Raw genomic sequence first — 72089 nt, 5'->3', positions numbered from 1 at the left:
ATGTGGTTTCTGTCTTAATTAATTACAGGTGATGATTGCATTGCTATTAGTGGTGGATCCTCCTTGATCAAAATAAGTGGTATAACATGTGGTCCAGGCCATGGTATCAGGTTGGTACTTTAGTAATTAGCATCCATTTGCTTCTGCTTGGCTTCAACAAAACACACACCTTTCTAATGAAAATAAGTTTAGATTTTTAAAGTGCTCCATTAATCGGAGGAAACTTCCAACTTCCCTTCGAGTTAGGGATTTGCATGGGTCGAACCGAACCGAATTTTTTGAAAAATCGAACTGAATTGGTTTAAATCGTTCGATTCGAAAATGATTCGGTTCGATTCAAAACTGGTTCGGTTTGGAAGTGATTCGGTTCGGTTCGGGACCGGTTCGGGTCGACTCTATTTTGAAAAGAATAAAAAATTAGAAATTTTAAAAATATAGTTATAAAAATCAATTTGGTTCGGTTCAAAAACGATTCGGTTCGAAAATAGGTTCGGTTCTTAAACTGGTTCTAAAACCCAGTTTGGTTCATGAACTGGTTTTTTACAAACTGGTTCAGTTTATGAATCGGTTTTTAAAAATTGATTATTTTAAATGCAGTTCAGTTCGGTTCATGTTTTGGTTCAATTTTTTATTATTTTGCAAATCCCTATTTCGAGTACATGTTGCTTTTTTTTTCTTTCTATTTTCTCTGATCATGATGATGTGAATCACATTTTTGTAGCATTGGATCATTGGGAATAAGTGGAGAGAACGACATTGTAGAAGACGTGCATGTTGAGAATTGCACTTTGACTGAAACATTAACTGGAGTAAGGATTAAGACAGTGCAGGTAATTGAGCAAATAAAAAACAACGCCAATTAATTCATGGTTGAAAAATCTATTATTATAAGATGTTTTGCTTGCAATCTTGGTTAGATAAGTTATGTAAATTATTATTCTAAATATAACCTTTCAATTGTATTTTACAATATAGGGTGGATCTGGATTTGCTAGGAGGATCTCGTTTGAAAAGATTAGGTTTGTTCGAGCCAATAGCCCCATAATCATTGACCAGTTTTATTGCCCTGACAAAGTGGACTGCCAAAACAAGGTAAAACAATAAGATAACATATATACCAACTTATTTACTCAGAAAAGTTATTTATTTTTTTGAGTAAAGTCTATTTTGGGTCTCTAACAAAAAATACGGTCCTCACTTTCGTCCTCTAAAAAAAATCATATTAATTCTTTTTGAAAGATTAAATTGGGTCTTTATTACATTTCTAAGGAACCATATTTTCAAAGAACTGGAATTGTAAAGAGACCAAAAGTTGACTTTCTTCTTGTAAGAGACGAAAATGAGAAGTGTATTTTTTGTAGTTATATTTTTTTACAACTTTAAGTAACAGCTTTTTTTATGTACTATTTTTTGCATGAATTATTATGAGTAGACTCAAGGGGTGAAGGTGAGTGATGTAACTTACAGAGGAATAGTTGGAACATCATTGACGAGCGAGGTGATCAATTTGAGCTGCGACCAAAATGTGGGCTGCTCCAACATTGTGTTTGATCGTGTTTATATATCATCTTTAGTTGCTGGCCAGAAGGCTTTCTCCTTCTGCAATAATGCTCACGGAACAGCCACCCACACTAAACCAGCTCTCAAGTGCTTGCTCAAGTAGCTCTTCCTGAATTGAGAGACAACATTGATTAAGCTTGTTTTCATAAGTACTTATTGGGTTTTAATTTTTATTTTTAGATCATTACCTTTTTATTAGATTGATTGTTGTGTGGTTATTGAATAATCTGTGTAAAATTGAAGAGTTACTATCAGAAGAATTAGAGTTATATTTGACAATATTATCGAAAGTAATTTTGTTCAAATAAAGGTCAAGTGTTAAATGTAATTGAGAAAACATTTCCTCGTGTAGGAGAATTGTTAAATGTAATTGTGTTCGTATAATATTTTCTTTTGTTTTTTTTCTCTACACAAAATATATTTATAACATGAGAAAATTTTCGTTTACTGTATAAAAAAATTGAAATCCAATGTAATTAAGCTATTCAATTCATGTCCTACGTTTGAGTTGTCCTTATTTTGCAACCAATTTATTATTGTCTTGAAATAGATATTCAGATGTGTTATCCACCTGACATAAATTGCTAAGAGTAAAATTAAGAAAATATTTTTTAAATTATACTAGAAAAAAGTGTTTGTCATTTTAAATGACAGAAAGTTATGTCATTTCAAGAGAGATATAGACACAGAAAATTTGAATTTTAAATTAAAAAAACCACTCACTTTCTCTCTCCCATGATTTCCGTTTTTATGTGTCTATCTCTCTCCTAAAATGACATAACTTATGTGATTTAAAATGACAAACACCAAACTCATTATACTAATTCTATTATGATAACAATAGATCAAGAACTAAATCCCAAATATTTTTAAGAGACCTAAAAGTTTATTTCTCTCAGATAATCATCTATAAATAAAGAGTTAATTCATCAAGTATATACACATTAAACCCTTTCTCTTTTAGTTGATGAAAGGTATCAGAATTCAGAGAAAGAAACTGAAAATGTAATCTTGTATATTGAGAAAATGAAAACTTAGTTATTGAGTATTACAAGTGCCAGCTATATATACTAAGCTATTCTACTCACTAAATGCTTAAGCATTGGTAACAGAATATAACTGTCATCAAACAGTTATAACTGAATATATCAGTTGCAATCCTAACTGATTATATCAGATACACTGTCATCCCCCCTCAAGCGAAGTGGTCAATCTTTTTGACACACGAAGCTTGGTTCGAAAATCAGAGAAAAAAGTGTTGGATATAGCTTTAGTGAGGCCATCTGCAAGTTGATGAACAGCTGGGACATGATGAACTGAAACAAGCTTGTTGATGACTTTCTCACGTACAAAATGAAGATCAAGTTCAAAATGTTTTGTAGGGGATTAGCACTAAGAAGGACTGTGCTAAGGTTGTCACAGTAAATTGTTGGAGTCTTGATCAGTCCAATATGTAGCTCACTCAGAAGAGATCGTATCCACATGACTTCAGTGATGGTGGAAGCAAGGCAGCGATATTCTGCCTCTGTACTGGAGCGGCTGACAACTGATTGCTTCTTGGAGGACCACGATATCAGGTTGCCACCAAGGAATATACAAATTCCAGAAGTAGATTTGCAGTCATCAGGATCGGATCCCCAATCACTATCACAAAAGGATGAGAGATGGAAGTGAGAAGATGGACCAATGTGAAGGCCATGAGAGAGTGTGCCACTTAAGTAACGAAGAATTCGCTTTACAGCCTTCCAATGTGTGTCAAGGGGGCAGTGCATAAATTGGCAGACTTTATTGACTAAGAATGTTATTTCTGGACGAGTGATGGTTGCATACTGAAGAGCACCCACTATAGATCGATACAAGGAAGGATCATGAAAGGCTGAACCATCCTTGGAGGATAAACGTTGACCATAAATCATTGGAGAAGGCATGGGCTTACAATCTGTCATATTAGCTTTCTTCAAAAGGTCAGTGACATACTTGGACTGAGAGAGATGCAGATGTCCAGTGGAGGATTTATGAGCTTCAATTCCAAGAATATAGTGCAATTGACCAAGATCTTTGAGAGAGAAGGCAGCATTCAGATCTTTAATAAGGGAAGAGATTACTTGGGGATGTGATCCTGTGACCAAGATATCATCAACATATACAAGAACAAAGGTAGTGGCAGAAAAGGCATAAGAAACAAATAAAGAACTATCACATTTGGTAGAAGTGAATCCCAAATTAGTTAAGGTAGAGCTGAGTTTTGCAAACCAAGCTCTTTGAGCTTGTTTAAGTCCATACAGAGCTTTAGTAAGTCGACAAACAAGCTGTGTGTTTGGAGTAGCAAATCCTGGAGGCTGTTGCATGTAGACTTCTTCAGAGAGCTCACCATTTAGAAAGACATTATTCACATCAAGTTGATGTATAGGCCAACTTCGAGCAAGAGCAATAGTGAGAACAACTCTAATGGTGGTTGGCTTGACTACAGGGCTGAAGGTTTCTGCATAATCAAAGCCTTCAACTTGATGGAATCCCTTGGCCACAAGTCTAGCCTTATATTTGAAAATGGAGCCATCTGGATTGTATTTTGTTCTAAAAACCCATTTGCATCCAATAGGTGATCTGCCTTGAGGAAGAGAGACAAGCTTCCATGTGTTGTTGCAAAGAATAGCACTAAATTCATCCTTCATTGCTTAGAACCAGTGTGGTTGAGAAATGGCTTGAGCAGTAGAAGTAGGTTCGATGGAAGTGAGAAGTGCTTTTGGTTTGAAGATGCCAGCCTTGGCTCGAGTAACCATGGAATGTCTATTGTTGTTGGCAGTAGATGATGATGCAGGTAAATCAGTAATAGGTTCTATAGGTGTTGCAGGTGCGTCAAGAGGAGCATCAAAGTGAGAAGAAGTTGGTTGAGTATTCTGTAGAGTGATTCTGCACACAGAAGAAACCAAAGGCAAAGAAGGTGCAGGCAATGTAATAGTGTTAATGGTGTTAGTTGAATTGACAGCACTATGGTCACGGGTTGTTGGATGAGGTGTAATGTGGGTTGTGGGAATAAAGGGGACAGACACATGTGACACTGGAGTAGAGACAGGGATTGGGTTAAGTTTGGGAGTTTTAAAAGGAAAAAGTAACTCATTGAAAAGGACATGTCGAGAGAACACTACTTTTCCTGAAGTAGTGAGGCATTTGTAGCCTCTATGAGATGTGCAGTAACCTAAGAATGTGCACCGATCGGATCTGTAATCAAATTTGTGTTTATTGAAAGGTCTGAGGTATGGATAACAAGCACATCCAAAGGGTTTTAGAAGGGAGTAATCTGGACATTGGTGAAATAGAATTTCAAAAGGAGAGACATTGTTTAAAGTTGGGGATGGCAGCCTGTTAATAATAAAGGTGGCAGAGATAAAGGCATCTTCCCAATACTTGAGTGGAATGGAGGATGCTGCCATAATAGTCAAGGCAGTATCAACAATATGCCTATGTTTTCTTTCGGGTGTACCATTTTGCTGATGAGCATATGGACATGTCAAGCGATGGATGATACCAAGACTTTGAAGAAGAGGAGTGAGTTTTAAATACTCCTTGCCATTATCCGTTTGGACAGCTTTTATTTTGGTTCCAAGTTGTAATTCAGCCATTGTTTTAAATTGGTTGAATACAGCAAAAGTTTGAGATCTGGTTTTCAAAGGGTAGATCCAGGTATATCTACTAAAGGCATCAACAAATGAAATGTAATATTTGGAGCCATATGAGCTATCAATGGGAGCTGGTCCCCATATATCAGAAAAGATCAATTCAAGAGGCTGATGATAGGTGGAAGTAGACAATTGAAATGGAAGTTGATGCATTTTTCCTTTACAGCAAGCATCACAAATGATGGCATCCATTTTATTTTCAAATGAAACTTTACAATGATTGAGGACAGCTTTTACAGTTTTGAAAGAAGCATGTCCTAGTCTACTGTGCCACAAATCTAAAACTGACTTATTGTTTACGGTCTGTGTATACAAAACAGAAGGAACAGAATTGAAAGTTGACAAATTGTTTTTCTTGAGAACTTTGGCACCATCAAAGGCATATAGTCCATTTCTAAGAGTTCCTTGGAGAAGAATCTCCTTGGTAACCTGAGATTTGACAAAACAAGAGTTAGCATGAAATTCAAAGAATACATTGTGTTCTTTTGCAAACTGTGAAACACTTAACAAATTTTTGGACAAACTCGGGACATGTAGCAGATTGGACAAGGTAAAAGATAAAGAATTGAAAGGAGAGTGAAGAATGGAATGACCTATGTGCTGTATATTCAAATTAGAACCATTACCTATTTGCATTGACTCTTGTCCTTTGTAATCTGATCTTGCAAGAAGATTAGATGCATCTGGTGTGAAATGGTTCGTAGCTCCAGAATCAGGATACCAAAACGCTGAGTACGAATCTGGCACATCATCATTCTTGAATTGTTGAGAAGTTTGACTAGAACCAGCTATAGCAACATTTGCATGAAGTTTCTGGTTGCTGTTATTTTGTTGGCCAGTTGAAAACGGGTTTGGGTAATCTTCAAAAAAACGATGATGGCACTCCCATCCCATATGGCCAAACTTGCCACATACCTGACATTGAGATCTTCTATTTGCGCTATATTGATTAAATCTGCCTCCTTAATTGAATCTGCCTCTGTAACTTCTGCCTCCTGAGTTGAACCAGCCTCTATAGTTTCTGCCTCTTGGATTAAAGAAATTTCCTCTGCTTGAACCATTGTACTGGTTATTCGATCTTTGGAATTGCATCTGTGCCATATTTGCTTGTAGTGACAAGCCTTCTGTCTTTCTATGCTTTTCAATCCCATCTTCTTGAGCCATAAGTAAGGCTTCCATCTCATTAACAGAATAAGAGTCAGTTATTGAAGTGACAGAAATTATAAAAGGATCATAATCCTCACCTAAGCCATCAAGTATAGCTTCAATATGATCTTTAGTAGAAACTTTGGAACCTACAGCAATGAGAGAATCAACAATTTTCTTGATTTGAAGTAAGTATTTGGAGATACTTCCTTCTTTCTTCATATTCTTGAGCTGAACCTTGAATTGCTTGATCTTGGCTTTTGTGTGTGAGGTAAAGAACTCCTCAAGATTTTGCCAGATTTCACAAGAGTTTCTGCATCCAACTATCTTTGTGTGTGTCGAGTCAGACATAGAGGCCAACAGCCAAGACATCAGTAATTGGTCTTGTTGTTCCCATAGATCATCTCCATACTCTATTCTTGCGGCTTCATTATTAACTGTGATAAACTTCTGGAGTTTGAACCCCTTGATTGTAGCTAGAGCTTGCTGTCTCCAGGGAAGAAAATTATCTTCACCAAGCTTGATCGAAACAGGATTCGAAAAATAGTGAATTGAAGGTTGGAGAGAAGGCTGAGAAGTTGCAGGTTGGGTCTGCGTAGCGGAAGGTTGAGAATCGAGTGTCTCCATGGATCAAGATAGCTCTGATACCATGAAAGGTATCAGAATTCAGAGAAAGAAACTGAAAATGTAATCTTGTATATTGAGAAAATGAAAACTTAGTTATTGAGTATTACAAGTGCCAGCTATATATACTAAGCTATTCTACTCACTAAATGCTTAAGCATTGGTAACAGAATATAACTGTCATCAAACAATTATAACTGAATATATCAGTTGTAATCCTAACTGATTATATCAGATACACTGTCAGTTGACTATGCTATTATTTTCTAAAGTATATTTTCAGCAGGTAATTGAGAGAAAGCATCTAGATCTAACATTAATATATCGATGATATATGTGTCACCAAATCAGAACAAGATGCAAATGGGTTTTTTGTTTAATGTATTGTATAATTGTATACAACAAAAATTACTCATTACAAAAAAAAAATAAAAAAAAAATAAAAAAACCCTATTAAGGGGGAAAGATGAGTTACCTAATTTAACCGCTAGGCTAGCCAACCCAAACGAAGGCAGGTTCGCCCCGTTCTTTTGCATTTGCCAACACAACATCCTATTTCTGTGTCTGTGTCTCTGTCCCTGTCTCTGTTTTTGTTGCAATCACAACCACACATACAGTCACCGCCGGAGCGCATGGGGAGGAAGCCGCCGCAATCTTCCGACATTGAGGCGGCCCGCTACCCCCCGCCGCCACCACCTTCTTTCCACCCGCCAACGCCCAGTCAGTGGACCCCATGGCTCGTGCCACTCTTTTTTTTGGCGAATGTTGCAATGTTCGTATATAGCATGTATCTCAATGATTGCCCTTCGTACTTGAATAAAGATGTTTGTCTTTTCTCCGAATATCTGGGCAGGTTCTCTTTCCAACCCTTCAGGGAAAACCCTCTCCTTGGACCTGCTACCCGCACGTGAGAATATCTCCTCTCTCTCTCTCTCTCTCTCAAAAAAGTTTTACGTTCATCATTAAGGATAAGTAATGTCGAACAATCATTCTCTCATTAAGGATTCAATCTAATTAATTACTATTTGTTCTCTCTCCTTAACTTTGCATATTTCTATAGTTGAAAATGAAAACAAAATAACAAACGATGGTAGTTTAGTTGACGCATAGGAACTGAGCAGATGAGGTGAGAGCATGTGTTCGATCATTTTCAATATTATCTTTGGAATGAGTTTAAAGCCTTAATCCTGTATCCACCTAGAACAAAATTGCCTGCCGTGGAGAATATCTTTAGTTTATCAAAAAACAATGAAAATGAAATGGAAATGGAAATGGCTACGTGCATTGGAAAGAAAGAAAAATAACAATGTCAAGTTTCTTTCATCATCTTTTGTTCATTCATTTAACATTTTGGGGTTATGATCCATCATTGTATTAACTTTGTACAGGCTGCGGAAATTAGGAGCTCTTGAAAAGAACCTAGTGGTGAATGACAATGAAGCGTGGCGTTTCTTTTCCTGCATGTTTCTTCACGCTGGAGTTGTACATCTACTTGCCAATATGTTTAGTCTTCTATTTGTAGGAGTTCGGCTCGAGAAGGAATTCGGATTTTGTAAGCATTCTTCTACTGAGATTTTGCACATTGAAACTTCGCATTTGATCTTCTTTGGTTGATTTGTAATCTCTTGGATTTGGCAGTGAGAATTGGATTATTATATATCCTTTCTGGTTTCGGTGGAAGTTTGTTATCTATTTTGGATTTGAAAGAATCCGCAACAGTAAATACCATCTCTGTTGGCGCATCCGGTGCACTTTTTGGACTTCTGGGTGCCATGCTTTCTGAACTTCTAACAAACTGGACAATCTATGCAAACAAGGTAACTCATGTTCACCTTGTGTCTCACATGAAATTTTGTATTATGCAAAAATATGGAATGTGTCTGTTAAGGACAATAATTTTAAGGCTAAAGTATTTTTGCTTCTACGGCAGAAATACTTTGTCTATCAAGATTCGGTCGGATCTTGAATATTTTTTTTTTTAAAAGAAAAAGAGGATTTGATGTCGGATCTTGGTGAATATATGTTTGTAGCAGATAAATTTTTCTAACACGGTTGCAGAAAAATGGAACCCTAATTTTAATTAACACATTGCTTACTTCAGTGTGCAGCTCTTATAAGTCTATTGGTCATTATTGGCCTAAATTTGGCCGTTGGATTTCTACCCCATGTGGACAATTCAGCTCATATAGGAGGATTCATTGCAGGATTTTTCCTAGGTTTTGTTCTTTTAATGCGCCCTCAATATGGATATGTAAACCGCAAATATATACCTCCAGGATATGATGTTAAACGTAAATCCAAGTACAAATGCTATCAATATTTCTTCCTAGTCATATCAGTGATCATCTTACTTACAGGGTAAAAATAATTATAATTTACTTTCTTGTCAATTATTACAATGGAAATTTTTCTGCCTTGGCTAACCTCCCTGAACCTGATGCAATGGCTAATTTGACAGATATGCATCTGGCCTAGCTAAGCTGTATGTAGGAAAGTCACAACAGAAATTTTCCTTCCCAGAGAGTTATCCAAGATGAATGGTTCTGATTCCACGGCCTGTTCAAGCTGCATAAACAAATCCAAAATCTTCCCGTGTATATACAATGTTTCTTCCCTGACATACAGACACATAGAAAACCGCTTCAATTTCTTTTGCTCAAGACACATGCATGATTACAACTGCTTCATTGAATTATGGTTTGAAACTCTTTCTTCTTTCCAGGTACATGTTTATTAGTGCTCTATCCAGAAGAAACACAACCAAATTCCAGTACATGAGATGATATAACACCCTTACATGTGTCTACTTGGCTTCCTATATGGATAGAGAAAATTCTCGAATGCTGACCTCCTAATTTAACGAACCATGTGAAATAGTGTTTGAGTGTATTAATTATCATTTATTGAAAAAAAAATTGTTTTCTACTTCCAGAATCAGCTGTATGTAGAATTCATAAAAACTAGATCCATCAGTGAATAGTTCATTTTTGTTTTCTTGGTGGAATATAAAGTTCTTCATGCAATAGCAAGAGAAGTCAAGGCTTTGCTTTAATTTATTTCTTTGTTAAAGCAGAAAATAGAGAAATGTAGTGATATACTTTTTTGGGTAGTTACATAAATAATAAATTTACTGCACAGATTTTACAATTCTTAGTTCTTCTGCCTACTTAGAAGTTAAAGACATTTTAAGGGTTTTGTCCTTTTCATTTTTTCCTTTACAACCCTTACTACCAAATCAATTCAACTAGCTGCGTTGCTTAAGTGTAATGATTCCTGGATAACCGACGAAAAACAACTGAAAAATAATAAATCTCAAAGGGAATAATGTAACAGCTTAATGTTTTCAAACAGCTTAACAGAATCCTAACAGAAGTATAAGTCACCGTGAACAGAAATTTGACACAAAGAACACTTTCGGGAAAATTTGAGGATCTTTGCTTCAGAGAAAAACATCTGAGGCAAGGTTGACAGAATTCAGTGTAATTAGAAACAGTTAAACAAGCATGGCCAAAAGAAGAAGAAGAAAAAAAAAAGGAGTGTCTACTGACAGAATTGACATTGAAATTGCAAAATCATTTGGGACAGAAAATATTGTCATGAATTGATAGTCTACGCTCTCTTATATCTAATAAAACATTTAATTTATCAAGGTAAAACAGGATACTATACAGTACACAGAGACTTCAACTGAAAGATTTAGGACAACTTGATCGGACTTCAACAAGAAAGAATCCTTGTTTTTGAACTTAGGACATTACTGTTATCACCAGTATTCATGCCAAGATGATGCTTCTATAATTCACATGCTTCAGAGCGACCAAAAATCATGTAACGATTGTTTGCAACATTGTCATAAACAAAATCCCTGACAAACCTGCAGTCATTCATGGCATATATCATCAAGCATGTTCCCCTTCAGCAATAAAATAACATGACTAGACAAAATGCTACTTACAGAGGCACAAATTGAAGAAGAAATCCTAGCTGGGGAAAGGGCAAGTCTATGTATTCCATGATCTTCAGAACAGCTTCTGACTTTATGTACGATCTAGAATCAACCAGGAAGTCATACGTTTCATAGCTAATTCTTCTTTTTTGTAATTTGCAATCATAAATTTCTTCTTTCCTCACAAATGTTATAGTTAATCCATTCGGTTGAGAAGATAATGGATAATTTAACAGAAATTGGATCTTATTTGGATGGAATTTAACAGAAAATTATATTTCCTAGCAGCTCTTTACAACCGAATGGACTATTAGAGAAAGATGCTAATAGCCTGAAAATTTCTGGTCTCAAAACAAAAACAGTTATTTTTTAACCTTCAATACACATACCTGCCGTTTTCAACAAGTACAACACTTGAAATATCATCAGGAGCTCTTCCTGACCTCCTAAGTAGCATTTTACCCGCTTCACTCTGAAGGGGTTCATATCTAATTGTCCTGTCAAGTCAACCCCCAACAAAATATAAAAGAAACGAAATGATTGATCAAGTTGTTTTTTCATTTAAGTGTAAATACCATTTTTGGTCCCTGACAAAAAACACGGTCTCCACTTTAGTTCCTTACAAAAAAAACTTAGTCAGTCCCTAATAAATTTAAAGTGGACCCATTTAGTTGAAATCGTGGTCCCTCACAATTTCAAGAAAGACTCATATTAGTCCACTTTGAATTTGTTAGGGACCAGCTAACTAATTTTTTTTTAAGAGACCAAAGTGAAGACAGGGTTTTTTGTTAGGTAACCAAAAGTTATTTACTCTTCATTTAACCAAATCAAAGAATCCCAAGTTTACTGAAACTAACACTACATATCTAAGACCTCGTTATCTTTCTATCAGGGTAGCAACAAACAAAACAACTTCAATATATATACATATAGGCGCGATTTCATTCTCATTGATTTAGGAGAATGAATATTACTGTGAAAATAATCAAAAGCATGAGGAAAAGGAGATAGATATTTTACTTGTTTCGATCGTTATCACGAACGAACTTTACACCGCCGTTACACAAGTTGCATACCCCTGTGTGTGTCACAAGCAAAATTTTTTATCAAACACTTGGATTGCAGAATCATATGTTCCATGTAGTATGACGGAAATTCGAAGTAAAAGGGACCACTGAGCCTTGATTACCGTCAAACAACATGATGGGTCGTTTGTCTTGTTCGAAGAAACTGGAAGTGGCTTCAACCCAGTTCACTGCTTCGCTTCGGGGCTGTGACAGAGTAGCAAAGGTATGCACTTTTCGTGCAGGCAGCATGCACACGCTTGAGTTGAAGCGCCCAAAACAACCAGGAACATGAAGCTGAAGAGCCATTGAAACACGAAGCCGTGGGAAAGACCACAACTTTATGCTCCCACAAACAAAGGCAATTTATTTGGGATAGAATATCGGGTTTTCTGTTTCTGCTTTTTCGGTATAAAAAAGTTTTTTGCTGTTGTTACGGAGAAAAGATAGAGAAAATATTTATAGAAATGTGGTAAAAAAAAAGGGAAATATAAGAATCATGCTGCAGGAATGACACTGTTTATTTTTGCAATAAGGATCCGACAACGTATATTGAGGATACGGCGCAGTATCCTGATTTTGGTTTGACTTTTTTTTTAAGCGTGGAACCCACACTTGATTTGTGTGTGCTTGACATGAGACATGACAAAAAACGAATCCAAATTTTTTTTTTATATAAAATACAGAAAAATTTCCCATATTATGCACTCTACCTGCTTCTTTTCAATAATTGAGATTATGGTGATAGAGATAAATATATAAAGTAGGCATGAAAAGATGTTACAATTAGCGATGTAAATAGGTTAGATTGAGTTAGGTTTTATCAAAGAAATTAGATTTGTGTAAAATACTTTAGACTTAATCTGATCTGTTAGTTTTGTATAGGCTCAAATTATAAGTTTGATCTGGTTTATATTTCAAAAATAAAAGTATTGGCCTAGGTCTATTAGCCTGTTTAAATCTATTAGATATTCAATAATAAAAAAAATAATTTAAATAATATTATTTTATTATTCAAAATTCTTAAAATAATAATTTATTTTATTTAAAATAAATAATATGATATAGGTCGGTATAAATATTTATTGGCTCGACTTGTAAAAAAAAAATATATATAACCTGCTTTTTAAATAGATTTTTTATTTGGCCTAACACGTTATATTTGACTATATGTGATAGGCATAGTCTGACTTGATGTAAGTTAAGTCGTAGGCACCTATTAGGTCTGACTCATTTACACCTCTGATCATATTATTCTATTCCATTTCATTTTTTACTTTTTTTCTAATGAGTTCACTAAAATTTAAAAGTAAATTCACTTTATTATTTTCGTTTTAATGCAAAATTATATAGTTTGTAATTTAAGTAAGTTAATATAGGTAACATAACTAGTTTAATATAGCAATTCCTTGTTTATATTAGTACCGCCACATAATTTGGATTCACGTGGCAGGTTAAATACCACCAAAGAGCAAAGAAAGAAACAGATGGTCGAATGGAGCCAGCAAGCTTGGCGTTACATTATGGTAGCCATATATTATTATTTTTTTATACAATAATGACACAGATTTAAATTTATAACCTCGTTAATGACTTTGCAGCCATATATATTATCAGGATAATTATATTTATGGTATTTGCAGTTCAAATTATTTCGAATTACGAGTTACATATTCGAAAGAGGGTGGCAATTTTGCTAGAAGTTGGTTTTTAACAACTGATCTGCTCCTCCATTAATCTTAGAATAGCACCAATTGGTTCAATGATGAAGACCCCATCGCCTCGCACAGTCTTTTCAAATCTTTCCTTTGTTTCCACTGAATCAAACTAACATGCTGATGAGTTAGGTGTTCGCACGCCTGTATTAAATTGGTTTTAGAAGAAAAAATCACATGATTCAATTCCTTCGGTTTGATAATATAATCATCTATTCGGTTTGAATTTTTTTTCAAATTCGACCCAATCCAATTTTTTTTAGTTTGGATTGGATCGGTTTCCAATTTTTTGAAAATCTTAAAATTTGTTTCATGATTATTATGCAAATTGTTAGAAATGTGGCTTCCATACTCAAGAGGGGGGTGAATTGAGTATTACAAGATTTTCGCAAAAGCTCCCTTCTAGTTTCTAAATAATCATTTCAAGACTTTGACATATGAAAAACTAATCAATGCATTCAAAGAATCCATAACATATAATGTATCACAATTATAGAACTTATACTGGCACATACAACATATCAAAGAAGCAATTAAAGTGTTAGAAATAATGAGTTTAGAGTTTAGAGAATTGCTAACATAATATATCCTAGTTCGGTCACCACCACTTGTGACCTACGTCCAGACTGAAGCCGCTCGATCAACTCTTTCACTAATGGTCAAACTTCCCGGGTGCTTGACAAACCTTTACAATCTTCCAAGATTTCGGGATCTTGGGTACCTTTCAATCTCCAAGTTTACGGGTACTTGGTAACCTTATAATTCACTCCAAATTTACTTAGATATTTGGCTACCTCTTAAATAATGGGTCTCAGAACCCTTTCAACTCAAGAATACAAGAAGGGAAATATTAGAAAATGAATATACACTCTCAAAGTGTGGATATACAACTTGAAGCACTATGGGTATATGGATTTTCAAGATATGAGCTCAAATATATTTGATCTTTGAAAGATATAAAAGAATATGCAAATGATAGTGTAGAAGCTCTCAAATCATCCTTAAGATGTGTAGGAATAGTAATCTATACGTTTTAGGGTCATAAGGAATGTATTTATAGTGTTTTCATTTAAAACTAGCCGTTTATAGCCGTTTTATGCATTCTGCCCAGTAAGTATTCGAATACTTTTCGTGTGGTATTCGAATACTTCATTTATAGCCTTTTATAGCCGTTATAGGCCTTCTGCCCAAAAAGTATTCGAATACTTTTCGTGTGGTATTCGAATACTTCATCAGGTATTCGAAACTGCATCAGGTATTCGAATACTTTATTGACAACAAGAACACTGTTTCGTATTTTGGGCATAACTTGAGTTATACTTGTCGGATTGATGTGATCTTGGTCTCGTTGGAAAGATAAAAGAAAGATCTACAACTTTTATGAAGAACACAAGATCCAAATACATCATCTTAGATACTAAAAGTTGTATGGAAGGAAGAAGAAAAATTAAGCAACAAATTTTAGGTTCAAATGTGTTCTAGCTTGCTTCCAACCACTTTTTGTGAAAGATCTTGACTAGATAAATATGTTTTGAAGTTATAAAATATGTCAAGGATATTTTCCTTGGATTTTTCAAATTTCTTTCAAGTATATAAAGATTATGATTATGCAATTTGAAAAACACGTTTACTTTGAGAAAAACTTTGAGTTCATGCAATGCAATCTACCATATACCTTCACATATATTCTAAGTCCTAAAGATATATTCCAAATATGATTTTAGACTTAGCTTTATGTCTTGTGTCTTGAATCTCTTCTTGAACTTGATGCTTTGACTTGTTGAATATGACAATGTTTGGCACTTTGTTGGTTTTGATCATTTTTCACCATAGTTATGATATTGAGATTCTCTTATAAGTTGCCCATGGTTAGTTATCTTTGATCTTGGTGTTGTTCTTCTAATTATTCCTTGTTGCTCTTGATCCAATGATCTTGCCACTTTGATATGACATTACTCTTCTTGTGTGACTACATCATACATCTTCAATATTCACATACGGTTGATGCTTTTTGCTCTTGATCAAAGCTCTTCTCTTTTTGTTGTTGTCATTTTATTATCATCAAAACATACCTTGTATTTACACAAATAACATCTTTTGTATATATTGGCTTTGTAAAAAAAAATTGAAATACAAAAGCATCAGTAAATGATAATATAATTTTTTTTTGGGCAATGAGATATGAAGCTCTACACGGATGAAATTTTGTTGATAAGATGTGACTAGGTTCTTTCTTGGGTTTAGTTGATGGGTTAATGGATCTTGAGTTTTGTTATGGACCACTTATGTGGTATCCACTTTCTATCCCCACTACATGGAGCATCTTATTCCATCACTCTCCCATAACTTCCATCCATTACCAATAACCACTCATTAAGCATTGCATCATGTCATTAAGTCACCTGCAAACTATCCACTTGTGCATTCATCTATATATAATCCCTTATAGCTAACAAAGGAGATCATCTCATGACTAATCTAGGAACTCATCTGATAACCTATTCTGGCCACCATGGATACAATACTTGTGCCCAGAGCACATCCTATCTATCGAAGGTGACTCACACACACTCCTTGTTCATACCATCGAACTTTGGACTAAGGTACAAGACTTTTCATTGCCTGTCATCTTTTTTTTTTTTTTTTATAACATCATTGTCTGTCATCTTTACTATAAGCTCCGGAGATACAAATACTAGCTATTCTGCTAGACATTAATGTTCATTCCAGAACAAGTTTAGAAAATTTTGGGCTATGATTGGGGAAATGCCCAAGTAGGTAGAGAGAAATTAATATATTGAATCGGTTTGGATTGGATAGATTTTCATCAACCAATCCGAAAATCAATCCAATCCAATTAAAATTTGCGATTTTTTTTTTGTTTTTGATTTTTCAATTTTTGATTTATTCGATTATCGATTTTTCAGTTCGATTGCCGCAATTTGATTCGGTTAACGAACATCCTAAATTAGAGGGGTGAGAATCTTTTTTCTGCAAATATAGGAGCAGGATTCAGGATCCTTGTGTTTCCGTGCTTTTGGTTTTTTATAACATCTCAAGAAATGGTAAAAATTATTTGGTCATATGAGACTATATATTATCCTCTCTTCTATTCTTATCATAACAAGCTGCGCTCTATCCCCTCATCTTCCGTGATCGCTCATTTATTTATGAAGGGTTAGGACTTAGGGATAAATAATACATGAATTACAAATACATTGATGAACTCATTTTAGTGGGCTATAGGAGTGCATTCCTTTATTAAAAATAGAAAGAAAGAAAAAATCAAAGTGTTATTAACCATAAAAAGATGAGAAAATAAATAAATAAGATGTGTTGTTTTTTTCTAATTTTTTTTGCTTGCGCAAGGGTGTCCCTATCCATTGGAATGAGCCTAATCTCATTTTGTTTCCAACCAAGTTGTCTTCTATCCATCAAGTAAACTTATTTTCTCCTCTCCTCTCGTCTTCTTCTCTCTATGACTCCATCTCTTCAAAACATTGTTCCTCTCCCTCTCTCTCTCCTTCCCGCTCCTTTTTAGTTATATTTTTACGAAAAAGTTCAAATTTCTTCAAGCATTCGTGTTTATCTCCCGTATATTTTCGTTTATTTATCTCTTAGTTACCCCTGGAGTCTTTATTGCTTGCGACGAATCGAGAGTTAAACTTCTTTTGATTTTGGGAATTGAACAATAAACCCTAATTTTGACTTTTTTTGTTTAAATTCTTTCATCTTTTTCGTATAAAGAAATAAATTTGTATTATCAAACGTAATTTTGCTTCTTTGAATATAAATAAAACGCATTATCAAGCGTATTTTTTTTTTTAGAAACTCTTCCAAGGCATAGAAATTGAAAAAAAATATTCTTTTAGTGTTGGAGAATCGTTGTCATGCACACCCTAATCTGCCCTATGCACACCTTAATCTACCCTATGTAAATTACATTCTCAATATTATTCGTTGATCTTATTTATATCTAAGGACTCTAATTATTAGATATGTAAATCATTAGATGTAAACACACCAATGATCAAGATTGGTGTAAAACTCTTTACTCTTATATCATTGTAAGAATAATTTGCCTCATGTAATGGGGGTCAAGATTATTTTATACCAACCTAAGTTAAACTCTTAATTTTATCTATTGATCTTATTTATATCTAACAGCTCAGATTTACTAGATATGTAAATCATTAGAAGTAAACTTATCAATAGTCAAAATTGAGTGTAAAATTACTTATTCTTACACCGGCATAGGAATAACATGCCCCATGTAATACATTTCTCTCTCTTTTCTTTACAAAAGGACCTATTTACTTTTATGTGAGTGTGATATAGAAATTTTTTCTACAATAAAAACAAAACATTAATCCGATCGTATAAACACAATATTTTTCTACTTACCAAAAAAAAAAGATATTAACAAAAGAAAGGGAGCGTTATACTTGTTATCATTTTAGACTTATTATTCTTATTATCTAATTGATTATATTGGATCAATTTTATACTTACTACTTTTCTATTTTTTAATCATTGATTTTAAATTAATTTAATAGTAATCAATCAAAATAATAAAAATAATAAACTTAAATAATAGTAAGTAAATCATTCCCTGAAAGGAAATTAGTAAATTAGATCGGAAGAAAATTATAAAAAAAGAAAAAGAAAATATTATTGTCGTAAAAATTTGCCCTCTCTGGTATCGATAACCGGACAGAAGGAAAGGGGAGGGTTTAAAGTTGGGAGCAGCAACATTCGCACACACACACAGAGAGAGAGAGAGAGAGAGAGAGAGAGAGAGAGAGAGAGAGAGAGGTATTGAAGAAAAGAAAGGAAGCAATGGGTTGGATCGGTGAGACTGTGGATTCCATCAAATCTCTTCAGATCCGCCAAGTCCTCACCCAAGCTGTTAGTCTTGGTTCGTTCCTTTACTCGCTTTCTCTCTCACATCCACTAACCTATGCTTAATTTTTTTTTTTTTTTTTTTTTTTATAAAAAAATACAATCTTTGCATTATCTTAGGTCTATCTGGGGGCTAAAATGATATGGGTCAACTCTGAAATCATAGGAAATTGATGTTTTGGAATAAAAATCTTTACTTTTTTTTTTTTTTTTAATCTTTTGGGTTTATATATCAAGACCTTGTAGCATTGCATTGGCATTTTTGCCAATTAATAGTTGAAAGAAGAGGATACAGCATGGAGCATAAATTTCTTCAATTTTCGGCTGAGGGTTTTCAATAGAGGGATTGATTGTGACATAGACGAGTTGTGCTTGTGTTCAGGGTATTGATTCCAGGCTATGGTTTAGGGCATTACTAATAAATAACTTTTCTCTTGGGTTATTGGTGTCCCGTGGCTTGTAGACCAGGTGAAAAATTAGAAAGATTTTGGTGAGGGAAGTTTGTGAGGAACACACTGAGATTTATTTTGAAAAGAGTGTGGGGACAACATAGAATTGCTTCCGAACCATAAAACCATTGTTTGCCATTACTAAGCTACTATATTGTGAACCCTTTAAACTATATATTGGTTTTATTTGTTCCTTCATAATACTGTATGCATATGCTGCAGATACTACTTTAGCATTTTTCTTGGTTGATAAATTTTTGGTATATGCTATGTTGATTTCGCCACAAGTGCTGGTGACATTCTGGTTTTCTGGTCTATTTATATAACTTCTGCTTAACTGAAGTAGTCTGTATTCTGCCTCAGGCATGATTGTTACGTCTGCACTAATAATATGGAAGGCGTTGATGTGCATCACTGGCAGTGAATCTCCTGTTGTTGTTGTTCTTTCTGGAAGCATGGAACCAGGATTCAAGCGGGTAAGTCAATTTTATGCATGACTGCTTCAGTAATTCTGTCTCAGATATCTTCTACAATAAGTAGTATTTTGTGTGTCTTACAGTCATAATTCTAGATTTATGTCGATCATCTACTAGCTGAGTACTTCGGCAAGAAGAGAGAAGCTGCATATATATGCAAATTACTTTTCAATATAATTTTTCTGTTTCTTTGTGGTCTTAACAAATGTTGTTTTTCATGCTATATGCAGGGGGACATCTTATTCTTGCACATGAGTAAAGATCCAATTCGTGCAGGGGAGATTGTTGTGTTTAATGTGGATGTAAGATCCCTCTCGGTTTTATTATTTATTTTTTTGCATATCTTGATTCATATTTAATGTTGATGTTTTTGTTGAGGCATTAGTCTATATAAAAAAAATTATATCTGCATCATTACGTAAGACTTCTTTCCAGAATAATAGGTTTGTGTATTGTGTGATTGCAAGTCTCTCTTGAGAAGTTGTGGTCGTTCTTGCTAGTTATATTCATTTTCTGATTCTTTGTAATCCAGTCACTACTTTCCTTTCCTCACTGACATACTCTATTGGCATGTACCTTTTATTTTTTTAGGGACGTGAGATTCCAATTGTTCATCGTGTGATTAAGGTAAGCACAATATTCTGGTTGTATTTGGCACATTCATTCCTTCAGTTGCATTGCATCACTACTGAATGTGATTCTGAGACCAAGTGTTATTTGAGAACCTCAGATGAGAGGATCCATATCCACTTGGAAACATACTTGTCTTTTGGCTGGACAATTAGTTCTGCATGGGGGGACCCATTTCATTTCATGAATGTGTAGGGATGCCTATTCAAAATGTAACTACATAAATTACATAACAATTATAGCATACCCAGTTGGATGTTGGTATGATCCAATTTCTATGCCTGGGTTCATCAATGTAGCTACTGTCGGTTTTTATTTCTTATTTATGATATCTTAATCACGAGTGATAAGGATCAACATATTACAATGCCATTAGAACTCCCTCCACTCTCTGTCTGTCTCGTGTTGCTTGAACTACTTTCATTAATTTCTTGTAACTGCCAAAATTGTGGAAACTGGAGTGTCAAGAATCGGAGGATACTAGATAAGATTCATATTACCTGGACTAATCCTTCATTCCAAAGAGAAACTTCCTGAATCCCTCAAGCATAATTTTTTTCACTGGTTTAACATTCTTTATGCTTTCTGAAATATACACCTATTGGTTATTATCATGCAGTGTATAATAGTTATGGTTACCCTGTTTGAGTGTCTTAACTTGATCATTTTGTAGGTACACGAAAGGCAAGATACAGGAGAGGTTGATGTTCTCACGAAAGGTAGTGACTAGTCCATGAGTAGATAATTTTACAAAAATACTGACAATGCTGATTTTAGGTCCTCAATTATACAAAACCTAACCTCATTGTGAATTTGAAATTCATTATTATTTTTTTAATATTCTATTTCATAATTTTTGGTTCAGTTGTCCATTTTAGTTAGTGGTTATCTGTTACTATAATGCTCCCCCTTCAAGTATTTTGCTATCTTTGGCAGGAGATAACAATTATGGGGATGACAGGCTACTGTATGCTCATGGTCAGCTTTGGCTTCAAAGGCACCACATTATGGGTAGAGCTGTCGGGTATATAGCATTTCTTTTAGTTACGCTTGCTTCACTCAATTTAGACTAGTTTAGCCTACGGTGATACCTATACAGTTTTGCGTTCAAGTTCTCTTATAATGAAGCTTGTTCAATTGAAAAGTGTATTCTGGTATTCTATTATCATTGCTTGTATTTGACAATGACAGGTTCTTACCTTATGTTGGCTGGGTGACAATTATTATGACTGAAAAACCTATCATCAAGGTTTGTTTGCTGTTCCAATCTTTACTTTTATCATTTAGCCGAAATTGGTTGTTTCATGTATGTTTATGGTGAAACTTGATAATTCTGTCATGATGTTTTACAAGGAGATAAATGATGACCAATTTAAAGGTGCATGACATAGATTTTGAGTTGCAGCAAGTGTACTAAAGTTGTCTCTTCCTTGCAGTATATTCTCATTGGTGCTTTGGGGTTGCTCGTGATAACTTCAAAAGATTAAACGATGAATCAAAAACAAACTGCGGTCTAACCTCCGAGATGTCATACTTTTGTTTAAGGTGTCATTTTGTACCATTCTTAGAATGGAGAACAACATTAATGTTAAGAGTGAATGCAAAAGTAGTTGAATTTCATATTTTCTCAACTCTTCCTAGTCCTTGATGGGTTGGTTGTCTAATTGAAAACCCCCTTCCTTTATATTGTGTTTTGGTGCAGTTTTAAGCCTATAAATCACCTTGGGAAAAACCACCTTGTTCATTTGTCCATTTATTGAGCATATACGATATAGCATTGCACTCAACTTTAGGAGAAAATTTATGCTTTTCAGAGTACAACTCCTTAAAAGAGGAATTTGCCCTTTACCTACATTGTCTTTCACTTAAATCTTTTTTGTGTTATGTACTAAAAAAAAAAAATCTTTTGGGAAATGGTGTTCTAGCATGTTATTAATCTTTGGGAAAATGTTTTCTGGAAAAAATCTATATGCCCAAGAGAGATAAAATGGAGAAAGAGAAACCTATAAAGAGAAAGAATATGGTAATTAATGGATCCTATCTCCTTTTTTCTAAATGTGGCAGATAAAATTCCCTTGGTCTTTATTAGTTCCTCGAATTCATTCTATCCAAATAAATATGGAAAGAAGATGAATAAAACCCCAGTAGTTTTATTACAAAGTCAGATTGAGGATTTGAATCTCTTTTAATCAAGGAAAGATAAAGCTTACAATTAATTCTTTTCCAAAATTCAGTGAGCAGGTTATTTTGAATAATGTAAATCATTTTCTAAAAAAATCAGTCTAACAATCAATACAAGATTTAAAAAATAACTTTGAAAACTCTCAGATGTATGTATCCGAGAAAGAAAAAATAAACTAAAAAATATTAAATATATATCCTTCTAATATTTTTCAAATAATTAAGATAGTTGGGTTTGGTTGATTTTTTTTTTTAAAGGAAAAATTCACCAATGTCCTTGTGGTTTATTTCAGAATCACCTATGTTCATGTGATTTTTTTTATCACATATGTCTCTTTGGTTTGTAAAAGAGTATGCTTTTTATCATATATGCTCCTGTGGTTTTTTATTTTTTATAAAGTACAGGAACATATGTGATAAAAAAAATCACAGGGACATAGGTGATTTTGAAGCAAACCACATAGGTATCGGTGAAGTTTTCCCTTTTTTGTTTTTTTTTATAACAAGTTTTCCCTTTTTTTAATTACGCCATTCTTTGCTTCATGTGGTTTTCCCTTTTTTAAAAACCACAGGGACATAGTTTTTTTTTTATCACCAATGTCCCTGTGATTTGCGTTTAATTTTTAATAATTTAAGGAAAAAACAAAAAATGTGAGATCATCATAACTAGTCAACAAATTTCACTCCATGGTTGAAATTTTAATTCGTTTGGAGAATACATTATTTTTATTTGGATAAATTGGAATCGAAAAGATTGCATCATCTGAATTTACGGAATACTAAAAAGAATGAAGCATTTACTTCATAATATATAAATCACAGATACACGAGTTTAATACTCAAAGATAAATAGCAAAAGTATGTACTAAGAAAAAAAACACTTATTTTTTTTTATCTTATATAATTCAGAGAGTCGTTAGCTTAATTTTTCAACTTCAAGTAAACATAACATTGTTCATATCATATATAGTTCTTTTTAGCTTTTACACTCAAACAGATATATACAACAGGGTTTAGTGTTTCTTATTTTAAATAACATAATTTTATATATTTTTTAATGAAATTATGGGTTTTGTCATTTTTTTAAAGGGTTCACTTTTTTTTTTTTTTTTTTATATAACTTGGAGGTATCCCTATTCAACCTTCCCCGGTCACCTTGCCCTCGAGGTACGCCCCTTTTGGCTAGTCCCTCATTGGAACAGCGGGTGCATTGAACTTCGCTACCGGAGGAAGGATGACACTAATCCCCCATTCGAGGAGAGATGCACTTCCTTTGACCCCCAAAGATTTTTCAAGAATTTGCTTGAGACATGATTTGGACCCTGACTCAAGCAAATCCTTAGGAGCTTAGCTGCCAACTGTTCACTTTTACTACAGTTAATGTAGATAACTTATCTATATTGAGCCCAAAACGATGTCGTTTTGAAGCAGAAATCAAGATATTTTTGTAATTATAATTTATTTCAGGGTTATAATAATCTTTTTTATTATAATTTTTTAATTTTTCAATTCAAAACGACGTCGTTTTAGGAGCAAAATGTAGATAACTTATCTACATTCACTTTAGAAACATTAATTTTTTTTTAATTTATAAAATTAGAAAGGAAAAGAAAATGAAAGAGAGAAAATATAAAAATTTACCAAAATGATATATTTTTATTAAAATTAATATAACTTTATGTGATTTAAATCAAGGAAAAAATATGTATGTATCCTGTTGTAAGACAACTTTCTTGTCATGGTACAGAGACAATAAGTGTGAGGTCCACTATGTTTAAAATAAATAAAAAAGAAAAAAAATACAACACAAATATAGATGTATGTATAGAAAATTTCGCATTTGTCATGCAAAATGACAAATACAAAACTCTTAAATCAATTCAATGTTTCTTATTTGGGTTTGATGTCTATCATTTTGAATGACATAAGTTATGTCATTTTAAGAAAAAAAAATAAAAATCATAAAAAAAAAATGAATAATTTTTTTTAATTTAAATTTTAAATAAAAAATATTATTTTATATATATCTCAATCTTAAAATTAAATAAATTTAAATCACTGACACTTTTCCCATCTTATTTTCATGACCATTTTGTAACGTTGATGGGTTTAATCAGAGACGAGAAAATGGGGAAAAGTGGTGGAAACCCCATTGAATGGTGACTCTCCTGAACATTGAAGATGCTGCACCTAAGGTGGCGGCGCTCGTTCTTCGTAACCCTATTCTTTGAGCATGATCCTCTCTCACTATCTCCCTGATCATGCTCTCTCTGCGACCCACTCGCAGATTCTGCCACTCCTCCTCCTCCGCCGTCGCCGTCGCCGCCGCCGCCGCAGCCGCAACCGAAACTCCTCGAAATCGCGTTCAGAGCACCAAACCCTTAGAACCCCCTGCTCTCGACAAGCTCAAAGCAGAGAGAAACCCAGAGAAGCTCTTTCACCTCTTCAAGGCCAATGCCAATAACCGTCTTCTGATCGAGAATCGCTTCGCATTCGACGACACCGTTTCGAGGCTCGCCGGTGCTCGCCGTTTTGATTACATCGAGGAGTTGCTGGAGCAGCAGAAGAGACTCCCACAGGGTCGACGTGAAGGTTTCATTGTTAGGATTATCATCTTATATGGCAAAGCTGGCATGACCAAGCATGCCATCAACACTTTCTATGATATGAATTCGTTTGGTTGTCGTAGAACTGTTAAGTCTTTTAATTCTGCTCTTAGTGTCTTGGCTCTGACACGAAATTTTGACTCAATTGTTGATTTTTTAGCACTTGTTCCTCTTAGGTTTGACATTCAATTAGATACCTTTTCTATCAATATTGCTATTAAGGCATTTTGTGAAATGGGAAAGCTACAAGAGGCTTATTTGTTTTTGTTAGAGGCTGAGAATAAGGGTATTCAACCGGATGTGGTGACTTATACTACTCTTATGTCTGCATTTTACCAGAATAAAAGGTGGGAAATTGGGAATGGCTTGTGGAACCGTATGGTGTTGAAGGGTTGTATGCCGAATCTTGCCACGTTTAATGTTCGGATACAGTTTCTGGTTACTGTGAGGCGAGCTTGGGATGCTAATGCTTTGTTGGGTTTGATGCAGAGAGTGGGGGTTGAACCTGATGAGGTTACCTTTAATTTGGTGATCAAAGGTTTTTTCCAAGCTGGTTATATTGACATGGCAAAGAGGGTTTATTCTGCACTACACGGGAAGGGGTATAAACCTAATGCTAAGATTTACCAGACCATGATTCATTATATGTGTAAGAGTGGGGATTTTGATCTGGCATACACTATGTCCAAAGATAGTATGCAGAAGAATTGGTTTCCGAGTGTAGATACCATATATATGCTGCTGGAATGCCTAAAGGGAAATGGGCAGATTGATAAAGGAAGGATGATCCTTACATTGGCTAAGAGAAGAAAACCTCCCTTCTCTGCCAATCATTTGGCTGCCATGCAATCCATATTATCCAAGAGTTAAATTAAGGGGAGTAGGGAAACAGGAAATCAAATTGACTTTTGTGAGACAGTAGCCCAAAAGGATCTCATATTCTTTGTATTCTATTCATTTGTACATCTTGAAAATTTTAACAAGCCTGGAAATTTGATGCAATTACATCTATACAAGTAGTCAAATACTAGTTATTTCCACTCAGTTAGTTTTATTGTACCATCCTTAATAATATTTGGCCGAGATGATATTTCAAGACGCGAATACCATATCAACTCTTGTAAGTTCTGAAGCACTCTTCTCCTCATGCAAGCATTCTTTCTCTCCACCACACACGCACCATTTTTGTGATTACTTTCATTGCTGACAAATCTTGCATGGTTATGTAGGTTGCATATACTATTATTTTCCGTGTCTTTCATTGGGAAAGTAATATTGTCGTGTGATTTGGTCATGGATCTTCTTATGAATGTCAATAGTAATAAACCAAATATTCATTTCATTTGCAATGACTGAAAAGTTTAGAGTGGATTTCTGGTGTTTAAGGCCCATGCTATTTTGCAACATCACTTCTTTTGTGTTTTGGAAAAAAAAAATCATGTATGCATGCATATGTTATGTTAATTTAGTTGCAGTTGTTTAAGATACTAATGTAATACTTAAATGATTTCAGAATTGTGAAATGACTTCAGAATTGTGGTGGAGAACACAATATTCATTTTAAATAAGAGAAGTTCATCCTTGTTGGATATCAATGATCCGATGTAAACCTTGGTAACATTTTTTTTTTTTTAATTTTTCTGTTCAAGTTACATTTGTTTTTTGGATCAATATGCGTGCGTTTTTCATGTTTTTTATATTATCTTATTTTGGTGACGTGCTTAGGTTAAATTTTGGCTTAACTACTCCCCCAGTCTTGAAATATCACCGGTATGACTGTTAAAAACCATTTATGTGAATAGCTTTGAAATTTGAATTAAAACACATGAATATTGCTGGCCAAAAATACATTTCAAGGAGATGTCAAATAAAAAGTGGAATGGGTGGATTAGAAGTCCAAGCCCAATTTGCTTAGTCCCTAATGATGACATGAAGCTCTTATAACTGAAATCAAAGGAGTTTCGCTCCCATTTTCTTTCTAGTTTACTAAATGATTGATATGCCTCTTGAAGAGACGGGTGCACTATTGCACTTGTCATACAATCAATGTTTATTTTCAGATTGTTATTTTCATAAATGCAACCCATCATTTATAATTGGGGTTAAATCTTATTGGAGGTTGGCAATGTAACATACATGCAAGGTCTTGATGCAGGAAATTCAACAGAAAACTTGGGAACTTCAAGTTGTATAAGCTATCTTATACTCTCAATAAATCTTCTCCATTTGAGCTTATAAAATCACATGACTTCCCTATTGCAAATGCCCTTTTTAAGAATTAGGAAAAGTCTACTCTAAAGTGAGTTTGTCTCTAAAGTAATCTAGTAAGGGTGTATCCACCTTAGATCATTTAGTGTGTTAAATCATGATATACTTTATTAAATTGAGGGTGGATACACCTTTACTTGCTAACTTTAGAGGAGCCTTTTTCCAAGAATTAATCCTCCTAATGTAAATTCATTATGCTGTTAAACTTCTAAACTTGTGGACTTGATTGATGAAATTATAGATCTGAGGATTAGTGTTTTATGGCTTGATAGTACTAGGTATGAGGAGGTAAATTTGAATTGACCCCAAATATCTATTTGTTTTTGAAGTGGAAGAGATGAAGTGTTCTTGTCATGCTCTGGAAATTTCTGGAAGAATTTTGATATGCAGGTTTTGTAAAGCAGGGGGGAGATGCCTCTATGTATTTGTCTAGGAGTCTCCTTATTCGGACCCTGAGGCTTTCTGGAGGGTTTCTGTCCACGCTGCATGATGTATGCACTTGGCTTAATGAGGTACTAGTGGAGAAAACTAGTATGCACTATACAGAGATGGGTTTCTGCTTTAGGACATGGATCTTATCTTCCTTGTGCTTACGTGCTTTGGATTGATGACAGATGATAGCCGAATGTTCACCTGGTTTGAAGGTATCCCATTCATATTTATGTCCAATGAAAGTTATTGATTAAAAGAATAATCAATTTATTTATCTGGTTAGCTAAGTTTGATTGAAGTGTATTGGAGAAGTTGCATTAGCCTTTTGCTGTGAAAATTATTGTGAAGAGTGTGGGAGGGACAAACGAAGGAGAACGTTGTTGCATTGTAAGGCACAAAATCAAGTGTCAATTTTGTGATTATCCTTAGACTTGAGACATCAAGTATATGACCATGGTTAGAACATCTTGACCATCAGAAGGAACAATAAACGGGGTGGAGAGTAATGTGCAATTTCTCATGGACATGATATGGAGACATTGCTGTTGGTTGTTTTCGCATTTATCAGCTAAGAGTATGAACACTTTCGACTGGACTGGTCTCTTGCATACCCTTTTGCCCTTATTGAGTAGAAAAGGCATTGACCAGGTCTATGAAGACAAAGGGCATATACAGAAAAAGCAATGCTACGCAGCTATAAAAAAAAATAGCCAGAATTTTGACAAAATACTAGGGTGGTGAAAACGTGGGAAGCTCCATCCCTGGTTGAAAATCCGCTAGCTTGCAGTCAGAGCATGTAAATTAATTTTTTTGTCTCATTGCTATTCCGAGTGTTTTTGGTTAACGGAAGTCCTCTAAGATTTTAGAAAGTTTCATCAGTGGGTCGGTTTCATGTTCTGAATGCAGGTTGTTTGATCCTTCGATAGATGATCAATCCTTCTGCCTTGTTTACTCTACTCATTAAACATATGACCGTTATTCGCAATTGATAAGTTCTTTGTTTTTTTGGTATTAATTTATAAGTTTTTACCTGCCATTTTTTTTTTTTTTTTTTGTTAAAGTTGCCCAACATCTATCCTTTCGAATAATTTATATTCTCACTGTGAGCCTCTCAAGCTTCATTGATGATCATGCAAAAAATCAATATGAAAATGAGTTCAAATGTAATGAGCCTAATAACATTGCTTGATTATCTAACATTTCAAGTAAAAAGTAAGGGTTTTATTTCTCTTATGTCATATAAGGGAAATTTTATCTCTTATTCACTTCGATTTTCGTGTGTTTTTTTTTTTTTTTTTTTTTTTTTTTTTAAAAAAAATGAAGTGGGTTTCATCATTTATTGTGAAAGTAGAAAAGAAAATTTATCTCATATAATATAAGAAAAATAAAACCCAAAAAGTAATGCACGGCAATTATGATATTAGTTGTTGATAGGACCTAGAAATTTGGGTAATCTTAGTGCCGCCATCTTGTGCGCACATTAGATGCATTTGAACCTAGCAATGAAACAAATCAATGATGTATTGTATCACTAGGATTAATTACAATGACATTGGAATTGAATCAAACATTGAAAAAACATTATACTGGAAGAAAAATAGTTTAAGAGTTTCTACGGAAAAAGATGTTGTAAATGGGAAGTGAATTCTTTTACATGTTATTTAATGGGATCATATCATATGTGAGATATTACATTACATGAGAAGATTTTAACTATTCATGATTTTTTATTCTTATATTTTTTTCTCTTTCATCTCTTGTCACCGGAAATTTGTGCATGAATGAATATAACCTCCCCTCAGTTATTAGAGATCTATTTATCTCATATTGCATGAAATAATAGTGTATCTCACTATCTTGTCTCAGTTACATAAGATAATTTACATAAAATAATTATCTCATGCAACATGAGAAAATTATTTCCATAGTTATTAATATATAAACACAATAATTATTTAAAAAAAATCTATTAATTGATATAAAAATATTAATATTAAGTTAAATATTTTTTAAAAAATTAGTTGATTAACCTCTATTAATTCAACTAACTTCTGTTTATGTTTATAAGTAGCTTTTACTTTAAAATAAAATAAAAAAATCCAAACAATAATATCCAAAATAAAAATAAAAAATCCAAACAATCACTTTTAAGTTTAACTACGATTTAGGAACCAAGTTTAGCGATGACATGAAAGAGGCTGAGATACTTGACCTTGTACAGTTAAATAGAAGGTTATGTGTTATCAAAAAAAAAAAAAAAAAAAAAAAAAAAAAAATAGAAGGTTATGGAACACTGGAGGACTTGCAGTTGTTGTTTCTCTCATGTAACATTTGATCTGACAAATGATTGAAACCTTGAAACTCTTCCTTCAAACCATAGCTCCCTTCCAAACCCAATGTCGAAGTCCATTCTTTCTCGAATCAAACCTCGTCACCGCCTTAAAGCCACGGCCTTTACGCCTCCCGGTATCAAGAACCTCGTTCTCGACGTCATCCGAATCCTTAAAACCCAGCAGCAATGGCAGGATTCCCTCGAATCCCGCTTCGCGGAATCCGAGGTTGTTGTTTCGGATGTTGCCCATTTCGTTATAGACCGAATACACGACGCAGAACTGGGTTTGAAGTTTTTTGATTGGGCTTCGACGAGACCCTTTTCTTGTTCTCTCGATGGGTTTGCGTATTCTTCTCTTCTGAAGCTCTTGGCGAGGTTCAGAGTGTTCTCGGAGATCGAGTTGGTGTTGGAGAACATGAAAGTGCAAGACTTGAAACCTACCCATGAAGCATTGAGCACTGTGATTCGTGCTTATGGAGAATCTGGGTTGGTTGATAGGGCCCTCCAGTTATTCCATACAGTGCGTGAAATGCATAATTGTTTTCCCACTGTTGTCGCTAGCAATTCGTTGTTGAATGGTCTAGTTAAAAACCGAAAAGTTGATATTGCGCGCCAGCTGTATGATGAAATGCTTGAAACAGATGATGGTGTGGGTGCTGTTGTGGATAACTATAGCACCTCCATAGTGGTGAAGGGCCTGTGCAAATTGGGGAAGGTTGAGGAAGGTAGGAGGTTAATTGAAGATAGATGGGGAAAAGGTTGTGTGCCACATGTTGTGTTTTACAATACGATTATTGATGGGTTTTGCAAGAAGGGTGATCTCCAAGGTGCAACTAGAGTTCTCAAGGAATTGAAATTGAAGGGGGTTTTGCCAACATTAGAAACTTACGGGGTTTTGATTAATGGATTTTGCAAAGCAGGGGAGTTCGAAGAAGTTGATCAACTTCTGATAGAAATGACTGCAAGGGGATTGAATTTGAATGTACAAGTGTTTAATAATATTATTGATGCTTATTACAAGCATGGTTTGGTAACAAAAGCAGTTGAGACAATGAGGAGGATGGTTGACATGGGTTGTGAGCCAGATATTGCAACTTACAATACACTGATTAACTTTTCATGTAGGGGTGGGAAAATTGAAGAAGCTGAGGAACTCATAGAGAGGGCGATGGAAAGGAGATTGCTGCCTAATAAGTTTACTTATACACCCGTCATGCATGCTTATTGCAAACAAGGGGATTATGTTAAAGCATCTAATATGCTTTTTAAGATTGCTGAAACAGGAGATAAACCGGACTTGGTTTCTTATGGAGCTTTTATCCATGGAACTGTCGTTGTTGGGGAAATTGAAGTTGCACTGATGGTCCGAGAGAAAATGATGGAGAAGGGTGTATTTCCTGATGCTCAAATTTACAATGTGCTGATGAGTGGTCTCTGCAAGAAAGGGAGGTTTCCTGCTGCCAAACTGCTACTTTCAGAAATGCTTGATCGTAATGTTCAACCTGATGCATATGTTTATGCCACCTTAGTAGATGGGTTTATTAGAAATGATGAACTTGATGAGGCAAAAAAGCTTTTTGAAGTCATAATTGGAAAGGGTATAGACCCTGGCACTGTGGGGTACAATGCAATGATTAAGGGTTTCTGTAAATTCGGAAAAATGACAGATGCTATGTCATGCTTCAATAAGATGAAAAATGTGCATCATGCTCCAGATGAATACACTTATTCCACAGTTATAGATGGATATGTGAAACAGCATGACTTAAATAGTGCACTCAAGATGTTTGGACAGATGGTGAAACAGAAATTCAAGCCAAACGTGGTCGCCTACACCTCCTTGATCAATGGATTCTGCAAGAAAGCAGATATGAGCAGCGCTGAAAAAGTTTTCAGAGGGATGCAATCTTTCAATTTGGAGCCTAATGTTGTCACATACACTATACTAATCGGGGGTTTCTTTAATGACGGTAAACCTGAAAAAGCAGCATCCTTTTTTGAGCTAATGCTGATGAACAATTATCTTCCAAATGATGCTACATTCCATAATCTGATAAAGGGTTTAACAAATATTACGACTAGTCCAGTTCTTACTGAGAAAAATGAGTCCAAGGAAAACGACAGGTCCTTGATTTTGGATTTCTTTGCAATGATGATATCGGATGGATTCAACCGAGTGATTGCTGCATATAATTCTGTTATTGTTTGTCTTTGTAAGCATGGAATGGTTGACACTGCTCAATTGTTGCAAACTAAGATGTTGAGTAAGGGCTTTGGTATGGATTCTGTATGTTTCACTGCTCTGCTACATGGCTTATGCCAAAAAGGAAAATCAAAAGAATGGAGGAATATTATATCATGCGATCTAAATAAGATTGAACTCCAAACTGCTGTTGAGTATTCCCTGACATTAGACAAATACCTATATAAGGGAAGGCTCTCAGAGGCTTCGCTTATTTTACAAACCTTGATTGAAGACTCAAAGTTTTCTGATCAACCAGTGGAAGATCTAAAGGTTATAGTAAGATAGGGAGTGAGGAAATTCCCATACTTCATTCCGAAATTCTGCAAACTAAAGAAGTCAATCAACATAGCAGTCTCATATGAATTTTAAAAATGCTTCCATGCTTTCTTAGAATCATCATGCCACAAGCATTTTATGAAGAGGCTATTAATGAATAATTGGTAGTTTCAACCTTTTGCAGTATTACTGGCATGCTTGATAGATACAAAATTGCACACTTGCAATTTATACTGGCGTGGAATCATCATGTGCATCTCTGTATTATACTCATGTATAGTATAGTAGTTATGCACGGATTGAAATTGTGATATACTTTGTAGTGTAGTAAAAGGGACACTTGGATTCTTATTTGTGATATGGCAAGAAGTCAAGAACAGAGCTAAGAGCAGAGGAGAATGGTTGGTTCTGCAGTCTGCAACTATTGGGCTCGTGGGACTGGTTAGCCAATATATCTCATTGGGCTTTGGGCCAGTTTCTGTGGATGTTTTAAGGGAGACAATGGGCTGTCATCGTAATCTGGGCTTTCAGATTTTGCTTAATTAATATGCGAAGGGGTCACAATTCCCCTTATTTTTAGCCCATATTGTGTGGCTCGTTGCCCCTTTCAGCTGTTTATACCAAGTGGGCAAGAATGCAGCTTTAATTTTTTAGTGTCCAACAGGATAGGCCTATTTGTTATTTATTTATTTATTTTTTAAAAAACCAACACTTTCCTCTTTTCAAAGTTACTTAAATCATATTATCTTTCTCTTTATTTTAAAAGTCACATTCTAATGGGAGATACTTATAAATGAGTTTCTCACGGTGTTTAAAAACCCGGTCGGGCAATCGCCTAGGCCGAGCGAGGTTAAGGGTCACAGTTCAACTAGGAGATCATGGGATCATTTCGGTGACCCAATTTTATACATTAAAAAAATATAAATATATATTCTATATGAAAAAATTCAAAAAAAATTAAACTACCAATCATTAAAAATTCAAAATATACTTACATAATTCAAGCAATTACATCTACAAGTCAATATTTACAAGCTAATCAAAGTATCAAAGTATAAAACACATGTCCCAATGGAGTTAATGAAAAGTTCTATCATCAAACTCAGATCCTTCGTGTCCTTTTCATGCACCTACAACAGTATGTGAAAGAGATCCCTTACCCAATAGAGAATAGCGGAGGTGAGGTGGCGACATGACAAATTAACAGAGGGGAGAGAAGAACCAGCAGAGTGGAGGAGATCACCAGAACAGGGAGACTGGGTCTGAGTCGGGGATAAAAGATCAGAAGAAAAGAAGAAGAACGATTCAAATTTCAGATCTAGTTCTAAATCTAGGCAGTAGTGAGTTTTTTTTTACACATCAAACGACGTCATTTCATGTATAATTTTTTTTTTAAAAAAATGCAGTGGCCTCTCTGACCCAGGAGTTACGGGTTCAATCGGGAGTTAGAGAGGTCAACGTGCAAGTAGGGTCTAACTACTAACCCAAACCCTGAGAGAGAGAGAGAGAGAGGGGGGGGGGGGGGGGGGGTCAACCCCGAGATGGAGCGGAGTTTTAAAACACTAGTTTCTCAAAAGCTTTTTTTTTTGTATGGCTCTCAGCGTTATTTGTAATTATTTTGTAACAATTTTTTTTTGTTAAGATACCCGGGTATTTTTGCTAAGAAAATGAAATAAAGATTAAAACACTCTCTAATGACGGCTTTAGAAATGTACCTAAAATCTTTTATTTTGTTTTCTAAAATGATAATAAGGTTTAAAAGTAACCGTTTCTGAGTAGTAGAAAGAAAATGATTAATCCTGATGGTTCATTCAAGTGACAATATGAACCACATTGGTGAATGATTAAAAGAGCAAGGGTTTGAATATTGGAGAGGAGTTTTGAGGTTCGAGGTAAATAATTGTCATGACAATCAACTCGGGATTAGACATTCCATACTTAAAGTGCATTGTGATTAAATCCGGTCCGGATATTGATCCAGTCAGAATGATGAATGACTGGTCGGATCGATGGGTCACTGGTTAAACTGATTGACCCAGATATATATATATATATATATATATATATATATATATATATATATATATATATATATATATATATATATATATATATATATATAATTATATTCTTCATTTCTAAAATGATTTAAACAAGGTTTACTAAATAAGTTCAAAATTTACCCAATCACACTCTTACAAGTTCATGAAGCACAAATAAATAAAATGCACGTTATTACTATGTCAATTTAAATTGTAATTCAGAATCCTCCTAAGCATATCTCTTAATAACATCTAAAAGATAAGATGTTGTTAACTCATATTTTTCAAATTTAACAACATTGAAATGACATATGTCACATTCTCTTATTCTGCAAATTGCTTCAGTATTATAAGTTGAAATTTGAGGTCGTTGTAGAAGAGTATACTTCTCACAAATAAAAATATAAATTTTTTTAAAAATGACTTATACATTTTTTTAAACAATTTTGTTTTATTTTTTTATAAAAATGCATGACCAGACCAGGTCACAGATTTTGATCAGGTTTTGTCCGGATCTGGTGCTGGACTCGAACCGGTCCAATGACCAATTCACCACATTTTTGATCAACCCAACCAGATCGGGCCGAGTTTTATAATACTGCTTAAGTGAGTTTCTTTTTTCGCCTAGGTGTGGAGATATTCTAGAGAGTAGAGACTTGACTTGCCCAAAAGAAATAATTGTGGTCATGAAATCCAAAAAAAAAATTGGAAAAAAAACTATTTTTATAATGTAATTTTTCAAAATAAAAAATTGAAGGTGTAATTGGGATATTTTTAAGTAAAGAATGTTATTTACTAAAAAAATTATATTTTTCCCAAATAATTGTCATTGCAATCAAACTCTTTTTAATGATAATGGTAACGTATAACTACACTCTTTAATCAATTAAAATTATGTGTACATCAAGCATTTTTAAATTATAAAAAGAAGGGACTCTTTCTTAAACGGATTACCAAACAATAATTTGAACGAGTGTCTCTTTGTTAAATCGAATCGTTCTAAAATGTCAACATTGTTTGATGAGAGTTGTTATGGACCTTATGGTATCCATAAGGGTATCATCATATCTAAAGGGGTTTTAAAAAATAATAATAATTATTTGTTTTATCATAACTGTTTGATGATTCATTAGACATAATCAAAAAGAAATATATATTTGACAACTCAGCCTTTTGAATTAGAACATTTGAAAAAAAAAAGTGTTGCACCAAAAAGAAAAAGAAAAAGAAAAAGAAAAAATATATATATAGGGTTCATTTTTTATACAGTCAATGTAGATAACTTATCTACATTGAGCCCAAAACGACGTTGTTTTGATGCGGAAATCAAGGTATTTTTGTAATTATAAGTTATTTCAGGGTTATTATAGTCTTTTTCATTATAATTTTTTAATTTTTCAACCCAAAGCGACGTCGTTTTAGCAACGAATGTAGATAACTTATCTACGTTCACTTTAGAAACATTAAAGCCATATATATATATATATATATGAGAAAAATATTTCTCGGACAACTTGAGATAAGTTTATCTCTGGCCATCCTAAATCTACGTCGTTTTGTTTATTTATTTTCTTATATTAATTGATTCACTTTTGAATGATTATGATTCCATTTTTCTCTCTCTTTCTTTATCACCATTGATCCATATTTCTACGGTTATGATATAGATTTAGTATCTGGAGATAAAATTATCTCAAGCAGCCTGAGAAATGATAAGCTATATATATATATATATATATATATATATATGTGAATAAAGGAGTAATCACTTAATGGTTAAATATATTGTAACTATTTTAATGTTAGAAAAACAGATATAATTCTAACTCTTGTAAACAATTTAAGCCAGACAGAATAAAATTAAAATAAAAGTGAAAGGTCATTAATTTTTATAAAACATTTATATATAGATTCCTAGATTCCCTGATGTATATATTGTAAAAGGCACATATTATAAATACAAGAGCACCAGGCCCGTGATAGTATTCAAAAGTGCAAATAAATCAATTCACGGTTAAGAAAACCAAATAATGGAGAAGATGAGAGTGATACTAATTGCTCAATTCATATTCATAGCTGCAGCAGTTGCAGTTCAAGTTGGTGAAACCATTACTTCTAAGCCTAACCTACTCCATAGCTATGTTCAAGGCTATGAGTCACCTAAATTTAGAATGTCCTTGACACACTGCATGGGGCATGGTGCTGAAACATGTAATGAAGCTAATGCTGGAATAGAAGATGCACACGGGTTGGCTCATTGCCTTTTCAATTCTTTGGAAGGGTGCTTGAAACATCATGGTGCTGTACTTGATCAAACAAGTGGTACCTCCACATTACCCCATCAAGTTCAAACCATCTTCAGTCACTGTGCTCATGTCAGTGCAAAGAGTTGTTGGACTGGCCCTAATATTGCTACATCCGTTTTATCCGCGTGTCTAATTCCATCCATGAATCAATGCGCATACCCCAATTGAGCTGCACCTAATAGTATGTGTTGTTTTCCCAATATATACACACACACACATATTTTTTTATTTATTTTATTTTTTTATGTTTCTCATGTTATAGGAGATAAAATTATCTCCTATACACACAAAAGTGTGCTGAGGCAATGTGAAGAGAAAAGAGTTGAAAAAAAAACATGAGTCTCACACACTTTTATATGTGTATAGAAGAAGATTTTAACTTCCACAACAAAAGATATTAAACCCTTTTTTTAATGCGGTAAACAGAAAAGAAAACCAGCTTATATATAAGACGGAAAAAATGTGTATCATTTTAAAGGACACAAAATTATGTCCTTTTAAGTGAGAGAAAGAGATAAATCATAGGAGAGAGAAGGGTGAAAGAAATTTTAAAAATACGAGTCTCACCTCTTTATGAGAGTGAAAGGATATAAAATGACACCTTTTTTCCCATATAAGACACTCATTTTATTCAGATACATAATTCTTGTTAGTGCCTTAATGGCTATGCATTTTTTATCGACTAAAATCACTATATACATAGAAAAATGCTGAAAATTACAGATTAGTTTTCCCAAAACGCACGTAGAAGTACAGTTTTTTTTTCTTTTGAATGTGTTATAATTACAAAAACAACTGTACACTTATTTTTCTACTGATTAGTTAAAAATGATTCGTAATATTGCTCATTTACAAATACTTTTGCTCAAATGTTTTTATGTGTAATCTCGATCTTATATAATTATTTTTTCAAGCAACGTAGCTTCTTCTGAATTTTATAACATCAGTTATACTTATTATATTGGTTCTAATTATGTTACATTATTCACATGGTTTGTCCTTGTCTCCCTTGATTGTATAGATTATAAGATTTAAAAGCTACCTTGTTAATGCAGGGGATCCTATTATCGTGTGAAGTTATATTGGATATAAAGGGAAAGTACTTGCCATACGACTACCAGAAGAATAACGTGCTTTATATAAATGTTTATGGTTTCCAAGCTAGTATAAGATGAAGGATCTGTAATACCTTCAATATTTCCAACTAGCTATATCACTGTTATTTATAATATATCACTGGATGTCATGATCGTTCATGCATGGCGTTTTTACTAAATAGTAATAAAATGGAGAAGTTCATATACTCATATTATAGTATTTCTCAATAAGAGAGCATGCTTTACGTTTATTTTTCTTCGGATTTCTACTCCGGCTCAAAGAGTCGAAACTCGTGGGGATACCGGAGGGAGCCAACTCGTCTCAAAGAGATAATTAGGGTTGGGTAACTCCAAAAAAAAAAAATCTAGTGATTGTAAAGACCAATTCAAGCACACATATAATTGCAAATAGAAAAAGAAGAGGGAGAGAAAAGCACTACACACGCTTCACCTTGAGTCAGCTCAATTTAGGGCTACGTCCAAAAGTCTATCATTATTCTGTTCACATCACTGGTTATAATGCACTCACTTATAAGAGAATATAAATAAATTTAAAAAATTCCAAGCCTCAACCCTTAATCAAGGGCTCAAACTACTAAATAAAAGAAGTTACAAAGAAATATGACGCTCACAATAATACTAGGCTTCCATGAGCTGGATACCTATTGGTTTTATCATACATGAGTCATTAATTAAATGCAAAGTGTTTGACAAGTATAAAATCATTGATGTAGTTTCACCTAATAGTTTAGACTTTTGGGTTGAATTTGTTCTTTACATGGTATTAGAGCCTGAGTGTCACGGTATGAACCTCACTGCCACCTATTTAATTAATAATTAATTATGTCTTATGTAGTTTCTTAGCACAGGTAGGTGGTCTTGTGCATTATCCACCCTTCAAACTCAATGAGCTCTCATGTGAGAAGGCGTCTTATAGAAGTACAAAATCTTTAATATAGCCTCACCCAATAACAGTTTAAACTTTTGGGTTGAATTAGTTCGAAACATACTTAATACTGACTCAGCGTAAAATACGTCCATACCTATTGAATGCAAGCCCAATATACCTTGAAAGGGTAAGAATTTTTTTTAATTAGGAAAAGGTATCTGACTCAAAAATTTAAACAAAAAGAATCTCAAGAATAATGGAATGATGACATATTCGAGAAATTTCATCACACTAATCAAGGAAATCAGAGAACTGCTGCAATTCTTCTATCAGGGGAGATATTCTAACTCTTCTTTTAATTTTCTTAGTTATTTTTGTAGTATTTTGTGTGTTCTTTATTTTTATCTTTAAAAAAACAAAAATTTGGAAAATGTTTTCTGAGCACGTCCCAGGTTTAGATATGCTTTCCCTAGTTAACTTGACTGATTCATCATAGAAAACATGTTTTGTATGAACTTCTGGCATAATATTGTATGTGCATGAGCAGAGTTCATGATTGCTCGTTTGTCTGAATTTTGTGATTGAATGATTAATGATGCCTGATGTTTCTTTTGAAAGTCTAGCTTGACATCATAGCTGGTGAAGGTTTGTGCTTAAACACTTATTTTATTCTGAGAGACCTCATTGTGATAGCATTCTAGAACTTGCTCTGTTTCTCTGAGATGCATGCATTGATTGAAATGATTAAGGCAATTTTATTCTGTTAGCCATGGCCAGACAACCCACCTGTATGAATTTTTCCATTGCTAGCCCCCTTGAGCCTGAACTTTTTTGTTGATAATTGACCTGTGGCCTGATTGATGGCTTAGCCTATATCCAAGTGACTTACCTTGATTGAGATTGAATTACTGATGTGTTGAAAGTTAAAACAAAAAAAAATTTGAGGTAAGCTCCACAGAGGTCAAATAATTAGGGGAAGTAAAAGTTCATTTGTGCCCTTAAAACAAAGGAGAAAAAAGCAAGAAAAAGAAAAAGAGTGAATGTAAAGAAAAAGTGGCTGAAAGGAATTAGTTTCTGAAATTCTGTGGGAATGTAAGTGGAGCAAAACAATTGAGTTGAATTTGTTAAAAATGAAATAATATCAGTTTTTCAATCTCATTGTTGTTTGAGCTACTATCCATATATTCCAAACCTTTAACCCAGCCAAGTTACAACCTGTGAAGTCCTTTTGATCAATTGTGCATGTGTTAATGTTCCTCATCTTTAGGAACTTGAGAATATGATCAAGCTTATGGTAGTGTTATTGCTGTGATGGATTGAGTGATTGTTACTCCCCCAAACACTTGAGTGCTGAGCATTATATGTTTTGTCTTGGTGAGGGGTGTTCAAGCTAGATTCTGACATTTTTATGAGAATAGAAGGCATTGTTAGGAGTTCTTTGCATTGATTCAGTTATGCTTAGCATAGTGATCTATTGATTGTTTGTGTGATGTTATGTTGGAATAATTGATTGTTTCCTGGATTAAGTCTTGTACATTGCTGGGGACAACAACGTTTAAATCTGGGAATGGTTTGATATGCCTCTGGCAAGTGTAGTTTTCTGTGTTAAAATTGATAAGAATTTAGTCATAAAAGAGCAACTTAAATACATATTTGCTAATGATATTGATTCTTTCTTTTCAATAATATTTCTCACCTATTTGTTGTGTTTTTACAGGAAAAAGAAGTGAAAATTATAAAAAGCCTGTTAACGCAATTCCACACGGATGCAGAGAAATACAAGTTCCAGAAGCATGGCGCCAACCGGCGCCAAATTAAAAGAAAGGAAACAAAGTTCCATGTTGCATAGGCCAAATTCCAGGGAAATGGCGCCACTTGGCGCCAAAATGGAGCCAAGTGGTGCCAAAATGAATAAAGGTGAAACAATATTGCCACGCCAACTAGCGCCAAAAAGAGACAAAAGTGGCGCCAATGTTGAAGGTAAGTGGCGCCAACTGGCGCCACTTTACGTAAAAGCTGTTCCGACTTTGCAATTTTGGACAGAAGCGTGGCGCGAAGTGGCGCCAAACCAATGCCAGTTGGCGCCGGTTTGCGGGAAAATAATACCGTGTTGCGTGAAGGGTATTTTTGGAAGAAAGAAAAGAGGCTTATAAATAGGATCCTTATGACAGAATTAGGGATCCAGACCTATTCTGAGAGAGACGACAGTGGTGCTTCGAGAGGAATCTGAAGATCAAGTTTCTTTCCTTCTCCTTCTTTTTAATTTTATGATTTCATTGAATATTGAATTTTTAGCCATGATTATGCTTGGCTAGTTACTCTTTATTGTAGTTAGGGTCACAAACCCTATGTGAACCCTTGTTACGCGGATTGATTTATAATTGCTCGTTTATATAATTATCTTTATCTCTACCCTGTTCGTATTTTACATTTTCTTTATTAGAATTGATCACTCTAATAGTTGATAATAGTCTGAGGGTTAGAACCCTAGATAGGAATATTGGGGTTTTCATCCTGAAAGGGGGTAGGATAACTGTTCGTATGCATGCTAGAAATATATGTGTATTGAATTGCGGATGCCTAAATTATTGAGTTCATCGCTTAATTTTCATGAGGGGTTGCTAATGGATTAGGATTCCAATTGAGATTAAAGGGTTAAATTGCCAAGGGATTGGGATTTAACTAATTATTTTAGATAATAATTTATCCGAGTAATTTTATAAATGAATATTGTAAATCAATCCAAAGTAATAAGTGAGGATCATAAGGTGAGTGCGCTCTAGCTACAATGCTTTTCTCATTTTTATAAATCAAAACTCATTTTCTTGTTCTTATTTTTATCCTTCATTACAGAAAAATTACAAAAACAAGTCTTTATTTTCAATTCTCAATTTCACAAAATTCGACAATATTTGTCACAACCTTTGAACTCTTCCATTCTTAAAAGGAACAATTAATTGATATTCGACCCAATCCCTGTGGAGACGATACTTTACTTACTATCTATATTACTTGTGCGATCAGTATACTTGCCGGTGAGCATCAACACTCCCACCCTTTGAGCTAGCTTTTGGGGTGGTGTATCCCAAGGTTCTTAACAGATTAGGAGATTTTCGAATTTGAATTATTATTGTAAAAGTTTAAATTATCTTTCTATTTACAATAAATTGTTGTTTAGGAAGTTGTTAGAATATTTTTAGGTATTATCTTTCTGTTTACAACAAATTGTTGTTTAGGAACTTGTGTATATATACACCTCATTTGTAGAAGAAAAATACGAATGAATGAAAAGAGTATTCCAGCAGTTAGAATTTTGACATGGTATCAGAGCGTTCGAAATCTCACCGCCTTCCACTTTCTTTGTAGTGGAATTTCCACATGTAGGTGGACTTGTATGTTGTCCACCCTTCAAGCCCAGTGGGCTCTCGTGTGAGGGGACGTGTTGAGAAATATAGTCCCTCGTGTGAGGGGACGTGTTGAGAAATATAGTCCCACATTAGTTGTTTTGGCAACTAATGTGAGGTTTATAAGGCCTTGGGCACTCCCACCCTTTGAGCTAGCTTTTGGGGTGGTGTATCCCAAGGTTCTTAACAGATTAGGAGATTTTTGAATTTGAATTATTGTTGTAAAAGTTTAAATTATCTTTCTGTTTACAACAAATTGTTGTTTAGGAAGTTGTTAGAATATTTTTAGGTATTATCTTTCTGTTTACAACAAATTGTTGTTTAGGAACTTGTGTATATATACACCTCATTTGTAGAAGAAAAATACGAATGAATGAAAAGAGTATTCCAGCAGTTAGAATTTTGACATGGTATCAGAGCGTTCGAAATCTCACCGCCTTCTACTTTCTTTGTAGTGGAATTTCCACATGTAGGTGGGCTTGTATGTTGTCCACCCTTCAAGCCCAGTGGGCTCTCGTGTGAGGGGGCATGTTGAGAAATATAGTCCCACATTAGTTGTTTTGGCAACTAATGTGAGGTTTATAAGGCCTTGGGCACTCCCACCCTTTGAGCTAGCTTTTGGGGTGGTGTATCTCAAGGTTCTTAATAGATTAGGAGATTTTTGAATTTGAATTATTGTTGTAAAAGTTTAAATTATCTTTCTGTTTACAACAAATTGTTGTTTAGGAAGTTGTTAGAATATTTTTAGGTATTATCTTTCTGTTTACAACAAATTGTTGTTTAGGAACTTGTGTATATATACACCTCATTTGTAGAAGAAAAATACGATGAATGAAAAGAGTATTCCAGCAGTTAGAATTTTGACATGGTATCAGAGCGTTCGAAATCTCACCGCCTTCCACTTTCTTTGTAGTGGAATTTCCACATGTAGGTGGGCTTGTATGTTGTCCACCCTTCAAGCCCAGTGGGCTCTCGTGTGAGGGGGCGTGTTGAGAAATATAGTCTCACATTAGTTGTTTTGGCAACTAATGTGAGGTTTATAAGGCCTTGGGCTAGGGGTGTTAACGGGCCGAGCCGAGCCGAGCTTTGATCTTAACGGGCCAAGCCTGTATTTAAACGTGTCAAACTGGCCTTAGCCTGTTACCTGTTACGAATATAATATTAGCCTGTGGCCTGGTTCGTTTACAAAAAATAAAAGCCTGTCTCAAGCCTGTTGCCTGTTTATTTATTAAAAATAAAAACCTTACTTTCCAATTTGTAGCAGTATTTAGCCCATTAATCATGCACTGATATGTATTTTTTTGTAAGAAAATAATAGTTGTTTCTTTTATAATAGAAAACATTAATATTAAAAAATCAAAATAACAACAACACCTTTACTTTATTTTACGTTGCTTTTCTTTAATTTTCTTCCACATTCTAGATTTTTTACACTAGATTTAAACCCCACCAATAAATTTTCTTCCACATTTTACATTAAATTTTCTTTCACGGTCGCCGCCATAAGCATCATTATAAGCCGTGGAATCCGCATGGCTTATAAAAATAGATGATGAACATAACTTCATTTACCTGTTGGTGGGACGATGAGTTAGATCGGGGAGAAGAGATAGAGCAGAGACAGAAAACTGAGAAAAGGATGTTGAAATGATTAATATAAAAATATAAAAAATAAATAAATTTAATGTATACGGGCCAGCCTCCAAGTCTTCAAGGCCGGGCTTGGCTATGGAAGCTTGAGGCCTTTTAAATAAAAAGGTTTCTGCATGAGTATAAGTCTGGACTTAATAATAAAAAAAGACGAGTCGAGCCGAGCCGAGCCGAAACGGGCTGGGCCTAAGGCCCCTGGCCTTATTATGACCCCTACCTTGGACACTCTCACCCTTTGAGCTAGGTTTTGGGGTGGTGTATCCTAAGGTTCTTAACATAAGATGTGACTATAAATAAGGAAACTGAAATAACAAAATTGATTGTTATAAAAAAAAATTTAAATAATAGCTTCGCACTGGTATTCAAAACATTGTTCTTCCAAGTTTCAAAAAGTGATGAAGAGAGATTTTTAACAAAAAAATCAAATGAACGGTCTGATTACGATTACCATTTACGGTTGTTATTATTACTGTTATTGACTAATATAATATATTTTTAATATTTGTTGAAATAACAACACAAAACCCACCCCCACCCCACAAAATCAAACCACAACATATGGAAAATTATTTATCAATTTAATCTAACTAGTTGATTACCCGTGCGATGCACGGAGAAAAAAGAAATCGGTTTGTTTGTCCCGTAAATAATTAATAAGAAAATCGGTTTGTTCATATGACATAAACGTGTAACTTTTAAGGTAGGAACAAAAAAAAGAATATAATAATTTAAACACGGTAAATTCCATGGTTGACAACAAAATCTCCTTTAAAAAAAATATAAATGTCATGTTGACAACAATATAATAAGAAATATGCCCAACCGATACTCACAACAGTTGTAAAATATCGTCCGCCATGCACTATTGGTATTTGCTGCTGTTCGAAATGAATCATAAACAATATATAAACAATAATTGGAAAAGAAAAAATTATTGAAGGGAATTATATAGTTTATGGCATATGAATAATTCAGAATTACAATGAAAAATCTTTGACTCTGAAAAATGACAAGGGAATAATATACTGATTGTGCCTCGAATACTGAATCTGCATAACAATAAAAAATTAGCAGAAAAATAGGCATAACAACTAAAGGAAATCAACAAAGAAGATTAAAAAATATTTTCTGATAAAAAATTGAGATCTTACCTGATACCAAACAACAATGTTATCTCTTTGTAGAAATAACTAAGTATACTACACTAATCTTTGAAATATTTCCTTGTAGACGATGTTAAATGTAGTATTTGTAACGCAACCATTTTCATCAAGTATCAGCATCTTCAATCTATGTCTGCTCTTTACTCTAGATAGTGCCACATATAATTGCCCATGAGTGAAGACAGGCCTAGGAAGATAAATGCCAATATGAGACAGCGACTATCCTTGACTTTTGTTGATAGTCATCGCAAACGAAACTACCAAGGGGAATTGTCTTTTTTGGAAGTTTACTGGAAATGTATGAGCCGATGGGCTGATCGTCATTCTAGGGATTAATACAGTATCTCCTATATTGTTTCCTGTAAGAACAATTGCCTCAACAACATGATTCCCCAACTTTGTAATAAGTAATCTCGTGCCGTTGCATAAACCTCTTGATTGATCAATATTTCTCAATAGCATCACTGGTACTTTAACCTTCAAAGTTAATATATGATCAGGAATCCCCGAACATGAGAATGTATTTAAGATATCAGGGGAGATTTCGTCATCCTCAACAGATGAATTACCGTCTTGTTTCAAAACCTTATTTGAACTCAAAAATGTCCTTTCTTCACCGGAATCACAACCATTAGGTGCTCGTTTAACATGGCAACATCGGACAATTTAGGAGTCAGAAGAGCACGTTCTTTAAAGAAAGTAGGATCTAATATATTATCCATCAGATTCGGGTAAACAAAATCAACAATATCTGAAAGTGGGTCTTCTGAACCTTTGATCAACAATTCATCTGGAATTGTTATAATAGATTCTCCATCAACATCATCCCCAAGATCACCATCTCCTATTTTAAGCAGCCACTCAGAAAATTCTTTTATTTCCAACAAATTATTAGTGTTACTTCCAGAATTGAGACGCATGTTCTTGGTCAAAGATAACAGATGACAATGGGACTATAGATAGGAAGAATTGTTGGTTGCATGAACTATATCTTGTCTACTGCCATTTGGAATGACAGGTAATATTTGCCGAAAGTCACCTCCTAGAACGACAACTTTTCCACCAAAGGGCATATCAACACAGCTGGTATCATAAAATCTAAGAACATCTCTAAGTGTTCTATCAAGAGCCTCAAAGCAAAATTTGTGTACCATTGGTGCTTCATCCCAAATGATTAACTTTGTTTTTTACAATAACTCTGCCAAAGTAGAATTTTGTTTTATATTACATGTTGAATCTTCGATGATCTGTATAGGAATACGAAATCTAGAATGTGCCGTACGTCCTCCAGGAAGAAGAAGTGTAGCAATTCTGCTAGAAGCAAATTAAGCAGCATTTCAGCTCGAGATCAAACAAATGCTGACAGGGTGTTCCAAATAAATGTGTTTCTAGTCCCACCAAAGTCGTATAGGAAAAAAATCCTCCTTTACCTGCCGAAACAGCTGAAATTATTTTGTCATAAACAACCCTCTGCTCATGAGTAAGTGAATTCAGTAGTCTGTCATGCTCTTCTTTCAAAGAGAAACTGTCATGATATTGATTAGGCTAGACGTTTCCAATGCAAAAAGTTGTGATTCTGTTCATGCAACACAATCCCAAGATTCATAATAATTGTATTTTAATAAAAATCATTTCTGTTTTTAGTTTCAACAAAAATTGAAAAAGCTTGAAAACTCTTAACTTCTTCTTATAATGAAATCACGAATAAACTGAAACGCGGAGCGTTATATACTGGACAACGATTGAAATTTTATCTTATTTTACATCGTTTAAGTGCAGCCTTTATATTTATATTAATTGATCTAAACACCACAAAGATGCAGCATAACATCACACAAATTAAAAATTTTCAAGAACAACTTCAACGTTTAATTTCTAAATATAGTTCAACAACAGCAAAAAGTAATAATCCCAAATCGTCATCACAGGCGTTCTTAAATTATCAAGCACGAAGAAAATATATCCACAACTCGTAGAATACAAAAAAATATCCCCAGCAAGCCTTAAAAAATTCTTTTCCCACCATCCATATTTAAATTCAAAATTTTAAACCATTTCAAATTTCAAATTTTAGATCAGATGTCCAATTCCAACACAAAAATAATTAAAACAGCTGATTTCTTTTTGGATACCAATGTGATGGGCAATGAGACATTCAATGCCTTGTCTGCCACCACAAATGGTCATTTAATTATTCGATTTAGAAATTAAAAATTGATTTTTAAAAGTAATTCTTTTCCCACCATCCATATTTAAATTCAAAATTTTAAACCATTTCAAATTTCGAATTTTAGATCAAATAACCAATTCCAACATAAAAAGCAATTAAAACAGCTGATTTCTTTTTCGATACCAATGTGATGGGCAATGAGAGATTCAATGCCTTGTCTGCCACCACAAATGGTCATTTAATTATTAGATTTAAAAATTAAAATTCGATTTTTAAAAGAAATTCTTTTCCCACCATCCATATTTAAATTCCAAATTTTAAACCGTTTCAAATTTTGAATTTTAGATAAAATGACCAATTCCAACAAAAAAAGCAATTAAAACAGCTGATTTCTTTTTGGATACCAATGTGATGGGCAGTGGGACATTCAATGCCTTGTCTGCCACCACAAATGGTCATTTAATTATTCGATTTAAAGATTAAAATTTGATTTTTAAAAGAAATTCTTTTCCCACCATTCATATTTAAATTCAAAATTTTAAACCATTTCAAATTTTGAATTTCAGATCAGACGACCAATTCCAACATAAAAAACAACTAAAACACCTGATTATCCAATTAAAATTTCGAATTCCAAAATCATATTTATTAATTAATTATTCTTTTATGTCTGCCACCACAAATGGTCATTTAATTATTCGTTTTAAAAATTAAAATTCGATTTTTAAAAGAAATTATTTTCCCACCATCCATATTTAAATTCAAAATTTTAAACCATTTCAAATTTCGAATTTAGATCAAATGACCAATTTCAACATAAAAAGCAATTAAAACAGATGATTTCTTTTTGGATACAAATGTGATGGGCAGTGGGACATTCAATGCCTTGTCTGCCACCACAAATGGTCATTAAATTATTCGATTTAAAGATTAAAATTCGATTTTTAAAAGAAATTCTTTTCCCACCATCCATATTTAAATTCAAAATTTTAAACCATTTCAAATTTCGAATTTCGAATTTTAGATCAGATGACAAATTCTAACATAAAAAGCAATTAAAACAGCTGATTTCTTTTTGGATACCAATGTGATGGGCAATGGGACATTCAATGCCTTGTCTGCCACCACAAATGGTCATTTAATTATTCGATTTAAAAATTAAAATTCGATTTTTAAAATAAATTCTTTTCCCACCATCCATATTTAAATTCAAAATTTTAAACCATTTCAAATTTTAAATTTTAGATAAGATGACAAATTCCAACATAAAAAGTAATTAAAACAGCTGATTTCTTTTTGGATACCAATGTGATGGGCAGTGGGACATTCAATGCCTTGTCTGCCACCACAAATGGTCATTTAATTATTCGATTTAAAGATTAAAATTTGATTTTTAAAAGAAATTCTTTTCCCACCATCGATATTTAAATTCAAAATTTTAAACCATTTCAAATTTTGAATTTCAGATCAGACGACCAATTTCAACATAAAAAGCAATTAAAACCCTTGATTATCCAATTAAAATTTCGAATTCAAAACCATATTTATTAATTAATTATTCTTTTATGTCTACCACCACAAATTGTCATTTAATTATTCAATTTAAAAATTAAAATTCGATTTTTAAAAGAAATTATTTTCCCACCATCCGTATTTAAATTCAAAATTTTAAACCATTTCAAATTTTGAATTTTAGATCAGATGACCAATTCCAACATAAAAAGCAATTAGAACAACTGATTTTTTTTTTGGATACCAATGTGATGGGCAGTGGGACATTCAATGCCTTGTCTGCCACCACAAATGGTCATTTAATTATTCGATTTAAAAATTAAAATTTGATTTTTAAAATAATTTTTTTTTCCAATTTACCCAATAAAGAAAGTTTGTATATACCCAATTTGTAGAATTAATCAGGGAGTGACACTTGGCAAAACTCTACAGCATTGAACTTTCCTTTATATATATATATATATATGGGGCAGGATATTCTTACACCGGTGTAAGAGTTAGAAGTCTTACACTCAATCTTGACCATTGATCAACTTGTATCTAATGGTTCAGTTTACTAAAAAATTAGAGCCCTTAGATATAAGTGACATCAACGAATAAGATTAAGAGTGTAACTTACACTAGTGTAAAATGATCCTGACCCTATATATATATATATATATATATATATATATATATATATATATATATATATATATATATATATATATATATAGATTTGGTCTTTGCTAACCTATTAGGTGTCATGTGGCAGCACCACGTTGGGTAACGTAACCAGACTTAACAATTCTGCTATGTGTCATCATCAGTGTTGTTAATCTAAAACTTTATTCCCTCTTCCACTATTATTTTCTAAAAATTAATTGATATAATAAAGAATAATTAATGTTTAGATGGTAAATAGCACGACAATTATTATTTTTAAAATTAAATTTTAATTAAATAATAATTAAGAATGTAAATAATTTTTATTACCTGTTATGGTCATTTTAAATTTTAAAAAAATAAAAAATATCAAATTTATCGTGATTGATTTTATCTTTCTTTCCTTTTTCTGAAAAATTCAAATATTTTAAAATGAAGATATTAACAAATATTATCAAGATCCTAAATGAGGTAATTATTTTTATTTAAGAAATTATCATTAAATTTATTTGATAAATAATATTTAAAATCATAAATAATTTTCATTTTTCTGCTGCAATGTTTTCAAAATTCCTGTAAATTTAAAAAATTAAAATTATTGTTAATAATGATAATTTGATTATACATTTTTCTATTTCTTTCATTATTTATTCAAAAATTTAAATATTTAATATTTGTTAAATTGGGAGGATGATACTATGCGTAATTTTTAATAGCTTGAACGTTAATGTTAGTCATGAAATATGAAATATTATTTTCCTTTTTTTATAGTTCTGTTATTTTTATTAATCAATATTTCTTGCTATTATTTTTAAAAGATCTGAAATATTATAATTCATGAAAAATTTATGTTCCAACTTAAAATAAAATAAAATTTCTTTTTTTTTTGGAGTTACCCAACCCTAATTATCTCTTTGAGACGAGTTGGCTCCCTCCGGTATCCCCACGAGCTTCGACTCTTTGAGCCGGCTATGGGACTAATCCGGAGTGCGGGGGAAGAGTGATAATAAAATTTCTATCACTTGAAGTTTACAGAATTTATTAAATCTTTGAATTTTTAATAGAGAAAGAAAACAAAAAATCCATTATCAAAATTTCAGCATTGATGATAAATTTTATAATTTGCAATTTGCATTTGACTTAGTGAATTTAATGTCAATTTAAAAAATAATAGTAGTTGCAATATTTATGATCAAAATTATTAAATATTAATTATTATTTATGATACAAATTAATATTTCGAGAGGAAGTGGAAATTTTTACAAACAATAGGATAGCTTATGTGACAACATTTAGTCTAGCTTGACAATATCGTAAAAATGGAATTTGAGAGGGATGCCAAGTGACACCCTAATCTCGTCAGTGGGCCAACTAGATTAATTTGGATTTAATTGATAAATAGCTTCCTTGTAAAATCTAAATGCAAGATAATTGTGTACTCCATTTAAAAGAAAAAAAATATCAAATAATTGTAAAGAAAAAAAATATCAAATAAGTATATAATCAAAATATATTCTTTTTTATTTAATTGATAAATAGCTTCTTTGTAAATGCAATATAATTGTGTACTCCATTTAAAAGAAAAAAAATATCAAATAAGTGTAAAATCAAAATATATTCTTTTTTTAATAACAAATATATATATATATATATATATATATATATATATATATATATATATATATTTATGGCTAAGTGCAAGCTAATGCTAAAATAGGAAACAAGCTAAAATTTGAACAGATTAATCAATCTTGAAAGGGCAAGATTTTTTTAATTAGGAAAAGATATCTGACTAAAAAATTTAAATAGAAAGAATCTCAAGAATAATGGGATCATGACAAATTCGAGAAATTTCATCACACTAACCAAGAAAATCAGGGAAGAGACAATCGTCTAGACATGAAAATTCTAACATATATACATATTTGGACAAACAAGCAGAAAAGGTAAAAAGGAATAGAGAGGATCGAAGTGACAAGAAGAGAAGGTCTTACCAAGAAAAAAAGTAAGCTCGTCCTTCTTGATCTTTTGTTGTGCACTTTTTATTTTTATTTATTAAATGTTGGAGAAGTAATGTCATTTTATTCGATGCTTTACGTTGAATCTATTACATGTTAATTTTTGCTTTGTTTTAATTCAGTTAAAAAGTTCACCTGCTTGTACCTGCAGCATAGTCATAACACCATTCCGAATTAGTAACAATTGTTGTATGTGCTAGAAAATGGGTCGTGGAAGAATAACGATGGTTCCAAAGGAGAAAGATCGTAAGAGAACTGTTATGGATCAGAATAAGGTCCATGGTCAGTAAGGCTCATGATCAGCTCAGGTCCACAGGTAAGCATTATAAATAGGAGCTAAACGCCACAGGTATAATCTAATCTCTTTTTACCTATTTAGGCAGCCTAGATAGCACGCACACTTTTCCCAAGGCTAAGGCCATCAGATAGTGTGTGATCTGCTGTCCTCAAGATACCTAACTCATAAGTATCTAGAGAAGACACCTGAATCATAGATCAATCATCCAATCCTAATTGGACACATCTGCCTAGGGCAGAACAAGAACATTTCAGAGGAGAAAGAGTAACATAATGAAGAAAGTTTATGAGTTTTCCACTCTTTGTGATGTTGATATTTGCGTAATTAGCTATGCCCCCAGCTTTGAGGGTGAAGGACTTGCTCAACCTGAAACATGGCCCCATAACACTGGAGAGGTACGCGGCATCATTCAAAAGTACATTGATCCTCCCCTTGATAAGCCTCCTAAGATCTTTGATGTGCAAGATTATTATAAGGATAGGATCAAAAAACTTGAAGCTAACATCTCCAAAGTGAGGAAAGAGACGCTCAAGATCAAGTACCCAACTTGGGATGACTCTTGATGAGGATCAACTCACTATGATGATTGGAAAGCTAGATGCTAAGCTTGATGCTTGTAACCAAAAGCTTGACATGCTCAAAGGAGATCCAAAGGGAAAAGCAATAGCAGAATCAGATAAGCTTGGCACACTTGCTCCCTACTTAGCCTCAAATCCAAGTAGCCATCTCAATTTCATGCAAAACATGTCTCATGCAACCACAACTTTTCCCTCTCCCTGTGGAGTCAAGTAGTGATAACAACCAGCTACCATTATACCCATTTGAGCATGGCCAGAGTTCTCAATCTTCCATGTTTCATTTTGGTCAAAATAACTGTTAGAATTGAATATTCACACATATGCAAGAGATAATACTTGTGTATCTACTAAAAAAAATTTCTTTTCTATTCTTACTGCTCTTTTTCTTTTTCTCTTGATCTACATTTCATACAAATTATCGAAGGTTATTTATAAGCTATAAAACTGACCAACATAACTCCACACATAACATCCTCATTACTTTATAACTGACATAACTGACTCGTTAATATTCTAACTGAAATAACTGACTCGTTAATATTCTAACTGACACAAGAAACTAAAAAACCAAAACTGCTAAAAAACGGACATTTAAAATTTATCCCAACAATAACACACAATTTATGGGAAATACTGAAATGGTGGGTTGGCCATTTCTATCAGCTTGGTCATGTTATATATGATTCCAAGACTACTGATATTACAAAGCAAAATAATACTTTTGCTGAAAATATTCAAAACCACCCACCAAGCTACTATAGTGGAAATATACAAACAATGCAGCCTTATAATATTAATGCTTCGCAGACTCTTCCTTCTCAGAACTCAGAACCTTCATTCCAGACTGCATCAGATCTACCATCTGATTTTCAACTTAATGGATTCTACAATACAAATTTGTTTCAAGCTCAAATGTTCAACTACAGGCATGGAAATAATTAGGCCGTAATATTTCAAACATCTATGCTTCTCATTATGAAACTGTAATTTTTTTAGCTTGTTTTGGCATTGGCTTTTGTTTATTGAATTGTTGAATTTCTTTTCTGGGTTGAGTTTTTTTGCTTATTAAAATTTTATTTTATTTTTGTTGAATTTTCTGGGTTGAGTTTTTACTATGACATTTTATGCAATACACTTAAACAACTTGGCAAAATCGGTAAGTTCTTTTTCTTGTTATTTTGCTATCTTACTCTAAATTTGAACCCCTAATAATTGTATTTACCAATTTGAAACAAAGATTATGATTATCCATCTTTGACAATAAAAGGATTTAATAACAGAGTTATTTTAGTGGTATTTACGATCGCATCATCACATTATATCATGAGGGAAAGTTATTTTTGTAAGGATTTACTCTTAAAAATTGATTTGATGGTATTTAATCCTTTTAAATGACACAACTCATATAATCTTACTCCTCACGAAGAGGTGAGACCATACCTTTATTTTTTTTGTCAACTCTCTCTCCTTCTTTATCTATCTCTTTCTCTCTCTTAAAATGACACAACGTTACATCCTTTTATAATGACACACACTTTTTCCATTTTCAAATACATCATTGTCTGTGTGTTTTCCATTCCATCATTTAAATTAGGATGCATACAACTTTGACCTATCTATCTGCAACGACGGTACACAATGGTGGTTAATTAGGGTTATGTCCTTCCAAAATTTTCAAAAATTAAATTTTAATCTTTAAATTTTGATTTTTATCTGTGCCTGTTCCAACATTTAATTTGTGATGTTTTATTAATATTTAATATTTTGAAGTCAATTTTAATTTTAACCTTATCTTTATCTTTTGTTTCCATATTTTTTTGGCAACAAATATTTGTGAATTAAATTGGACTCAATTTCAACCATCTTTGCTAGCAAATTATATAACTTAGATAATATGTCACTTTGAAAAATTAAAACATTGCTTTTTGTACATATCGGACGACTGGTACCTAGAAATCTTTATTTCACAACAATTGGTTGCAGTGTGGATAAATGAAGTATTAAGCTGATATCGTATACTATTAAGCATCGTCACATAAATTTGTGTCCACTCGATTACTTGAAATGGAATCAAAACAAAGCCACTACCAATTGGAAAAATTGAAAGATATGCTACACAACAATAACTATAAGGCAAGCCAAAAAAATCGTATTCACTAATTAGAGATTACGACGGAATGATTGCTGGGAAACAACTCACTTAAGTTAAATGTTAGAGTAAACACCCTTTTTGGTCTCTGGCAATATCTACGAAATCTTTTTTAGTCCCTGACAATAAAAAAGGACCAAATTGGTCCTTAAAATTATGAAAAAAAGGCCACATTAGTTCTTATGTCAACTCATCCGTCACTAACGTGACCCTTTTTGCATACTGTTAGGGACCAATTTGGTCTTTTTTTATTGCTAGGACTAAAAAGGATTTCGTAGATATTGCCAAGGACCAAAAATGATATTTACTTTAAATTTTATTATTATTATTATTATTTTGGTAAACAATTTTATTATTTTATTCAGCCAAGTTACTATTTTTTTTTTAACAGCTGCTTAATTTCCTTCATTTTAGCAAACCTTTTAAAATAGAAACTTCCATATTTATCTATTCGTATGTAAAATCTAATTTGTCTACCTCTAGAATCATGTGAATAGGTCATGAGTAATATTTTAAGATGATTTTCATCCGCTAAACGGAAAAAACGGATTTCGATTCCATATATCTACTATGAATTTATCGATCAATAAATGACTAATATTGGGTAATATTAATGAATTTAAGGAAGGAATTTTAACAAACTAAACAAATATCCTAATATAACCCTTTTTTATGAAAAAATCCATAAATTAATTTTAACTTAAGAGAAAAATATTAAAACAATTTTTATAAATATTTTTTCTTTTTTTAAGTAAAATATACTTATCTAGTTAACATAAAACTTTTTAAACATGCATCTCAATTAAAAAAAAATACTTTTTTTCTCTTAAAAAATAACAACATGCTAGATATTAAATATACCGTAGGAAATGCAGAGGTGAACCTCGTTATTTCATACTGTATAGTCAGTTGGACATTAGATATTGAGTTTTATAAGAGTTATGTTGTAAGAAAAGTGATTGTGAATGTTATAGAGATTCATTTTGCGTGCTGTAATTTTCTTTTTTTCTTTTTTCTTCAAAAAGTGTGGACCCCACAAAATGTTGTGTGTGTAGGAAAGTTTGTTGTGTCATGTTAAATGACAAATGTAAATCTCTTAGATATTTCATTTTAACCAGCGTGAATAAAAACAGAAAAAGCCTATTTTATGGTGTAAATAAACAAAGGAATTTAGATGTTAAGTATTCCAGGTCAGTCCATAAGACATGTCCTCTACCTCGCAACAACAAATATGCAAATCTTTAAACGAGTACATATTTCTTCAGCCGATTCAGGTGAATGTTTGGCGAACTTCAAGCGCTCTGCTCTTCAATATCTCCATTTTCACCATCTTCAGCAGCCGCAGCAGCCATCAACTCATCGAAATTTGCTGTCTTCCCAAGTATTATTTCAATCTAAAACATGATTTATCAAATATCGAACTTAGAGGCAATTCATAAAGCAGAATCCAAGGCCACAGATTAGGAGACATTTTAGGCGTGCTATAAAATCATCAAAAGCTGTTTTTTATTTTGGTTTTAATAAGGCACTTCATTTAACCTCTGTGTATGTGTGTGAACCGGGCTCCAAGGCAAACATTCTAGGGGAAAAAAAAAAACTTGTTTCCATCCTTACCTTGGCCTTCTGAACAGGTCTACCTCTAGAATCATCCTTGATGTCAACAGTTGATGTCATGATTTCTGCATGAAGATTCCATGAATAATCAAATTAGCTTATTACACCATTGGCGAATCAGAAAGAGTTAACGAGAGGGGAGAGGTCACATTTCTCAGGAGAATAAATAAAAGATGGTAACGCACTCTTTTCAACAGCAAGCCCATTATTTTTCAAAATTTCAGCGACAGTTACCACTGTGGCAATAGCTGTAACAATAAAAGAAAAAAAAATCAGAAACCGTATGAAAATCGTTACCAAGGAAGAGAAAGGAAAAGATATAATGAGGAAGTCACATATAAATCATTAAATAAACTGCATTTTCTTCCTCATTTTAACTTAGTAATACAGTTCTGCTCCTCCAGGAAGTAATATGCTTGAGAGCATAATCAACATCCAAGAAGTTATTGCCTTCTAATTTTGAAAATGAAATCATGTTTCTCCAGTCTTCATTCATCATTGCAATACAGTCAGCATGACTGTTCTGATGGTATCTGTCCCAGCATTTCTATGTTCTATCAAATTGAATCATTGATTACACTTAAATCCCAAATTGGAAGAAAGACCCTTGGGGGTAGAACTTCAGGGTCGAAGATGAATCTTTAACCACAGCACTGCCAAAACTCCGCATGGTTAAAAAAATAGTTTATCCAAATTTATCTTATTCAGATTCTCACAACTTGAATTAATTTTTTTTTAGTTTAGGGAAAGCAAAAAACAGACTAACTACTGCTACATAATCTGGGGATACCTATTCCCCTCAAATCCCTAGCTACAAGGTCTCTGCACCCCGACAGTGAATGGGTGAAAACATGAGTATCCCAGTTATACAAGTAAGCATGTGTAGCTAACCAACTAATTTGGAAGAAAGGCCCTTGGAGGTAGAACTTCAGGGTCAAAGATGAATTTTAAGTACAGCACTGCCAAAATATGGCAGGGTTAAAAAAATAGTTTATCCAAATTTATCTTTTCCAGATTCTTCAAATTTCAGTTTTTTTTTTTTTTTTGTTAAGTTTAGGGAAAGAAAAAAACAGACTAACTACTACTACATAATTTGGGGATACCTATTCCCCTCAAATCCCTAGCTACAAGGTCGCTGCACCCCGACTTTGAATGGGTGAAAACATGAGTATCCCAGTTATACAAGTAAGCATGTGTAGCTAACCAATCAGCTACGGAATTCCCTTTCCTGAAAGCATGTATGAGATACTTGCATAGTCCAAAATTAAGTTGTAAGTCCTAACTAAATGATAATATGGGTCAGCAAACAAACTCATGCTACCAACCTACAGATTATTTGGAGTTTAACAAGGGATTGGAAAAGGGAAGGCTTGCATAAAGCATTATTAGTAAGATTTAAAATTAAGCATATAACATATTAGCGATTGCCACTACCACCAGCACACTGTATCCCAAGGCTTTGACAGAATAAAAAACTAAAAAAAGTCTGAAACAGAGTACCAAGACTCAAATCATTCACAAGATCAGGGCAAGCAGAGGCAGACAAAGAAACCTAAAAACCACTACAGCCACCTGTTCAACAGTCAAAGGCCTTGAAACATATACAGAGACATCCTATAAAGCAAAACATGTTTATATAGACTGATATTGATATGTGTTACCAAAAGTAACACCTATTGTTCAATGAAGGTTTGATCTTTCAAGTATACCATTCTTTAGTTTTTCACAATTCTCAATCTCGCAGGACTATATATCTCAACACGCCCCCTGACACGAGAGCCCATTGGACTTGAAGAGTGGACAATGCAACAGGCCCAGCCTACCAGTGCTAAGAAACGCCACAAGAGAAAGGGGGGGCGAGGCTCTGATACCATGTAAAGAACCTTGGGATACACCACCCCACAAACTAGCTCAAAGGGTGGGAGTGCCCAAGACCTTATAAACTCCACATTAGTTGCACATACAACCAATGTGGGACTATATATCTCAACAAGAGTTATATTTAGTGACCAATGTAACTAATAGAGTAATAAACGAATGAATCAAAAGCATGAATCTACATGACTAATCGATAATCAATAGAACCAACTATTCATTATCACAAGCAGCGTTCAATTAATAGAAAACTTTAAAAAAAAAACAGAGGAAAAGGCGAGAGGGGTTTTTATACCCATTCCTAGTGCTGAGAGCTCGACCTCATTATGCTGTTGCATATATCTCTACAATAACAACACGTATCAACAAAATTAAACAAAACCGAATGTGCTCAGAATAATTAAAAATGAGAAACATATGAGGCTAGCGATTGAAAATTGCAAAGAGATGGATCGGTACCTTGGCGAGATTAACGTAGAAGAAGAGGGGCTTCTTAGTGTTGGAGACCTGAATGCGATTCTTCTTATAGGAATCGGAGATGTTGATGTTGTTCACTCCCTCCGTTATGGCTTCCATTGCTCTCTCTCTCTCTCTCTCTCTCTATAGCACGATGATTAAGATCAAAAACCCTAACAATTTGTTTGTCACATATGCTGAGGAAAGGTATTGCCCGCGAAGCACGGGGTACAACGCGTGTGCACTCCTTTCTCTCTCCCTGGGCCTAAGCCCAACACTTCTTATTAGTTGTTTCTGATTCAATGAGCTATCAGTTTGGGCCATATGGTAATCATTATTTTATATTGGTGTAAATTATATTATATAAAAAATTAATAAATATATACCAAAAGTGTAAAACATGGTCATTTCATTTAAAATGACATAAAATTATATTTTTTTAAATAATAAATATATTATATATATATATATGGGAATGATCCGTTTGTAATTTTTTTTAATAAATTTTTGCAAATTACACTATATACTCTCGAAAATACATAGTGTAACCTAGTGTACTTTCGAAAGTACATAATGTTATTCGTAAATATAACACACCTTATATATATATATATATATATATATATATATATATATATATATATATATATATATATACGTGTGTGTATGAGATAGGATTATTTGACACCAGTGTCAAACTTTTTAATTTAACACCAAATTTTACCCGTTCATTTTTGATAATCTAACGGTTGTAATTTATTGAGAATTAATAAATATGACCCAATAAATTATAACGGTTAGATTTACGGAATCAATGATTAAGATTTGATGTCAAACTTTTTATTTTGAAATCGCTATCAAAAGATCATCCCAATATATATATATATATATATATATATATATATATATATATATATATGAGAAAAGTGTTTGTCATTATTTTTTTTTGATAACAAGTGTTTGTCATTTTAAATGACATAAAGTTATGTTATTTTAAAGAGAGATAGACACAAAATAAATTTTTTTATTTAAATTTTAAATTAACAAAAAACCACCCATTTTCTCTCTCCCATGATTTTCATTTTCTGTGTCTATCGCTCTCCTAAAATGACATAACTTATGTCATTTAAAATGACAAACACTAAACCCTATATATATATATATATATATATATATATATATATATATATATATATATATATTTACGATTTTGTTAATCTCCTTTTACATAAGATAATTATCTTATGTTATAGAGAGAAAATGGTTGGGTCCCACCGTTATAAGAAAAAAAAAAGGTGGGGTGTAAAAATTGAAGTGAGAGAAAATGAGAGAAGTTGTCTTATGTTAAAGAAGAGTAATATTTTCCATATATATATATAGGGCTTATCGTTTCTCAAGCTACTTGGGATAATTTTATCTCCTGCTACTATATCATAACCGTACAAAGATGGATCAATAGTGATAAAAGAATAGAGAGAAAAAAGGAATCATAACCATTCAAAGGTGAATCAATTAATATAAGAAAATAAATAAATAAATAAAACGACATAATTTTGAAGTAGCCGAAGATAAACTTATCTCAAGCTGCTTGAGAAATATTTTTTCCATATATATATATATGTGTGTGTGTGTTCGCGCGTGTTTATGAAATTATGCATTTCATGGATTACTAAAAAAAAAAATTATGCATTTCATCTGTTACATAATACAAAAGTGGGTTGCGAATTTAAAAAAAAAAAAAAAAAGGTTTAGAAAATTTTAAGCACTCAATTGAAAAATAAATAAGTTAGCACGACTCTACATGAGAAAAAAAAAAAAAAAAAAAAAAAAAAAAAAAAAACGTCGCGCTTGTGGTTAACTTGAAATATCGAAATTCTTGTGGTTGAATTTTGGTTACATGGTACAGAACTTTGCTGGCAGACTTGAAAAGCAACGAACAGGCTAAAAACGTCGCGCACGATTCTGATACTTTGGAACCTTTTTTTTTTTAAGAAAATTATGAAAACTTATTTCCTTGTCAAATAAATATTAGTCTCGGTAAAAAAGACTGGAGTACTTTGATCATGTGATTTTAAACTTTGGACCCCCTGTTAGGAAAAATTCCCACCTGCATTTCGAGAGATTAGGTTCGCACCTATTTATTGTTAAACTATTTACCATTAGTTTTAAGAAAATACTAAACTTATCACTCGATACTTGAAACTGAAAGCTTACATTTTCAGCCCATGTTTTGCAAGCAACTCAATAATTTACCTAATTTAGAAAAAAAATACTTATCCACTCTAATTTTGTGCTTTTACCCGTCAAGTTAATGCCATGCTACTAAGAAATCCTTCCCAACAAATCCTTAAAATCCTACGCACATATAAAAGTGTGTGGGACCAAAAACAATTTCGTTTTTTTTTTTCTTGAAATGAACCCTTTATGTATGTGTAGGAAATAATTTTATCTCATACAATATAAAAAACATTAATCCTTTTGTTCTTAATGAAAAGCACAACTTGAAAAGATTACCAAAAAAAAAAAAAAAGAGAAAAAAAAAAAGCACAACTTGAAATAGAAATATTTGTTCTCCCTTCAAAGGTGTCCCCAAGTGATAGGAGTTGCATACCAAAGAAATATAGCAGCAATGACAACGGACCCCTCGATGCACCAAATGTGGTTCCTGCATGCTAGTAGTGTTCTTGTGCGACAATATTTATTTCAATAGCATAATTTTGAGGAGTCTTTAAAGGATTATTAGCTATAAAATTTTCTGGCTCATTTAACAAATTGACCAAAAATTTAAACTGAGTAATTAACTAACTGTGCCCAAGCAGATTTGAGTCCAAGCAGATTCACAAACAATCCGGCCCATTTCAAGCTCTATTTGAGATAACGGTGTTTGCGGTCTGGATTGGATCGATTTTAGAAGCAAAAATCATCCGATCCAATCCCTTCGATTTGATCATGTAATCATCCATTCGGTTTGGATTTTTTTTCAAATCCAACCCGATCCGATCCAATTTTTTTCGGTTTGGATTGGATCAGTTTTCGATTTTTTGAAAATTTTAATTTTTTTAATGATTATTGTGCAAATAACATCTTTTGTATATATTGGATTTGTAATTTTATTTTTTTAAAATACAAAAGCATCAGTAAACTATAATATAGTTTTATTTTTTGGACAATGAGACATGAAACTCTGCATAGATGAAATTTTGTTAATGAGATGTGAATAAATTTTTTCTTGAGTTTACTTAATACCTTAATGGGTCTTGGGTTTAAAAATTTTTGGGCTATGATTGGGGAAAGACCCAAGTAGGTATAGAGAAATTAATATATTGGATCGGTTTGGATTGGATTGATTTTCATCTACCAATCCGAAAACCGATCCAATGCAATTAAAATTTGCGGGTTTTTTTCGGTTTTCGGTTTATTCGATTATCGATTTTTCGGTTCGGTCACCGCAGTTTGAATCAGTTGATGTACACCCCTAATTTGAGAAATATGAAAACTCTTAGGCTTTGTTTGGGAGTTTGGAGGAGAAAAGAAAGAAAAGAATTTAAGGGAGAGGAAAGGGGAAGGAAGGAAAATGAAGGGTATTTCCTTCTCTTATTTGAAAGTTAAAACCCCCCAAGTTATAGGAACTTTAATTTTAAGAACAATAAGAATTTTAGAAGATTTTGTGAAAATCCCAAAATCCTTCCCCTCATTTTTTAAACTCTCAAACAATTTTTAAACTCTCAAACAATGAGAGGGATTAATAAAACCCTTCATTTCTTTTCTTTTCCTTCCTAAAACTAACTTCCAAACAAACCCTTAATCAACATCACATTTGAGTAGAATCACCCAAGGGAATGAGAACTTCTGAACATAGTCACCCTAATCAGTAATCACAAATGGATGCATCAATGATCCAAATCTCTACACAACTACAAAAGACCTGCATTTAAGTGAAGATACATAAAACAGTAAAATTGGAGTTCTATTCATCCTCGGGTACTCCACGAAGGTAGAGAACATTGTTACATCTAGAAATACACACAATGAAATAAGACTTAACTAATATATTTTAGAAATGACACTCTCGAAGGAGGTCAGAAATAATCTGATTAGGAAAAAAAAAATCAGTAGGCTCGGAGGAGGAAATGCATATATTTCATGTTCAGAAATACAAAATAAGCAAGGTGTCGCAGTCTTTTACTAAAAAGTTTATGGGTTTATGTGTGTCATTTTAAAGAATGTAAAGTTGTGTCATTGTAAGATAGAGAAAGAGATAGATAAAGGAGGAGAGACAGAGTTGACAAAAAAAAAAAAGTGTGAGTCTCATCTCTTTGTGAGAGTGAAAGGATATAAATTGTGTCATTTAAAAAGATAAACATTTTTCTCAAAAAGTTTATTTACAACATAAGACAAATACAAGACAAGGATGACACTAAAGACAAGAATCACCATTGCCAATAATCTTTAGATTACCAATCTTGATATCCAAACAAAGCCATAGTATAACATGATCAAACTCTCGTTGTTTCTTTGGGTTTGATAAAAAACAAATCCGATTGCATTTTCTGAACATCCTATTCTTTATTATATATAACGCCGGCTTATAGGACTTACGGTCTAGTTTATAGATCAGACTTTGCTTATTATAGATAGTCAAATAGAATAAGCCTAGGCTTTAAAAAAAACATATTTAGAAAGTAGACCATAAGCTTTTTTTGTACATGTCATGTCAAGCCTATAAACTTACAGGTCGGCCTTTGTCATATTATTTATTTTAAATAAATTATTAATTGAATAATAAAGTAATATTATTTTAGTTATTTTTTTTAATTATTAAATGTTAAATAGATTTAGACCATATCCGAGTTGACTCAGCCGGTCTGAGTCGGTTTTTAAAATACTGATATAACCATCTAGGTTGAGAGATCACTTTGTTCTATTTATCTTCAAGCTCACAAAACATTATATAAAGCAGAGAGTGAAAAAAAATTAAATGTAAGAGAAACAAAACCTAGTTTCCAATTTTGACATCAATTTACAAATATACATAAAAAGATATAGACAATTTTTATATACATGTGCTAGCAAAGCTCAAAAACTACTAGCAAATAGAATAATTGAGATGGAAGTTACCTTATTAAAGCTCTCCAAATTTCCAGTAAATTGTCCCTCAATGTACTCCTCGGTGTTGGCCAGCTACACAGAGATTCACAAATATCAAAATTAATTTTAGCAACTAAGCCGAGAGCCCCAAACAATAATTATTACACGGGGGCAAACACATAAGAGTTTATTTAGAAATTCACCTGCAAGTTCATATAGGAATCAACTGAAACAAGATAGCTTGGAAAATAAGAAATAAAAAACCACAATTAACAAATAATTAAAAAAATCCATGCAGTATTTGATTACCTAATGAAAAAACACTGAAATGAAGCACGTTACTGTGATATTTAACAATAGAAAAGTTAGGGACCATACCCTTGTACTCCATTCCCCACTTTAGTTTCACAGTAACAGGTTTCCCAGTCAAATTGTTCAGAAAAGCTTGGGATTAACTAGTATAGTCTGCAAAACACAAGGATGGAAAAAAAAAAATTAGAAAATAAAGCACATTTAATCACACTCCTTGACGTAACCTTTCAAACACAATAATGTGTTATTTGAAGACAGTGGGTGATATTAAATCACTAAGAGGTTTGAACTCATGTATAAAGCAGAAGAGATGAATGATCAGAATTATCATACACAGTGCAATAATGAAAATTAGAACAGACTTACTTGATGTCAGATAATGAGACAAAATGATCAATGTATACAGAATAGTATAGGAATAAATGCGAGCCCACAAAATGTGTCTCCTTAAGACAATTTTTCCCCTCACTGATGCCAATGGTTGATGGACACTTGTCTCCCAAGATAGAACAAATTTCGTCTGAAGAGTGATGGCACTATCAGTCAACAGCCCAAATGAACACAACAATATGCCAGAGTGATTACACCGGAGGATGAAAGGAAATATGCAAACTGGATGGAGGAAAAAATCCGGAAGAATAACAGTGCAAAAAATAGGACTATATTTTCTGAGGGTCAAGGTCTATATATAGAAAACGTAAGGTCACGATTCAAAAGGCACCTATTGGACGACGAAATAACACATATGTTGGACACGAAAAGACATATTCGTTAGACACGAAAAGACACTCATTCAAGGATGAAATGACACGTCCATTAGGATGAAACAACACATCTGTTAGGATGAAAAGATATATCTGTTTATCGACGAAAAGACACACATTTTCACTACCAAACTTCTTATTCATAACTTATGGGATTTAGACCCAAAATCCAACAATCTCCCACATGGATAAGAAGTCAATTCATCGTGACTAAATGCTTAAGAATATGAATGCAAAATGTAATTTCCTCAACGAGAGACAACTGCATCGAGATAGGTAGAGTTAACTTTGAACTTTCTCTTATGAAAATCTATCGGATATACTCGGTCAATCGGTGGTCTGGGCGACTTGAACCGTCGACCCTTAGTGTATAACTAGACAATAGAAGTCACACAATTGCTTCTCTAGCATTGTTGGTCCTTTGTTGTGCCCATTTTGGTCGTGGGGCACCTTCCTGGTTCTGCGAGTGTTTTAGAGAATCGGCCTTTAAAAAATTCTCCTAGAAGCGGCCCTCACTTCACACTCACATAGGTTATTTCTTGTGATGTAACTCACTATACATCATCTGAACAAAACAGATTAAGAAATCATTAAAAGCCTAAATGTTTACCCTCATAAATACACTGTCTTGTCATAGGAATGAGTATGAGTTTTAAAAACTCCACAGTGTCTTGACATTCAAACATCACTTAATTATGTCCTTGAACCTAGTTCGTGGGATCTCCACTGATCTAGGTAGAGTTACCACAATGCTCAACAATTGATAGGCCTTAAACTCATTCCTTTCGACAAATTCTCAACCAATTCTCTAGGAATCCCTTTGGTTAACGGATCCGCTATGTTCTCTTTAGACTTAACATAGTCAATTGTAATGATTCCATTAGAGAGTAGTCGTCTTACGGTATCATGTCTACGACGTATATGTCTAGACTTACCATTATACATCACGTTCTTGACCCTTCCAATAGCTGCTTGGCTATCACATTGTATGCATATAGCTGGTACCGATTTTGGCCAATTAGGAACATCCTCAATAAAATTACGAAGCCATTCGGCTTCTTCACCGGCTTTATCTAAAGCAATAAATTCTTCTTCCATGGTTGACCTTGCAATGCAAGTCTGTTTGAACGATTTCCAAGACACAACACCTCCACCAATGGTGAACACTATCCACTTGTGGATTTAGTTTCATTAGAGCTGGTGATCCAATTTGCATCACAATACCCTTCTATAAGGGCAGGGTATTTCTCGTCATGCAAAGCAAAATTTTGAGTGTACTTTAATTATCCCAAAACTCTTACCGTAGCTTTCCAATGATTTTCATTAGGATTATTAGTAAAGTGACTGAATAGACTTACTGCATAGGCAATATCAAGTCTGGTGCAGTTCATAATATAGATAAGACTTCTCAACACTTGAGCATATAACTTTTGTGCTGTAGCTTTACTAGTGTTCTTTAATAAACTAAGATTAGAATCTACGGGGTTCTTCACAAGGCCTATATTCAAACTTTTGAATTTCTCCAGAACTTTAGCTATATAGTGAGCCTGTGATAAGGCCAACCCTTCAGATGTTCTATGGATTTTAATACCTAGGATAACGTCTACTATCCCAATATCTTTCATATCGAATTTACTTTTAAGTAATTGTTTAGTAGCTTTAATCATTTGATTATTACTATCCATGATCAACATGTCATCTACATAAAGACAGACAATGGCAAATCCTTTTTCAATATTTTGAACATAGACACATTTGTCCTATGTAGCACCGATACGACACGCGACACGTGACACGACACAACACGACACTCCGACACGTCAATCTTAAAAAATTATAGATTTCGACACGTTGGGACACGTTTTAATATTAAATAATATTTTTAATTTATATACTGTATATTTCATTTAATATTTCATAATTTAACAAAAAAATGAAACTAAATTAATAATACCCATCAACACGTTATAAAGATGGAAACTTTAATAAAAAAAATAAGAACTGGGATGAGAGAGATATATAATATCAGATAGAGAGATCAAATCATATTAGAGAGAGAGATCAGAGACAAGAAGATACAACAAGAGCGTGATAGAAATTGACAACAATGATGCTGAGATGATCTCTTATCTACTTAAGAGAAAAAAGACAAAAAAATAAAATTGATATCATCAGGTGGAAGCTTTATTAATATATTTTAATTTTTTTAAAAAATATTTAAAAAAAAATTAAAAAAAATTACGAAAATGCCATTTGACCGTGTCGGACACGGTCAAATTCGCGTGTCGGAATGGTCAACGTGTCGGAAAAAGTTGACCGCGTGTCCGACACCGTGTCGGAGCGTGTCGGAACGTGTCGCCGTGTCGGAGCGTGTCGAACACGACTCTTCCTGTTTTTACAAGTGTCCGTGCTTCCTTGCATTTGTCACACTAATTAATTCGAAATCCCCTTGATAACATAACTTTGTTAAATTTCTCATGCCATTGTTTTGGAGCTTGTTTTAACCCGTAAAGGGATTTTATTAAGCGACAAACTTTTCATTCTTGTCCTAGAACAACGAAACCTTCGGGTTGTTCTAAATATATCTCTTCTTCTAGGTGTCTGTTTAAGAAGGTGGTCTTAACATCCATTTGACGTATTTCTAATTCATTCAATGCAGCGATCAACATCCTAATGGATGTGTTCCTTGTAACGGGTGAATAAGTATCGAAATAGTCGAGACTTTCACGCTGCCTGTAGCCTTTTACCACAAGCCTAGCTTTATATTTATCAATAATGTGCCATTTTCTTTCATTTTTCTTTTGAATACCCACTTACTTCCTAAAGGCTTATTGCCAGGAGGAAGGTTTACCAATTCCCAAGTGTGGTTGGACAAGATAGACTCTATCTCACTATTGATAGCCTCTTCTCAGAATAGTGCTTCCGGGGACGTTATAGCTTCTTTATACGTCCGAGGCTCATTTTCTAACAGATACGTCATAGAATTAGGTCCAAAGGATGTAGTTGTCCTTTGTCTCTTGCTACGTCTAGGTTCATCTTCTACATCCTCTACAGGATCAATATTAGTTGTAGTATCCCGAGGTATCACATCGTTATTATCATTATTACCATTTGATTCATGTACTTTGTTATCGGAAATACGTCTTCAAAGAAAGTAACTTTCCCTTGACTCAATAACCCTATTAAGGTGTATATCTGAGACATCAAATTTATAAACCAAAAACCGATAGGAACTACTATTAGGTGCATAACCGATGAATATACAATCCACAATTTTAGGTCCCGATTTTCAACCTTTTAGGTTTAGGAACCGTGACCTTAGCCAAGCACCCCCACACTTCAAGATAATTTAAGGTAGGCTTCTTACCTTTCCATATTTCATAAGGGATGTTCTTAATTTTCTTGTGGGGTACTCTATTAATTATGTAGTTTGTCATTAAAATGACTTTTCCCCACAAACCAGACATCGACAACATCATTTCATTTAATGTCTGGTTCTTTCTCTCAACAATCCAATTGGATTGCATTGCATAAGGAGCAATCCTTTTGTGTATATAATACCACACTCCAAACACAACTTCTCGAAGGGTCATCATAATCTCCCCCGCAATTGCTCCTTGATGCCTTCAACTTTCAAATTAACATTATTTGGCTATATCACAAATACCAAATAATAAACTTCATTTTAACCATAAAATAATACACAATTATCATGTCATTGACAACATTTAAAGTCATCACATTAACTTTGATCATGCCATCACTAAGATAGCTCTTTTGAGTTCACATAGTATCAAATATTTTACTAGATATAAGACTCTTATATCCATCAAAGCACATACTGCATTTTAAGCCAGAATTATCACTTGCCTAAATTATAAAGTCAAACTTTCACATTTATAAGTGACGAGTTAATGGATATCAAACACCATCATATACCATCAAATCCATTAAGTGTATCATATACAATTGAATGCCAATAGATGCATGACATTTCCCACACAATAATTAATATAACCATAAATATTTCTCATTTATCATACTTGTCATTTCTATTACACAAATAGACAATCAAATTCGGTTTAATTTACACAAAGTTAAACCCAAAAGGAGATCATAGTGAATTAAATGAATTTGAATTTGAAGATTTCATACATGCAAATTCTTTACAAATTATGTTGCAAAAGTGATATTATCAAGACACGACAATCGAGATAATACAAACAATATTAAAAAAATATATATATCAAGAAATATGTCAAGTGTAACCACCGATACTTATATTGAAAACTCACGACACAATAGCAATGATATATAGGAAACCTATATGACAACCATAATCATCCCACGATAATCGAGAAGCAAATGATAATAATTAAATATATACGTATATATAATTTGCAAGAGCAAAAGCAAATCACCAAAAGTAAAAGTTAATCAAATTCAATGTATATATTGAAACGGGTTTGCATTCATTATTCAACATGACTACAAAAAGTTTCTTATACACATAATATTTTGAGGGCCCATATGTTTGAAAGAAAAAAAACTAAAAAAATTACGGCTCGCAAAACGAATTTCTATATCATAACACAATCACTTTTCGTACAACGTAACTTTTTGTAAAACCCATGTTGAAATACCATATTGACGCACGGTTACCGAAAAGTGATATACTTCTCCAAATCAATATGAAAACCGACAACACTAGTGTTGCAAATTTTAAATGCTATTCAAAAGCAATATGCATGAACACGAAAACCGATACAAGTAATATATGTAAGCAAACCATACTACAAATATATATATATACGATTGTGACACCGGAACACTGGTGAACAAATGAATATGGAAAAGAGAAATAAATTCTCACACGAAAAATGAGAATTTTTTTTATATTTTTAAATCAAACTTTGGAATGCAAAAACGAAATCCAAATTTCGTAACTAGCGAATTGATATATATTGAATTCGATTGGTGGTAACGTATCAAACTTCATCCATGGTTTCTTTATCAAGTTCAAAACCACCGATTAAAAACAAAGTAAATGGTTGCACTGATTCCTTTGTAACCGTCAACCACATGAACCGTTTGATTCACTTGTAGTTACTTATTCAAATGTAACCGTCAAATTCCAAATGAGAAAACCCCATGAAGTTTCCACAAAAAACTATTCCATGCATCAAGTACAAATGGGCATGCGTACGTGTTTTGTAATAAAAAACAAAACTGATATCAAAAGCATGTTATGATGCAAACATCTTGCACGATATATATTTATATAGATGCATGCACAAATGCAAAATGACTGCAATCCAAAAAGACCTCACACAGTAATTGGCATCCATGGCTGCCATGGTCATGTTGTCACAATAATAAAATAATGCCACCATGTCACCATACATCATATAATCCATTTTTATGACCAAGTAATTCGAACACGCAGTTCGAGAAGCAGTATAAGAAACCAATATATTACAAACGTCAAATTAATATATATGTAAAATAATGATAACTGCAAAGCAAAAACTGACACTGTACATTCAACTCCAAAATCTATTCAAAAAAGATTGGATCTTCTCATGTGAAAAAGTGATCATGTGATCATGTTATTTGATCACAACCATTCATTGATGATGAAATAAGAGAGAGAAAAATATAGTTTTTAAATGAGTGGTTGTGATCAAATAACATGACCACATAACCATTTTTTCACATGAGATGATCTATTTCCATTCAAAACTAATAAGAATCACGAAGATCGAGAAACACAAATGTTTTGCACTTTCAACAATTCATGTCAAGACAAAACCGTACACGAAGCATATACATCATCCCGTGGTTTTTGTCCATAATACATGTTATTATTAAATTTTTTTTAATTTGTTCCATTGCACGAAGCCATTACCGATAAATTTCAAAGGAACATTCTCGGAAATTTTCTTCCAAAATGAAAAATTCTATTAACATAGATTAGAAATTCAATTTCTGTTACACAAACAGAAATTCCGATTAATCACACAGATTAATACAATAGGAAATAAAATATACTGATCACATGTTCAAAACACCAAATTGTTTTAAAATTGTTATTTGAAGACAATTGTCTTAAGATTGTTATTTGAATACAGTGGGTGATATTAAATCACTAAGAGGTTTGAACTCATGCATAAAGCATAATAAGAGAATTATCATACACAATGCAATAATGAAAATTAAAACAGACTTACTTGATGTCAGATAATGAGACAAAATGATCAATGTATGCAGAATAGTATAAGAATAAATCTGAGCCCACAGAATGAGTCTCCTTAAGACAATGTGTCCCCTCACTGATGTCAAAGATTGATAGACACTTGTCTCTCAGGATAGAACAGATTTCGTCTGAAGAATGATGACACTATCAATCAATAGCCCAAACGAACACAACTATATGCTAGAGGGATTACACCGGAGGATGAAAGGAAATATGCAAACCAGATGGAGGAAAAGATCCGGCAGAATAACAGTGAAAAAAATCGGATTATATTTTCTGAAGGGTCAGAGTCTATATATAGAAAACGTAAGGTCACGATTCAAAAGGCACCTATTTGACCGACGACAAAATAACACATCAGTTGGACACGAAAAGACATATTCGTTCGACACGAAAAGACACTGTTCCGGGTTAGCCATCCCGAGGTGGCCCAAAGCCCAACATAAAACACGGGAAAAGAGTTGGGAACAGGTTGACTGCATTAAGCGTAGTGGCCTTAATGAATCCTGCCCACGATAATGGTACTGGCTCTCCCATAACTACCCACGATCTTGAGTAACCGTCTGATGGTTCGCCTATATATACATAAAAGCCTTGTAAGCAATATCACAACAACTGGGCACAAATCCAAGAACATCCACATCAGGATTACGTTCAAGGATCCCATCATATAACTCCTGGAATCTTCCTGGTGCCTCTCCCATGGTTGACACTAGGGATGTGCATGGAGCGGTTCATAACCGGTTTTGGGAAAATCCAAACCGAACCGGTTTGAAATGGTTTGGTTTTCAAACCGAACCAGTTTTTTTTTTAAAAAAAAACCGGTTTTTATTATCCAAACCGGTTTCAAAACCGGTTTATGGTTCATAACCGGTTTAGATTTAAAACCGGTTTTAAACCGATTTTAATTCAAAACCGGTTTTAAATCAAAACCAGTTTTAAATCAAAACCGGTTATGAACCATAAACCAGTTATCAAGTTCAAAACCGGTTTTTTAACAAATTCAAAATCGTTTTTTTGATGCATTGTGCTATTTTTATAAGTAGTCGTTTGTTTCTCCCGGTTATAGGTAGTTGACCAACTATTTCTTGCAAGAATCTTCATTGTTTTGGAACTCTAAGGACGAAATGATTCTTATAGAAATTGTTTCACGTTATTTTTATGGAAAACATTTCCATCAAAAAAAATTTTGTCAAATTTTTTTACGGAAAATAAATTTAGTCAAAATATTTCCCTCAAAATATCTCACAAAAAAACAAATTCATCAAAAAATA

General features: G+C 33.4%; 7 protein-coding genes across 7 annotated transcripts in view; 5 read left to right on the top strand and 2 right to left on the bottom strand.

Annotated features, from left to right (window-relative positions):
• The window catches only part of LOC133303869 (probable polygalacturonase At1g80170), a 4353-nt gene extending 2690 nt beyond the window's left edge, over positions 1 to 1663 (top strand). Inside the window, exons 7-10 of the mRNA XM_061503840.1 lie at positions 29 to 110; positions 722 to 830; positions 976 to 1092; positions 1433 to 1663. Of these exons, the coding sequence (XP_061359824.1) occupies positions 29 to 110; positions 722 to 830; positions 976 to 1092; positions 1433 to 1663 (539 nt within the window). The remainder of the gene's footprint in view (positions 1 to 28; positions 111 to 721; positions 831 to 975; positions 1093 to 1432) is intronic.
• Positions 1664 to 7639: 5976 nt separating this feature from the next.
• On the top strand, positions 7640 to 9557 carry LOC133303848 (RHOMBOID-like protein 5). The gene is made up of 5 exons (XM_061503817.1): positions 7640 to 7914; positions 8396 to 8559; positions 8646 to 8831; positions 9104 to 9365; positions 9466 to 9557. Exons 1-5 carry the CDS (start codon positions 7640 to 7642, stop codon positions 9542 to 9544), a joined length of 966 nt encoding a protein of 321 aa, XP_061359801.1. The 3' UTR covers positions 9545 to 9557.
• A 1006-nt stretch (positions 9558 to 10563) lies between these two features.
• LOC133303849 (DCC family protein At1g52590, chloroplastic) lies at positions 10564 to 12418 on the bottom strand. Its single transcript, XM_061503818.1, has 5 exons — positions 12143 to 12418; positions 11974 to 12031; positions 11343 to 11450; positions 10963 to 11055; positions 10564 to 10881 (listed from the first exon to the last, which is right to left on the bottom strand). The coding sequence occupies exons 1-5, from the start codon at positions 12324 to 12326 to the stop codon at positions 10800 to 10802; spliced, it is 525 nt and encodes a 174-aa protein (XP_061359802.1). The 5' UTR covers positions 12327 to 12418; the 3' UTR covers positions 10564 to 10799.
• Positions 12419 to 18447: 6029 nt separating this feature from the next.
• Positions 18448 to 21921, top strand: LOC133303857 (uncharacterized). The gene is made up of 8 exons (XM_061503826.1): positions 18448 to 18650; positions 19447 to 19559; positions 19790 to 19861; positions 20151 to 20186; positions 20863 to 20908; positions 21126 to 21213; positions 21381 to 21438; positions 21626 to 21921. Exons 1-8 carry the CDS (start codon positions 18572 to 18574, stop codon positions 21674 to 21676), a joined length of 543 nt encoding a protein of 180 aa, XP_061359810.1. The 5' UTR covers positions 18448 to 18571; the 3' UTR covers positions 21677 to 21921.
• Positions 21922 to 24462: 2541 nt separating this feature from the next.
• Positions 24463 to 33161, top strand: LOC133303854 (pentatricopeptide repeat-containing protein At1g52620). Its single transcript, XM_061503822.1, has 3 exons — positions 24463 to 25841; positions 27635 to 27756; positions 30028 to 33161. Exons 1-3 carry the CDS (start codon positions 24632 to 24634, stop codon positions 32536 to 32538), a joined length of 3843 nt encoding a protein of 1280 aa, XP_061359806.1. The 5' UTR covers positions 24463 to 24631; the 3' UTR covers positions 32539 to 33161.
• Positions 33162 to 36601: 3440 nt separating this feature from the next.
• Positions 36602 to 37045, top strand: LOC133303870 (nodulin-20a-like). The gene has a single exon (XM_061503841.1). It carries the CDS (start codon positions 36602 to 36604, stop codon positions 37043 to 37045), a length of 444 nt encoding a protein of 147 aa, XP_061359825.1.
• An 18506-nt stretch (positions 37046 to 55551) lies between these two features.
• On the bottom strand, positions 55552 to 58602 carry LOC133303863 (uncharacterized protein At2g34160-like). The gene is made up of 5 exons (XM_061503831.1): positions 58399 to 58602; positions 58235 to 58283; positions 56250 to 56312; positions 56065 to 56129; positions 55552 to 55844 (listed from the first exon to the last, which is right to left on the bottom strand). Exons 1-5 carry the CDS (start codon positions 58513 to 58515, stop codon positions 55743 to 55745), a joined length of 396 nt encoding a protein of 131 aa, XP_061359815.1. The 5' UTR covers positions 58516 to 58602; the 3' UTR covers positions 55552 to 55742.
• Positions 58603 to 72089: the final 13487 nt, after the last annotated feature.

The sequence above is a fragment of the Gastrolobium bilobum genome, unplaced genomic scaffold (assembly GCF_033153095.1).
Source record: "Gastrolobium bilobum isolate Gb01-03AN ecotype WA unplaced genomic scaffold, APGP_CSIRO_Gbil_v1 utg9231, whole genome shotgun sequence".
NCBI lineage: Eukaryota > Viridiplantae > Streptophyta > Magnoliopsida > Fabales > Fabaceae > Gastrolobium > Gastrolobium bilobum.
The sequence above is the reverse complement of the archived record's forward strand: the minus strand, read 5'-3'. Positions and strand labels throughout refer to the sequence as shown.

Coding starts and splice junctions, on each gene's coding strand:
- LOC133303848 (XM_061503817.1), top strand. CDS start 7,640: ATGGGGAGGAAGCCGCCGCAATCTTCCGACATTGAGGCGGCCCGCTAC. Junction 8,832..9,103: donor CTATGCAAACAAGGTAACTC/ATGTTCACCTTG, acceptor CACATTGCTTAC/TTCAGTGTGCAGCTCTTATA. Junction 9,366..9,465: donor GTGATCATCTTACTTACAGG/GTAAAAATAATT, acceptor CTAATTTGACAG/ATATGCATCTGGCCTAGCTA.
- LOC133303849 (XM_061503818.1), bottom strand. CDS start 12,326: ATGGCTCTTCAGCTTCATGTTCCTGGTTGTTTTGGGCGCTTCAACTCA. Junction 12,032..12,142: donor ACCCATCATGTTGTTTGACG/GTAATCAAGGCT, acceptor TGACACACACAG/GGGTATGCAACTTGTGTAAC. Junction 10,882..10,962: donor CTTCTTCAATTTGTGCCTCT/GTAAGTAGCATT, acceptor GAATGACTGCAG/GTTTGTCAGGGATTTTGTTT.
- LOC133303857 (XM_061503826.1), top strand. CDS start 18,572: ATGGGTTGGATCGGTGAGACTGTGGATTCCATCAAATCTCTTCAGATC. Junction 20,187..20,862: donor TTGTTCATCGTGTGATTAAG/GTAAGCACAATA, acceptor ATCATTTTGTAG/GTACACGAAAGGCAAGATAC. Junction 21,439..21,625: donor CTGAAAAACCTATCATCAAG/GTTTGTTTGCTG, acceptor TCTTCCTTGCAG/TATATTCTCATTGGTGCTTT.
- LOC133303854 (XM_061503822.1), top strand. CDS start 24,632: ATGCTCTCTCTGCGACCCACTCGCAGATTCTGCCACTCCTCCTCCTCC. Junction 25,842..27,634: donor GCAATCCATATTATCCAAGA/GTTAAATTAAGG, acceptor TTTGATATGCAG/GTTTTGTAAAGCAGGGGGGA. Junction 27,757..30,027: donor TATGCACTTGGCTTAATGAG/GTACTAGTGGAG, acceptor ACAAATGATTGA/AACCTTGAAACTCTTCCTTC.
- LOC133303870 (XM_061503841.1), top strand. CDS start 36,602: ATGGAGAAGATGAGAGTGATACTAATTGCTCAATTCATATTCATAGCT.
- LOC133303863 (XM_061503831.1), bottom strand. CDS start 58,515: ATGGAAGCCATAACGGAGGGAGTGAACAACATCAACATCTCCGATTCC. Junction 58,284..58,398: donor TCTACGTTAATCTCGCCAAG/GTACCGATCCAT, acceptor TTGTTATTGTAG/AGATATATGCAACAGCATAA. Junction 56,130..56,249: donor TGGGCTTGCTGTTGAAAAGA/GTGCGTTACCAT, acceptor ATCTTCATGCAG/AAATCATGACATCAACTGTT.